Consider the following 55,990-nt stretch of genomic DNA (forward strand, 5'->3'; position numbering starts at 1 on the left):
CAAAGTCTGGGTAACCACAATGTCCCTAATTGAGTGATCATTATCCCTCATAATTACCAAATCAAGAGTGTGTCCTTTAATATGAGTTGGTTGGGATATACGCTGACTCAAACCCGCTGACTCGATTAGATCTTTAAAATTCTTTGCATCTGCATTTGTGTCACTGTCAACATGGATATTGAAATCACCCAAGATAACCACTTGATTCAGAAGCAAGTTAGCCGATTCAAGAGGTTCTGAGAACTCGATCAGAAAATGTCCAAATGACTGGCCACGCAAGCACGATGGTGGTCTATAGATTACAAACAAAGAGAGACTTCTCTGGCTACTCGTCTTTGTAAAGCTTACAGTCACCTCAAGGCATTCAAATGTGTCAAACACATGTGGCTCCTTTTTAGTAGAAAAAGAATTTCGCAACATCACACAGAGACCACCACCCCTCTTTCCTTTTCTGGGTAATTTTAATAGCTTGAAATCCTGAAGTGTATTCTGTATGCCTGCTATTGTGGGAGAGTCTCTTCCATCCCCTCTGAGCCACGATTCTGTGACAACCAAGACGTCAAGGCGTTCCGAGATGATAAAATCACAAACTTCAGTCTCTTTGTTCATCAAAGATCTAGCGTTCCAAAGTCCAATCTTTGTTGGAGAATTTTCATTTTCCTGGAGACTAGTGGTTTGTGGGATTTGCCTGAGATGCTGTGGTGGATGTTTGCTTTTGAAGGCAGATGCTCTTAATGTCCTAGAAGTAATGACCACGGGAGTGTAAGTGTCCTTTGGCTCTGCAACTTCAACAGATCCAGGCATGGTCAAGGATGGATTCTGACGAGGCTTTCCTCCCCGTCTTTTACGACGAGTTCTCTTCTTCCGTTTCACCGATCTTCCTGTATCATGTTGCGAGATTCCAAGATCCAGTATAAGGTTTCTGACATTCATTGGAGGCTGTGCATGTGTCAAAATCCATGATGACTGATTAATAGACTTCATATATAGAGGATCATATCTATGCATAGCAGAAGGTATGTCAGACGTTCCAGTATTTCTGATCTTAACACCAGATCCATCATGTTCTACTGGGCCAGGATTAGGACACACGTCACCACATTTCATTAGCTGTAGTTGAAAGGATGATGATGTGTTGGCATAGTACGGGATAGGGAGTCCAGAGAACTTCCTCAACACTTTGGGGTGACTTGAATATACATTGGTATCCTTGTACATACATGTGTGTGTAATACATGACAGTTGAAAGTTTGGTACAGAGTGGCTGCATACTAGTATAAGATGAATAGATAGAAGATTAAGTAACTCCATTGTTCCATAGAAAATAAGCACAAACACTCAATGGGACAAGTTCAAAGGCTGGCTGATCATGAAGAATAGGGAGTCACAGTAGAGGCTTCTATGATGGCTGACTGTAGCAGGTTGATGCTCACTCCATTACAAACTTGATGAAATTTGTCTTACACTTATAGAAAGAAAACAGCAACAAGGATCCATCCAAAAAATGGCTACAAAACTCCAGGTAGTTGGAATGACACACTGGTAACCACAAATTAACCAAAAATTGCCAATAACATAGATAAACAATGAAAAATTCAGAGAGCCAAAAAGAGAGCGCCTGTAAGGGCGCTCAATCTTTTGCATCATTAACTTTAAGGATTTTGTTTTCAAAAAATTATTTATCTGTGTGACATCTGAAATGTGTATGAAATATTATCCTAAGTGCTTTTTTCTGTAACAAAAGTATCCTATGTAATTGTGTTTGAATTGCACAACCCCATGCCAAAATACCGTAATTAATATATGGTAATATTAAGGTGTAATATAGTGTAAGTAGTGTACGAGATGGAAGAAAAAATTTGAGTTTGTTGATAATTCCACTATTTCTTGACATTGTTTTGCATATATCATCGATGTGTGGTTTCCATGACAATTTATTATCAATAAGTACACCCAAGAATTTTGTTTGAGAAACATTTTCAAGGACGGTGTTTTCAAAAATGAGATTGTCAGGCAAACTATTTACTCTATTACTAAATAACATGTAATTGGTCTTTTGTAAGTTAAGTGAGAGTTTATTTGCCTTGATCCATTCAGTAGGCCCTCCTGTGTACCAGGCAAATCCACGATGGCACCCGAAATGCTGCCGTAGGCTGAAAATCCACAATTCATCTAAATTATTTTATTTTATTCAGGGGTTTTAAGGGTTATATGTACATTGAAGCAAGTTACAAGGAAAGCTAGTGGTCTGGTGTGTCCAAAAATCCAAAATGGCTTCGAAAAATGGAGTTTAAAATGGCTGTTGATAATTAAAATGGACATAGTTCATTTGATATCAGCCTGGGATATAATGATTTTGGTGTCTAGACCATGATTTCAATGGTCAAAAAAGACATTGAGACAAGTTACAAGGACAGCCAGTGGTCCAGTATGTTAAAAAATCCAAGATGGCTTCCAAAAAGGGAGTCGAAAATGGCTGTTGCTACTTAAAAAAACCCTACATACTTTGCTAAAGGTCCAGAAATATGATTGTTTGTGTCTATATAATGGATAAATGGGTCAAATAATACATTAAGACAAGTTACAAGCAAAGTCAGTGGTCTGGTATGTGCAAAAAATCCCCGATCGACTCCAAAAATTGATTCTAAAATGGCTACTAATACTTAAGCGGACATAGCTCATTTCATTTTGGCATGGGATATGTGATTTTGATGTCTAAACCACTGGTTTCAATGGTCAAATAATATTATACAAGGATAAGTTTCATGGACAGTCAATGGTCTGGTATGTCCAAAAATGGAAGATGGAGTCCAAAATTGATCTGATCTTAAAAATAGGCTACTGATACTTAAAGCAGACGTAGTTTATTTCATATCGGCCTGGGAGATGTGATTTTGGTGTCTAAACCACTAGTATCAAGGATCAATTAATACATTAGTGCAAGTTACGAGGACAGTCGGTGGCCTGGTCGGTAAAAAAAATCTAAGTTGGCTTCCAAAAATTGATTCTAAATTGACTGCTGCTACTTAAAGCGGACATAGCTTATTTCATATTGGCCTGGGAGATGCGTTTTTGGTGTCTAAACCACTGGTTTAAGGGACAAAATAATACATTAGGACATGTTTTAAGGCCAGTCATTTATCTGGTATGACCAAAAATCCAATATGGCTTCCAAAACTTTTGCGTGCTGGAGTCTGTGACTTTAAGAAGGTGAATTAAGAATATCATGACAGATTGACTGAATTCGTTCTGCTTATCTTTCAATTCAAACATAAAATACAATACAAACTTAAGTAAAATATAAAGGACATAAAAGAAAATGAAATTCAATTTGAAGTAGAGTCTGCTTATCTGGAATAACTAACGGATTAAAATATAACTTTAAAAGTAAAATCAAGGTAATGGTTAAAAATGTTCCACAGAATAATAAAATAATATAAATTGGGCCAAACACTTTATGCCTATACACAATGTTCAAGCCATAATGATATATCATTCCTCTGGTACATAACATTAGACAAAATTCAGTTTTAAAAAGTGAAAATTCTCATCACCTTATACTGCATCAACTGGAGAAAAATGCTATGAAGGTTGAAGAGAACGAAAATAAAAAACTAAAAAGATACCTTTGCACAAAATGCTAATGATGACATTGGCAATAACTCTTGGACGTTCACGTAATGTAATGAAAATCACAGTAATTTGCTCTAAAGCCTCTAACAACTATAAATGAAAGGGAAATTATTGTTTTATTCATGCTGTATTTCCTTGTGTGATCGAAGGCTGTGAATTTGCCCTTTATATCTTATTAATATAAAGAAATATGGTTGAAATTCATAATTAAGCTTTATTTTGTGAAAACGGTCAAAAGCACGCTGCCATGAATGCAGTATGCAATAGTTGTGCTGATGACTTCAGTTCCCAGCTTTCCTTCGACATAACATGATATCCAATCAATTCCAAATTGACACATGTGGATTCAATTCAATTAAATGCAAAATGGTTTATTAAAACATGCCTCGCAGCCAAAGGCGGAATTAAAAATAAACCTGTGTCCAATCTACAATGACAGAATAATACTTACAGTACAAACATGAAATTATATAATTTGAATACAATTACTAGTACTTCATATCAAAATACAAGGAAATGAATTGTTGGGGAAAAAATCATCTTATGATTCAACATTTACATGTTAAGTACGCAAAAATGTATAACCAATACAAAGAGGCACATTGTACATAAATTGAAAGTAAAAAGAAAAGAAGAGATGGGAAAGGATAGAGACGGCAAAGAGAAAAGGTGAGTAAAGGGAAAGGCTAATTAAAAGAAGATATAGAAAATACAAAGAGAGGATTGGCCCAGAAAGATGAAAAAAGGTAGTGGAAAAGATTAAAAACAAAAACAAACAAAAGCACGTGGATGTTGTATATGTCTCCCTTGTAACAAAATCAGTTGCAATAATATTCATCTCACGATTACTGAAGTGCTGTTAAAAAAACAATTGTCCTTTCGCGGTTGACATTATTTTCTAAAACGTAATTTCAAACAACAAAAAAATGATAAGTGAGGATTTGACATGAACATACGCGTCATGTTTATTGCATATTCATTGAAGACATGCCTCAAACTGTTTCATCAATATAATGCAGGCTTCGTCATTCCCGGTCTGGTTATATACTCAAATTGTGCTCTTTGTCTGCGTTTGTTTTATGTATATATTGCATTCAGCGCTAAGTACGACGACAGTGAATGATCAGATTAAACAGGTTACCCTAATCGGTCAGTTTGTATTCATGTCAATAAATGTCGATTTCATTTGAAGGTACAAGCATGTTCAAATTGCTTTTTAAACCCCAAAAGAAACAGACTCCAAATAGATTTGATGAAACAAATTCGAATGGTACTTCCATGTTCATAGTTTACTATTTCAATGAAGTATTAAAGCATTATGTATATTACTAGAGGGACACGTTTGTCATTGTTTGAATTGTCCTTGTTTGATAAAACAATATCAGAGGGGCACATATATGCACACTTTTCAACACAGGAAAAAAGGACATGGGCGGATCCAGCTTTCGCCAATAGGGGGGGGGCGAAAAATATTTTGATCAACATTTTTCTCGATTGGCCGCTACAATTTTTTTTTCAGGGGTAGTCCTAAATAAAGACTGAAGTTTTAAGTATATGTTAGTTTGTATTGCTATAAACAATATAAGGTAAATCTCACGTGATATTAATATATAAAGCGAGCGCGAAGCGCGAGCTAAAAATCTTTGATATTTTATGTCCTTAGAACTGAAGATTCAGAGCAGTTTTTATAATCATGAACAAAGTATTCAACTAAAGAATGCGAGCGCGAAGCGCGAGCCGAAATTTTATCACAATAACGTGAAAAGTGACTCAATTAGGACTGCTTTAGTGATTAATGAAGAAGATACAAGTATCACCAAATAAATAATGAGAGTGCGAAGCGCGAGCTCAAAATTTCTGATCTTCCGACCTGAAAAATGGACAGTCTAATGCCCTTTTTACACAGGATTTTCTTAACCCCGGCCTATCGCTAACCCCGTACTATCCTTAACCCCGTACTATTTTTTTTCCTTTTCACACATGCCAAATTGTTATTGCTAACCCCGGATAAGGAATGCTTGCTTTTCACACACGAAACTCGCTAAGCCCGGACTAGTGGTTTTTGTCGATCATTCGTAGTACAAGTACTTCACTCGTACACTTTTTACACACGCTACAATTTCCTTAACCCCGTACTAGATGGGGCCAAATTGCCATTTAGCCCCACCTATAGTACGGGGTTAAGCTTAGCCCACTTTCGTTTTACACATGCGATCTTAACCCCGTACTATTGCTCTTAGCACCGCAATTGGTGGGATAACCCTGCTTTTTTGCAGGGCCAAATAATCCCGTACTATAGGTGGGGTTAGCCCACTTTGCAAAAATGCTGTGTAAAACGAAAGTGGGCTAAGCTTAACCCCGTACTATAGGTGGGGCTAAATTGCCATTTAGCCCCACCTATAGTACGGGGTTTTTTAGCCTGTGTAAAAAGGGTATAAGCGCGTTTTTATTTAAATAAACAAGCTGTGTGTCTCAAACAATTAAATGCGAGCGCGAAGCATGAGCTTAAGTTTTTGATATACGACATGATAAAGAAGCATTTTGAAAAAAATTGGTAAGAATTTCCAAAGAGGATAGGTATCTCACACGTCAAACAATGCAAGCGCGCAGCGCGAGCTGAACATTTTGATATACATAAACAATTTATGTAAATCAAACAAAATAATGAAAGCTTGATGTGCGAGCTGGAAACACTGTGTGCAAATTTATATCAGAACCGGATATATTTTATATATATTGGATATATATTAGTGTCATTTAACCCTCTTGAATGGGATTCATTACACAGGCAATGCGAGCGCGAAGCGCGAGCGAAATTTTTTATATAAAGTCTATTTTCCAATTCTTACCCTCACCTTTTTTTTGTTTCCTTTCGGGGTCGGGCCGGCCGAGGCTGTAAATTACACATCATGGGTATGATACCTCTTTCTTACTTTTATTTCTGTTTTTCGTAGTTTCTATCAAGGTAAAGAGTACACTTTTTTCTGCAGGTTGTCAAAAAATAGGGGGGCGGGGCCGGCTCGGCCCCCTCTTGGATCCGCGCCTGAAGGAAACAACGGTTCCTACATTTTGGGTTCGTTTCAATAAACAATTAAAGTAAAATAGAAATGGTATTCAGGGACGGAATGATCCAGAGACGAAATGTAACATGTTTTATCGAAAAATGTGCTGCATGGGCGAAGTTTTATTACTGATTTTTATTTTCTACATTATTTTTTCTACGGATACATTCTGGATTTCAACATCTTAAAGATTTGTTTGTTTTTCCTCATCAAAGAAGTATGCCACTTGATTCTTTACCCTAAAGATATGGGAAGAAAATATATAGATATGCCAGAAACCTTTTTTCCTCATTTATATATAAGGGGATATTAAACAGTTGATTGTGTACGAAGTAGCGCGTTTAAAGTTAATATGAATACAGACCTTTCGAAACTAAAATTACCATTTAAAATATTCGGAAAATACACCGAACATTCATCAATTTAATGCGTTTGATTATTTTGATTTCATTTAAAGTCGTAGAAAAAACATTAAACATGTTAAAGTTTTGGGTTGAATTTGTACAAGGCTTTTCTATCATGACTCCAGCAATTGGTTTTTTACAATGTGAAAAGTGTTGAGAATATTTGCTTCATTCTTTTATATCTGATCCATTAAGCTCTTTCATCGAAATTAAACAGATTGATTCTTCCAATAATTGTTGCATACAGTTTGTAAGCCTGGACATAAATTAGAGACAGTTTCGGGTATTTGACGCCCTCTACAGTGCGTATCAATGAAACATTTACAATTAAAAAAAAGTGGGAATTGAAAACTTGGGATATTTTATTTTTTGCACATACTTCTTGAGTTTGGGTCTCATCTATCAAATGAAAGTAAACATTTTGACAGAATGTTACACCTCAGTAAACACTGTCCATTTTTTAAAGCTCGCAGAAACCGGTTTGCGCAGAAATGCACGCTGTCAATGAAATGAGGCGAAGACAAACTCCTCTGTGTTTGGAATAAGCATTTAATGATTTTGTAACGGCTTATGCCACCCAATTTTAATCCTTAGTAAGCACAACCTTTTCCTTTTTTGTGCCAGTCAGATCTGAGGACATAACTCAAAAGTTTACCCCAGCATTTTTTCCCCAGCTTTTTTTTTCAAGAAAGGGGGGTTAAAATTTCTTTTAAATTTCCCCAAGCTTGACAATGGTTAACGTATAAATCAAGTCTAAGTCATTCCATGTGCATCACAGCTCTGTGTAAAGCAGATTATCATGATGGCCTTGGAATGTGGGGCTTGGTGCACAATTGCGCTCTATGAAGTGTTTTGGGTAAGGAAACACGTTAAAACTAAAGATATATCTTCAAACAATCTACCTAGCTTAACACCATGTGTTCTTCATGATTATCGTCTACTCGTATTCATATAATCATTTCAAAGTTCTGTGCAAGCCATTTTTACGAACTATTCAAAAGCAAGCAGGCGGAAAACTTTTTGACAGTTATATCGTCATCTGCTTAAATAGATTTGTACCGATCATTTTATGTGAAAGAAGATTCAGGGTATTATATGTCATTTCACACAACTATTTTTAAGTGCAAACTTGTTTTTATACGTACTGTAGTCAGTGCTGTATTGTTTGATGTACAAGTACGAAAGTTGGAGTTCATCTATTCTTTTAACTATGTAAGAAATTATATAAACGAAGTAAGTAATTCAAGGCGAAAATTCCAAGACCGAAAATAAAAACATAACAACCATTACCACATTGTTTGGGGACACCCCCCCCCTCCCATCAATTTATAATGAATAATCAAATTCAAAATGAACCAATGAATAAACAATATAAGCAATAATATTGACAAAAAATAATAAATGAACAAATTGAATTTTGAAAAGAAGGGAAAATATATTTTTTTCCTTTTAATCTACGACCAACATTTTAAACAAGCGTATGAAATGATAAAGTGAAATGGCGTAAAATTGTAATTATTTTCTGAACTATCAGGTTTATATGTTACAGTCACACTGTTTTTAATAGCTTTATGGCCAAAGCCAGGCAATCACAGTTTTTATATCAATGAATTAATTGGTTGATCAATAATTTATTTCATTTAATATTTTAACAGAGAATGGTATTGAATTGAAACCTACTGGAAGGCAAACCTTGTTGTTGAAAGCTCCCTTCAATGAATGAGTGATACATTAATACAGAAATGAATATGTATAATAAATCATCACATTTGATTTATATTCTCTCAAATATTAATGACTTTTAATTGTATGGATAATGTTTATTTTATTAAGATCTCGGCAATGATGACTCAGCCGATGTACAAACAGGGGTCTTCTCTTCCATGTCTTCGGATCAACTTCCATCTCTTAACACTGAATCAAACAATGAATATGATATTTGTTTGCAAACTTTGAAAAAAACATCAAGGACTAAAGATTGGTCATTTAAATGTGAGAAGTATATTAGATAAAATTGAAGAAATTCGTTTTATGCTTCAAACACTTGAATTTGACATATTGTGCATAAGTGAGACTTGGTTGAAAGGATCCATATCGAATAGTCTTGTCTCAGTACCAGGTTACGACCTTACAAGACATGATAGACCAGATGGGAGAAGAGGAGGTGGTGTTTGCATGTTTATAAACCGTAACATTGAGTATACTCTAAGGAGTGATCTTATTGATAACTCATTAGAAGCAACTTGGATCGAATTTTCTCCTGACAAGGATAATAAATTAATTGTCGGTTGTCTATATAGGTCACCTGATGCCGACGACGTATACTCAGAAAAACTACTAGATACAATAGAAAAAATAAGAAACGTGAATGAAGAACTGATTCTCCTTGGTGATACAAATATTGATTATAGAAATAATGATTTGCAACCCAATAATCTTATCGCTAATATTGAAAACTTATTTCTCCTCACCCAACTGGTTGATAAACCAACAAGGGTTACTCTTACGTCATCAAAATGCATTGATCATATTCTGAGTTCGATTCCAAATAAACATAGTATGTGTTGTAGTATGTGTGATGTAGCAAACATTTCACTTAGTGACCATTACTTGATATATACATGTGTTAATTTTAAGAAACAAACAAAGGATCATACCGTCAGGCGTTATAGAGATTATAAACATTTTAATGAATATGATTTTATCGAAAGATTGAAAAATACCAAGTGTTTCGATGTTATCAGTAATAATGTATTAAAGGACTTGTGTGTTCAGACAGCATGGACAAAATGGAAGGATGCTTTTCTAGAAATAAGTAATGAATTTGCTCCAATGAAAGAATCAAGAATGAAAAAGCGATTTAATCCCTGGGTAACCCCAGACATCGTTAATCTAATTTATAGGAGAGATTATTCAAAACGTAAATTTGATACTTCTAAATGTCAAGAAACTATAAATGAATATCGGAGAATAAGAAACAAAATTACTTGTATGATGAGGGAAAAGAAAAAAGAGTACTACAATAATATATCTCATGAACACAATAATGATAAAAAAAAAAACTATGGAATGAGTTACACGCGGTAACAGGCAACAATAAATATGAGAATAACACATGTGAGGTTGACTGTGATGAAATAAACAATCATTTGGCAAACATTGGTCAAATGATAGCAAACACTTTTCCTGAAAAAAAATTGAATGGAAACATCCTGAATGTGTTTATTATTTTGAATTCAGAAATATTGAGATAAACAAAACTTTAAAACATCTAACTCACCTTGACAAAAGCAGTTTGGTGGATGTTTTAGGCCTAGATACAAAATTATTAAATATCGCAGCACCATACATATGTGATTCTCTAACCCTAATCTATAATAAAAGTTTATCTTCTGGCGAAATACCCGACGACTGGAAAATAGCACGAACAACCCCGGTTTATAAAGGCAAGGGATCAAAGAAAGATAAAAATAATTACAGGCCTATTTCTGCTGTGAGCCATGTTGCTAAGATCATCGAAAAAGAGGTTCAATCCCAACTATTGATATACTTAAATGAACATGACTTGATCAATGTCGACCAGTCGGCCTTTTTACCTAATCACTCTACCTCTACTAGTCTACATCGTATACTTGATGATTTTTATGAAGCCATAAATGAGAGTGAAAAGGTAGCTGCTTGCTTCTTAGATATTTCCAAATGCTTTGATTGCATCGATTTTGATTTACTGATTTATAAATTAGAAAAATATGGAATACGTAGCAATCAGCTTGGATGGTTTCAGAGTTATATTGCTAATAGAAAGCAAACTGTACAACATCAAGGTAAACGATCACAGATGAGGAACCTTACTATAGGTTTTCCCCAGGGTAGTGCCCTTGGCCCCATCCTCTTCCTTATCTTTATTAATGATATTTCGGAATATGTTACAAATGGTTCATGTAATATATTCGCTGATGATGTGGTTGTTTATGTTAGTGGAAAAGATAATACTGATGCAAATGCAAAATTACAGGCAAACATGGTTGAAATCAATAAATGGTATGTTAATAACAGACTTCGAATTAATAAAGATAAAACTAAGGTGATGCTATTAAAATCAAAATCCTTAAATGAACTTAACATTTATATTGAAGGGCACAAGATTGACCAAGTCGATAACGTAAAATATCTTGGACTCATGATTGATGATAAGTTGAAATGGAATGCTCACACTAATATTCTATGTAAATCAGTCGCATACAAAGTCCATATTCTTGCCAAACTTAGTAAATTTGTTAACTCTAACTTATTGAATATATTGTATAAATCCACAATTCAACCATGCTATGACTACGCATGTTCTGTATGGGGTAATTGCCCGGAAGTTTACAAAAAGAAATTGGTGAGAATACAAAAAAGAGCAGCACGAATTGTAACGAAAAACTTTGATTATGATAAATACAATGGAACTAAGTTAATGACTGACTTGTCGTGGCCAAACATTGAACAAAGATGCATTTACTTTCTTGCAACACTCATGTACAAATGCATTAATGGCACAGCTCCTGGAAGATTATGTAATGAAATTGAGATGTATTGTGACCGCCATGGTTTTAACACAAGAAACGCAGATTCTTTAAATGTAATAATACCTAAACCTAAGCTAGAATTATTCAAACAATCATTTAAATATGCTGGTGCTAAAGTATGGAACGAGCTTCCACCCAGTCTCCAAAATGCAACATCATTCGATAATTTTAAATTTAAATACAAGAAATTAATTCCCAAACCCTGATGTGCAATTCATATGTACTACATTACCTGAGAGCTTTAATTATTAAGGAATGGATTTGTAGCCCAAAACCCGATATACAGTTTCATGTACTTTTAACCTACCATTTTTTTCTATACACTTCGATTAAAACATTGTTTTCTTTTTTTTAGTACCTATATCTTTGTCGTAATTCGTTACAATTTATTATGTATTATTTTTTTATATTTCATAATTCAATTTGCTTCATATAAATACATGAAACACATGTGTAATGTATTCTCATACTTTAATGTAAATTATACCACTTTTTTATTCCTATTACATATCAATGTTCAACTTGTGAATATGTTTTATTAGCCTGAGTTTTACCGATTTTTATATAGTTCTATAATCATTAATTCATACATTTTGTCCATGAATCGTGTACTTTGTTGGTTATTTGATACTTAAATTTAATTAAATTTACTTTATTTCTTTGTATAACATATTGTAAATGCTCTTGTATTGCATTGTATCATTTTAAACACAATCTTTTAGATATTACTCTGATTTTTATCTCATCTATAATATATTATTGATTTACATGTATTTATGTTTTTAATGTCAGGACCATGATGTAAAACAGTTTTTAACTGATCTTGTCATCCTGTATAAATATATTTGAATAAATAAATAAATAAATTATTTTTGATATTCTCTCTGATATCAGGAAAATGAGGGTGGATATCGACATGACTTGACTTCTACACGTAAAAAGGGCCAACACTGAACAAAACGTTACACAAACAAAACAACAGAACGGTACAAGGACAAGATATATAAAGAAAACTATAAAATAAATAAAATAATGACAGCATGGGGCAAGAGCGGGACATTTAACAAATCATACAACAGCGGACAAAACACAACAAGTAAAATTAAGCACACAAATTAAGAACTGCACGAGATTAAAAAAAATACCGAGAACAGAGCCAGGGAGGGACAGAGACGAGAAAAGCGAAATTAATCATATCATGTGAATAGAGGGAAAGGGAGGGAGACAGTAAGGGGGGATGAATGCGGAATAATGGAAAATCACCGAAATATCTTAAGTAACCTGAGCGAGAGGATTGTAATACTTTTGATAGTTAATAGCGATCAACATTCATCAGTAATGTTCTCCATTTATGTCATGCAGATAGACGCAGTTATGATTACCACCATTCCTGGTCATGATGTATAATTATATATTACCAAAACATATTAATTACAATTACTTTATTGACATTATATTATACGAATTTGTTATATGGAAAAAAATCATTGTTAAACGTACCTTTGTATCAGTGGCGTTCCGAGCAAGCACAGAATAGAACACATCATGCATGTGTGCATCCACTGTGCCTTCAGGCATACGGACCGTCACGGAGCTCAGGGTGTTTGAGGAGCACATGAATTCAGCCAGGTCCTCTGAAGCAGTCCGTCCACACGGCTTTTCAATTTCCAGATTTTCCTAGTATGCACAGTATTTATGAGAAAAAATATCAATTCATAGTATGTAGAGACAACCAAACATCAGTTTCATCTGATAGTTTAATATCATATATCGTCCAATCTATATAATTCGGTATTTTTTGTCATTCATAAATATATACCAAACCAATGTGAATGAAATATACACCAAAATGAAAAATAAAAACAATAATGGTGATAATAACGCATACATTCGTAATTCCGAAGCTTCGTAATTCCGAAGGTTCGGTTATTCCGAAGGTTCGTATTTCCGAAGGTTCGTAATTCCGAAGGTTCGTCAATCCGAAAACAAAATAAGGTTCGTAATTCCGAAGGTTCGTTAATCCGAAAACGAAATAAGGTTCGTAATTCCGAAGGTTCGTTACAGGATGTCAAATTGTGCGGGAGCAGGGAGCACCGCTCCCAGGAAGCAACAGAAGAAATTGAGGAAATTGTGCCTTCATGAGAAAAAATAAAAATGGGAAAAAGGAGAAGAAAAAAAGAAGAGGAAAAAGGAGAGGAAGAGGAAAAGAAAGAAAAGAGGAAGACAAGAAAGGGGAAGAGGAGGAGGAGGAAAAAAGAAGAAAAGAGAAAAAAAAAGTGCCATATTTTCATTCATTTAGTTACATCTAGCATGTCTAGACTAGCTTGCAAAACGTAGCAGAGTAATTCAGTAATACTGAGCACACTTAATCTGGATTTTTTTATACATATTTTACCTTGCACAGTGCCAGTGAGACTAAGAAAAAAGTGCCATATTTTCATTCATTTAGTTACGTCTAGACTAGCTTGCAAAACGTAGCAGAGTAATTCAGTAATACTGAGCACACTTATTCTGATATTATATCCCTTACTTAAGATTGTTGTATTGAGAGTGTACACAAGGAGAATAAGAATAGTTTTACTACGATAAACGTTTGTCGTGATATAGTTCATTTTGATGTGCTAGTTACCGCCTACATGATATAACACGCACTGTAAGTTCCTAAGGACCATGTAAACTCTACCAGTGCAAAATAAGTATTCTTAGTCTGTAAGTTGTAACAACACAGAAGTTGTATGATGTTAGAGATAAGCATTAGCAAGCAGTACACAATATATACGATTACAACTGTACAAAATTGCAAGGCTTATTTAAGCATAAAGCAGTACAGAATAAATACTGTAAGTTTGTATCAGTAAGAAGTCCTAACGTCCAGGCTGGAAAGGTGTATTGTACCTCTAGGTCTAAACGACCCAACTCCATCATTAAACTAATAGTTTCTGATTGGGAATGGATCTTTCATCCATTTAGATGCTCAATTATATGCACTACCTGTAACAGTACAAAGCCAAAGTGAGTACTGAAAGTCTATACATAAGTTATCAAGTATTATTGGGGTGACTTTGTAACAGTACAACCATGTGAATATGTAACTCATGTTGTATCTTTCTTCACAATGTGCAAAAATGTAGACATTTCATAATAATGTTGATTATGAAAAATCAACCACAAGTGGTTGTTTTTTACCAGCTGATTGAGGAAACTTTGAGCTTCAAAACTTGCTCCTGAGGAAGAAAAAATAATTTGACGCCCTGGTTCGTTAATCCGAAAACAAAATAAGGTTCGTAATTCCGAAGGTTCGTTAATCCGAAAACGAAATAAGGTTCGTAATTCCGAAGGTTCGTTAATCCGAAAACGAAATAAGGTTCGTTAATCCGAAAACGAAATAAGGTTCGTTAATCCGAAAACGAAATAAGGTTCGTTAATCCGAAAATTAAATAAGGTTCGTATTTCCGAAAATGAAAATAATTCATTTTGGTAACAAAAACGATGTTGTCATTACAAGATTACACGATATTATGCAATGATAGTAATAACGATCGATGATGTGTGTTGGGGCCAAAGCATGTATTTCATTAAGAATTGCACCCTGATCAAGCATAGGCTAATTTCGATTTTATCTGAGCAATTGTTGCCTATAAGCAAATGGTTTAAAGGTATAGTGTATGATTGGTTGTTCTCAGAAAAGGGCAATGAATCAATTTCAAAATTATAACATTAATTAAATACCTATATCATTGCTCTATTTTATCACGGAAATGAAACTTGCACAACTTTTCTATTTTCATGATATTGAGGGGTGAAACATATATCATGGCCGTATCGGTTAATCGAGACCAATTTGTTGACGCCCTCTCGAGTTAAAAAATAAATTGATATTAGAACACTGTTCGAATAATGCATATTCATTACGACGTTATGCATATTGATGAATACGTCATCGCGCATGCGCAGTATCAAGAAATACCCGTATGTGTGTAGCTGAGTAGAAAGCAAACATCGAACGGTGCGTGCAAGCTCAAAGCGCCGAAGCCAGCCGGCTAGCGACTTGTTTGTGCTTCGAACACGAGCTACCGGTTCACAGTCACAACGGGACATTATCATCGCACGCGAAAGGATCTACGGCCGACAATAAGGATAAATTTAAATGGAAGAATCGAGGGGAAGGAGTAAGGAAGCGCAGAGAAGGGCGAGAGCTCGGTATGAAGAAAGAGAAAGAGAACAAAGATCAAAGAGGAAGCATGTAGTTTTGATGGAGAAAACATTCCTTCAGTGGAATGAAGCCAAGGAAAGGGGAGGCTTCGACACTAGCGATGAGCTGGCGGAATCATTGTTGGCAATGTGAGTAACGTTCATGAAAAAAAAAATTTAATGAGACCTTTTGTTCACATATTTATCGAATTTTCGGCGCTAATGCAGTTTCACAACTACCGATTACCAGCACACCTCATCACCAATACTTGTTCGCGGATAGCTTGAATTCACCTAACCCAGTCCCAGGTAGCTCCCGCTCGCGAGCTCTGGGTTAGGATTCACCGTGCATGCACAGAAAAGTAATGTTGATATGAACTGAAGTTAGCAACCAAATCATGCGAACATTTGGCGAACAAATTGCCAGTATGCCGCATGCGAAACTATATTCGCATGATTTGGTTGCTAACTTCAGTTCATATCAACATTTACTGTGCAAGATGAATCCTAACCTAGGGCCTGGTACCTCCTAGGCCTAGCTAGACAGCTGGCAGCCGTCTGTTTCGAGGAGTTTTTTAACATTTTTTATTTTTTTAATTTCTCCTCGTCGACAGACGGCTCGCTAGCGTGTCCCCGCCATTAGGGGAGGTACAACGCAAAATCCCCCCGGCGGGGCTCATCGATTTTTTTCATTAATGCATTATTATATATAAAAAGAAGCTTACCAAAATGCAGCTTGTTATTTCCTCTTGGCTTTGATTGGCATTTAAGTGGTGAAAACTCAATTGAAAAGGAACAAAAACAGTGACTTTCCTCGGCTGTCGTGTAGCTCCCAATTCACTCGTTCCTCCGAAGTCGATAATGTACACAAACATATGAGGTGGGATGAACTTCCGGGTCAACTGCTTATCGAAACCGTTGGCCAATCAGATCATCTCTTTTACGTCAGGCTTATGAATATTAATTTTCTTTTCCTTTTCAACGTTTGCTCGCCCGGGCACTGTATATGTGTGACGTAAAGGTCATAGGGCGGAGTCTAACTTTCGCCGGCCACTTTTTCATGAATGATTCATTACCAAGATGGCTGCCCACTCTCCGAGTCGCAAGTGTCAACTTTTAGAGACAATCCTCTGAATGCCAGTTTCAAAGCGGGAATTTAGGGTAAGAAACTGTCGTTACTTAAACATTATCACCTAAAAGTGCATATGAATGCACAGTTTGTGTAAAATATCACGGTATTGAGGAGAAAAACAAGAAATTAGCCGTGGCCATTGAGCCCTCGTACAGATGACGGTTTAACTTCGGTCTATGTATTTGGTGAGTGAAGCCAACGAAGTTCAGCTGAACAACCAACATAACAGAGACCGAAGCTTTTGGTCTAGGCCTAGCATGCCTAGGCTAGGGAGCTCTTTGGGGCCCGTTTCTTAACACCTGGACAAGTTAGTTATATCTTTATCCACCAACCATGGAATTAGTTCTACTTCCATTCTTACTAAACCTGTTTCACGAAAGGCTTCCAAATTAAAGTAAAATACCTTGATATCGATAGATACTATTGGGGAAAAGAGCAGAAGAGACGTAGCCTTAGCCCGGGGGGGGGGGGGCACTTCCATTCACAAGTGGATGGACATACAAAAAGGTTGATTTTATTTTTGGAATTACCCTTTTATTATTTTTTCTTGTTGGTAAAGGTCAAGTCCACCTCAGAAAAATGTTGTTTTGAATCTATAGAGAAAAATCACACAAGCACTGCCACTGCTGAAAATTTCCTCATAATTGGATGTAAAATAAGAAAGTTATGACATTTCAAATTTTCACTTATTTTTAACAAATTAGTTTCATGAACGAGCCAGTTACATCCACATGAGAGAGTCGATGATGTCACTCACTACTTTTGTTTTTTATTGTTTGAATTGTACAATATTTCAATTTTTACGAATTTAACGATTAGGGCCTCCTTGCCTTGAAGAAGAAAATGTTTAAAAAATGAATTCCATGTGTTCAGGGTGGAATGAAACTTCATTTCACATGACAATGAGGAGAAAATAAAAATATTTCTTATTTCGACTAATAAAATACAAAATAAATAGTGAGTGAGTGATGTCATCAGTTCCTCATTTGCATACTGACCAAGAAGTGCATACAATTGTTTTGTGAAATGAAGTGGAACTTTAAAATGCCATAACTTTCTTATTGTACATTCCATTTTGATAACATTATCAGTGTTATGCTTGTTGAATTTTTCTATTTTCATTCAAATCAAGTTTTTGTTGGGGTGGACTTGTCCTTTTATTATTTGGCCACAAAAACCTTACCCAAATTGTACAATGTAAGTAAAAAATACAATTTGAAATTGAATAACATACAGATAAGTAGAAATTAAAGAACAGATGAGACATGTGAGAGTAAGAAAATGTTTTTTTTCCTGGGCTTGGGCTTGCAATAGTAAAATTCAGCACTATTGCTGAGGCATGTGAGCTTCTCATACAAAAACCATTGGGAAGGAATGGGAATAGAATTACCGGTAGATGATTATCTAATTGCCTATTCAGTTGTATATCACATTGGTGTTTCAAGGTAAAAATCCTTTGATTGGTGCAAGAGCAGTGAACAATCTCTTGCAAAATTCACAGGTTTCGTTTACTCTAGATTGGCAGTGACTGAATATTAAAGGGGGGGGGATGGGAGAGGGGTTCTGAATATGGGTATAAACGACAATATGTAACATTGACTACATGTATGACTCTCAGTGGGAGGGGGCAGAGACTGGAAATGCCCCCCCCCAATCTGCCAGTGTGCCAATACCTATGGATGCATTTATAAACAATAATCAGTTTGGGTTGAAAGTGGATATAGCCCCTTTTGTTATCAAGCTTTACATGTATGGTTCATGTTTTCAAAAATTAAATATAGAATTTTTTTTTCAGGTTTGTCACGCAAACGCCAGTTAAATCTGCTGAATCTGCCCATGGAACTAGAGATATGGAGATGTGAGTATTCATCACAATATTTGTTACAGTATCAACATTTGCAAATATTTGAGAACAATTGCATGTGATACATTTGTCAAGTTTAGGTAATCACGTTATCAAATGAAGCACCACTCATAAAAACAGGCTAGTGCACATACATGAGAGTCAATAATAGGCATGGAAGTTGATGGAACACATAAAATTGATAATTTTGTTTTACTTTAATTTCATCTCAGTGATTTATCACACCTGACAATGAAGTGTGCATGGGTGCAATTAGAAACAATATGTGATGTGCATTCATCTTTTTGTGAAAATAAAATTGTCACTTTTTGTGTAAGTTTTGTATAAGTGGGCATGACTTATAAAGGTATACAACAATTATGATTGAATTTATGGATATTGGATAATACCGTAGATAATAAAGATTTTGTCTTCATTATGTTCTATATTCAACCTTTTTACCTTTTTACTTCTTGTTGTTATTTCAATAGGTTGCCGGTTACAGCATCCACACCACTTTACCGAATGAAAGACATTCATCTACACAGGTACATTTTTGTATTTGAGAATTATTTAGAAGTAGGCATTATTGAAGTACAAGCGGGATCACTATTCCCAAATACCTTTTTGAATCAGTTCATATATATACTATCTGCAGAATGAATATCAGTGATTCTTGGAGCGGTTTGTTATTAGATAATTTCACAGAGAACAAGATTTTCATTAATGAGACCAGGGGTATTTAGATTCTTGTCATTCCGGGGGAGGGGGCCATAATGGCCCCCCCCCCATAAGATATCAGCCTCGGATTTTGCTATCACCACGAAAATTTGCATGATGGTAGAGAATGACGTAATGTATGCATTTTGATTTCACTGAATTCATAGGTTTTTTATTAAATGAATTATGCTAATTTTTCATGAAATCATGCTTTTTGTTCTGATTCTGTAAATAAAGCTCGTAGAATGCTATTTTTGGGTGAAAATATTCTTTATAGCATTCCTAACAATTTTGAATGAAAAAAAATCTGGTACCAAGATCTATTTCTTATGTATTGTGTTTTTTGTATTTGTTATGTATTTCCTTGTTTTTTCGATGGAAATCGTTCCAGACTTAATTCTGATCATAAGGCAAAATTAATTAAGTTTAATTTAATAGTAAAAGCAGGAATAATGATACATTTATGAATTTTGGCCAAATACACAATTTGGGAATACGCCCTCTTCCAAAGACCTATTAAAGATATTACTAGATTAATTAATTGATCGTTTAAAAACTTTAACAGTAATACTATAGCATCTTGACCTGGGCTTTTATTTTCTTTAAAAGTGGACACAATATCTAAAATCTCTTTTCCTGTTATTGATTTAAAGAACATTGTATGGCTGTTTTTGTTACCTAAAAAAATCACAAAAGTTTTTGTTACTACTAGGGGCATTATTGATAAAATTACGTCCAACAGAGCTGAAATATTCATTAAACATGTCTACAATGGATTGCTTATTCTCTACTTCACGACCATTGCTCACCATCTGTTCACATTGTGTACGCGGCTTTGGTTTATTATTCGTTGATAACATTCCAAGTGTCTTTTATCTTAATTTCCAAACTTGAATAATCGGTCATATATGAATTAAGACTTAAAAGTTACTTGTTACTTTACTGATGTCTCTTGAAAAATGGTTACGGTAAGTAATTTCTTGGATTAAAGGTCACAGGTATATAAAAGTTGTGTGTGTGAGATAGTCGATTGCTTATCTTATTGTTTAATATTCTTTAATAGTTCATTATCGTCCATTGTTTAGAGTACTTTTCAATCAATATTTTTAGGAAGCACAAAGTCTGGGTGTGGCATTGGTGAAAGCATCAATTTTGACATTGATTGTATCGTCGAGAAGTCAGCTGATTTTCATTAATTCAATTTTTTTCCAGGGCGGGGGGGGGTTGGGGTGATCTGCTATACAGAAATAGTACACCACATACATGTACATGTATCAGCAGATGGAATATTTCTTCTTTGTATGAAGAACATACATGTAGTATAATGAAGTTGAGGATTAGTCTGTAAAATCTCTGTCATACTTTTAAAGATTTATATTTTTCTTTTCACACAGTTCCACAGCTGTCAATCCTCCCTCTGAAAATGGGTAAGCATTCATTTTTGTGCCCTTTCCGCAGTACCTGTAGTGTTACTGGATAGAAGGCATCATATTCCCTGAACGTCTGTCCTTCCTGTTTCTGTCCGCTACATAAATGTTTTGCTTCACACTGGTTTGGGTCATGTGTGTGTATTTATGATAGATAGGATTGTCATGACCTGATTTGATGTTGGGACACATGCTCAAGTGTTGTGTAGGTCAGTACAAGGACATGAATATATTTTGTATCTTAAAACATAAATAGTTGTTTGGAAAATAAACGTGAAACCTTGTAACCTTTCATCATGCACGCATGAATATTTTTTTTTAATGACTTATTCAGATCCAGTCCAACTGTGCCTGGGATTCATTCGCTGCAGGAGGAATGTGCCACAGTAGAGCTTGAAGAGCAAACACTGGTCAATCAGGGATTTGAGTAAGTTTTACCATCGTTGATTCATATGTTCGGTTACTTATATCCAAGTAGGAAAGAAGAGCATTGTTTTTAAATTTTCATGCAGTTCTTCATGATGGCAATATATGGCTGTGTCGTGGTGCAATCAGTGTACATTTTTTATTTTAATTTTTTTTGCAATTTGATTGTATTGCTTAACCTTGTCATTATGTCTTTCTATAGAATGAAATGTCTCCTGAAACATATCAAATAACGGGGAAATACATGTACCTTGTTAATCATGCAATATTCTGCCTCTAATAACGTAAGCAAATCCATTGACAGTATTTACTACAAGTGATATTTTCCTGCTACCTGGTCTGTTAATTAAATTAAATTTTCACAACAGTGCCAACATCAGTTATTCACATGTGGCCACATCAGAGTGGTTCGATGAGGAGGAGGAGGAGGATGAATATGAGACTGCGTATGAAGGTGACAGTGACTATGAACCTGAAAGCGAATTTCAACCTGAAATAACCTTTCATGAAGGGTAAGTCGAGTTTAGTTTGCTATTTTCTGTACAAGGTAGTTTGCTACAAGAATTTTGCTTTTCTAATGGCAGATCAACATGGAAAACTATTTCATGAATAGTGTGAAAAATAATTTGAAAATGTTCACTCTAGAGAAGTGTCCTTGTTCTAAAAAGATTAAAAATACATGTATGTAAATGACCTGCCCTTAGCTGACATGGTTGCATCTAATCAAGCACCAGTATCAATTTGCTCAAAAATATTGCAGTTGGTTGAAACATAAGGTGTGTTTAATAAACTGTAATTCTACATGATGTACATGTACTGGTATGTACTTTGGATATACATTCATGTCAGATATGGTATCTTCAGATGTCGCATGTGGAGTTCATATGGCTGGGGCGGGGGGGGGGGGGTTGCTTCCTAGGCCCCCTCCCCTTGAAATTTTGGCCTTTGACCGTGCCGAAAATTGGCATGCAGGTTGTCTTGCACAGTATCTACCAAATTGTAGAGTAACTTATTAATGCTAATTACTAGTGATGATGCTAATTGTCTTGACATTGTCTACCAAATTGTAGAGTGATTTATTAATGCAAATTGCTAGTGATAATGCATAATTAGTTTGCATAATCATACTTTTTCCTCTGAATCAATAAATGAAGCTCCAAATGTTCCAATCAAAATATGGTGAAGAAACACTTCATGGTGTTCTTAGCAAGTGTATGCCGAAAATATTGTGATGTCAGATCAACTTTTTATGTATAATATTTATTTGTGTAATTTCTTTTGCATTTCTTTGTTTTTCATTATTCAATTCTTTTGAAATTTGTTGTTGACTCTTTTGAAACCATAATTGACCTGAAACTAAACTATTTAGATCAGCAAATCTGAAAATAATCATACATGCTTCTTGGTTGAAAACACAATTTGCATTGACTTTGTACACAAAATCATGTTTTTGAAACGTTGTGTAATATTGGAATTGCATACCCAGATGTTGCAAAGTTTGTATGAAAACTTGTGCAAGACTTGAATTAAGAAAGCTAGTGAGCGGCGCGGTCCAAAAATTTTGCGCGGCAAGAATAGTGTGCGAACTGTTGAGGGGGGGGGGGGGGCTCCAAGGAAACTCCCCACCCACCTACATGTAGATAGGGTTAAAAGAAATTAATCAGATTGCAACATATTGTATTTCTTTCAGACGTCTCCCTAAAGACATTGATGTTATTGGAGCGGAGGAGGAGGTCATTGGGGAGCTACCTCCCCAACAGCTCGACGAACCATGCGAGGCATTCACAAGGAGTGGCCTCCATGCAAAAGTCGCACCAACACAGGCTGCAGAAACAAACTTCTGTATTGTCTCCTTGAGCAGACTCAAAAGCCTATGTAAAGAAGTAAGGTCATCGTGCAAATGCGGAGAGGACTTAGATGTCGAATTGACACCATCTGGCACATCTGTGCATGTGAAATGGGTAAGTATGTGTCATTCAAGCTGTATTAATTATTTTTGTCAAATCTACTCGATTTTCTGTGTTAAACATTTAATTTACTTCATCTTTCATTTATGACAGGTTTGCTCGAATGGCCATGTTACAAGCTGGTGTGGGCAGGAAACCCTACAAAGGTCTCATGTGGGAGACATGAAGCTGGCCTCGGCTATTGTCATGACAGGCAATAATTTCAATAAGGTGAGCCTGTTAGCCAGATTCATGTCCCTGAACATGATATCTAGTTCAACTTTCTATGCACACCAGCGTAAGTACATTGCCCCGACCATCGACAAGAAATGGGAGGAAGTGCAGGCAACTGTGTTGTCCAAACACAAGGAGGGAAGGATAGTTCTTTGTGGTAAGTAATAAATAATTATTTCAATTGTGTCATTTATGAAAGGTGACTTTTTTATTTTACTTGATTCGTTTTGTTTCATATTTTCAGAAAATCTGTAGTTGTGTTTCTATTGTTTGAAGTTCTGAACAAGGTTTTTTTTTCTTATAGGGACAGACAAATAACAAATATTTAGAAATAGAATAGCATAGAATTTTAAAAATAATTATTGCCATTTAGGTGTGCATTATATTCTGACAGTCATGTCTAATATGTTTGAACAGTACAAATTTGACCAAATCAGGATCGTCATCTCCATGTACATCAGGTCATACTCGGGCTTAATCTATAGCAGGTGTCAATATGATAAAACCCAACCAAACATCTTGCATAAGGTTGCAGTTTACTTTGGTCAGTCAGTCGGCCACATTTTTTCCCCCTCTTGAAATGTAATGGAATGCTCTTCTTTTGCATATTATCAGCTTTCGATTGATAGGTCAGTACTGAAAATTTTGAAAGATTTTGAACCTAAGCAGAAAGAACAACTAACAGGTGTACTTTTCCCAAGATTCTTCAATAGTCAGTCCCTTTCAATCCTCTTGTAAACATGTACATGTAAACTGTATCTGAATACATCTCTGTATGAAATGAGAAATAATGAAAATTTACTTCACATTTGTAATGCTTTCAAAATTGTGTTTTGTGGGTAGGTGATGGTCGCAATGATTCACCAGGATTTTGTGCGCGATACCTGACGTACATTCTCATGGCACATGACACGAAAGACGTAGTTGACGTGCAGGTGGTTGAAAAGAGAGAAACTGGGGGGAAGAGCCCACTTATGGAGTTGGAGGGATTGAAGCGGGGTCTTAACAAACTTGAACAAGAAGGGGTGCAGGTTGATGAACTGGTGACTGATGCTCATCCTTCAATTACCCGCTATATGAGTATGTATGGACAGACGTGAGAGAATTCTGTTGTAGCGTCATAATGACTACCCATTTTACCACACTCTTTTTTTAATTTGATCCTACAAATTAAATGGCACATTTTGGCTTTCTTGACTGTCTCATAATGAATGACTTATAAATTAAGTTTTTTTCATCATTGCATATTTCAAATCCATTGAAACAATGTCCATATAGAACTTGTAAGTTTACTTTTACTACATAAGTTAGACCATCTTCATATTTTTTTTCTATTAAAATCTGGAATAAGAATTTGAAAGCTAAAGCTTGTCATGATTAATTATTAAACTTGGTTCCGTAACACAAAGGTTAGCGATTAATCGCTAATTTGATTGCCGAAGGTGGTGTTGCAAGAAAATATTTGCGATCAATTGCAAATATTATGTTCCAATTTTACAACTGATAGATCAATGTTAGCTGTAGCAAATCAGATTAAAATTCTTGTTTCAAGGAGAAAATTGGCAATCAATCACTAATTTGCAATTAACTAAAAGACATATGATTGATCTAGGGACCCAAAATAGATTTGCAATGGATAGTCTGATTGGTTCCTGGTCAGTCTGTTAAGCAAAAATCTGATAGGCTACTTTATTTATGATTAATCGCTAACCTTTGTGTTACGGGGCCCTAGACATTAAAACTTTATGTTTCAACTTTGAGAAAGCACTAACATGATGCAATGTATGGTAATATTTGTTGAATATGCAGTTACAATAATGTTGTGACCTTCATATAAAGATGCACATAGTTGGACACGATTTCCTTGTACAGTACCCCTTCATTTTTGTCCATCGTATATGTCCAGCCTTGTTACTACAATGAAGATTAGGCAACTGATTTCCATTCAAAATTATATAACTAATAATTTTTTTTAATCCTAAAAACAGGAGAGAAAAGGCCCACCATTCGTCATTCCGGGGATGTATGGCATGCTGGGAAAAATCTTGGAAAGAAGCTAACCAAGGTAAGCAGAGAGAACAAACATGGAATTTCAATTGATTTATAAATTTTTTATTTTTTTTCTATAATGACTTTTTCATACATGATGTTTTTGTGATGAATTGAAAACTTGAGTGTAAGTTAACACTAACAATTGTGTTTGTTCCTGTTATTAAGGGAATTCTACAACATTTTTCTTCATTTGCAGGCAGCAGGCAAGGTTTCAACATGTGCACTATTGTATTGGGTGAGGCATGTCGTGTTTCACTTTTGGTGGTGCGCCGAGACATGTGGCAGGAGCAGTCGAGCATTTCTTGTAAGTTTGATGTTCCAACTTGTGAAAAGAAAGTATTGTTCCCCCCCTCATTTAGAAAAATGCTAATTGGTCTACACCTGCTTTTTATACATTGCATTTGCTCTCCTATCCCGCATATCTAATCCCAGTTACTTTAAAATCAATATGTCTACTTCTCATTTACACTTGTGGTCTAATAACCATTTAGGCTTGAGCCCATTCACTATGTTTCCAGTTTAGGCTAAAGCATTTTTATACTCCCTTGGCCTATTGTGTATAGCCCATGTATTATTGGAGTATCAGAGATTACACCCCCCCCCCCCCCCCTCCGTTGAAGTTCAGCAGGTGCAGGTCAGTGAAATTTTTCTTTTCAAGTCTAAATTTATTTTGTTTTCTTTCTTCAGGCAAAATGGAGAGGACTGACCCATCATGTAACTGACAAGCATGAGTGGGTTTCTGGCTTGGGTGAAGGCACAGTGACCTGCAGTCATGAGGAGTTACCTGAGAGGGAGGAATGGCTGCAAGCAGGATCTCCTCCACATCGTGCATTGGTAGAGTTATGCTATGAGAAGGGGTTTTTGTCAAACATTGAGCGATATGTGACATTCAGGTGAGTTATTTAATTTCCACAATTTCCATAGCTTACAGTATTTCTGGAACTTTCATACTCTTGATGGTAGGATTTGTTGTTTTCTCATTAAAGTGGTCAGCGATGATGAATAATAGTCAATGCTGACAATTTCAGTGAAATACTTTTGATTGGTTGACTGGTTTGTGACTGTTTATATAGAAGCTTTCAAAATGAGAACAACTTTTCTATGCTGACAGCTTATCAAGTGGCCTTCAGAAGAGCAATTGGTGACAGTGTACGTTTCCTCATTCATGATAAGTCTGCGAACTGTTCTGGTTGCTGAAGGCGATTGCCAGAGGCATTATGTCACATTTAAATTCTAAGAATAATTCAATTATCTTTGACTGATCAACTTCAAACTTGGTTGAAGTATATATGTATATATAGGAGTAATGGTCTGCTTATTTTTAGATGTTGTGGGTTCAAAGGTTACAGAAATCATTACCAGAAAGTATCTTCAATTCACAATAACTTTCTATTTCAAGGCTCAACTTTTCCATTTGTGCAAATGGGAACAGCAATGATCTGATTAGAATTTGTGTTGAAAAGAAAATGACTAATTCTGGTCATGACTGAATACCCCAACTTGAATCTTATATGCATATAAGAGGGACACTGTTTTTATTTTATCTTACCACTCATGGGATGGAACACCCTTTTGGCAAATGCTTTTCATCATGAAATCGAAGATCAAAGGCATTATCATATACATTGACATACTTTGTTCTTGGATAGCGAACTGTTTTCTTGGTTCATTTATTTGCATTATGGAAATGGACTTCCCCTAACATCAAAGGTTACTGTTGTAAGAACAAAACGGACAATTCAAGTACATGTAACTGCATGGATTTATAATTCTATTCTTATTCATTGCATGTGCTGAAAAATATACCAAAGATGGTCTCCATACTTACATTTGGATTTTGATTGTATGTGCTTTTCATTATACGTATAATGGTATCACGATCGGTGTCCGTCCATCTATCTGATCGTTAACTTTTCCTTGTAAACGCGATGGCTTCAGTTCAACTTAATCTACGCTCATATACTTTGGTGTGTATGATACTTGTGTGGATCCCAGGAAATCTTTGATTTGAAGGTCAAATTCACACTGACATGTTTATATCTTACCCTTCTGATGTCCCTGTTAACACGATGACTTTAGTTTAACTTAAGCTATAGGCTCATAAAATTTGGTGTGTATGATGCTAGCATAGATCCAAGGAATTTTATTGATTTTGAAGTTAAGACAGTCAAAGGTAAAGTCGCCACCTTCTACTTTTCTTGCTTGACCGATAAATCCATTTTGCTTGTTACAGGCAGGCGCATTATATACTTGCTTATCAACTCTCTTGTTAAAGAAATATTTCCTACATGTTTTTTGGTATTTATGTCCTCCCAGGCACACTTCCACCATTGAAAGCCTGAACAATCACATTCTTATGTATGCTTCAAAGCGATATTCATTTGGGTAAGTAGACATTTTTGTATATAATTTTCATTGTATCTAAATTGTTCATTTTTCAATTTAGAAGAACAAATAAAAAAGTTTCAGTTTGGGTCATAACATTAACAATAAGATTTTTTCTTTACTTACAGGTGAATAGCAAAAAAATAAATTAGGAAAGATTGGATTGGTTTAGTACATGTAAATATCTCTTGTTTCATTGTATGTACATTTACAATTAAATATCAGAAAGTTTGGCCCCTTCCTAATATTTTACACTCTAGATGATCTTGTTTCTTTTGTTTTTACAATTGCCCAATGCATTGAACCTCATAAGTATACCAGTTAGTGTGACATATTTATGTGATCGATTTTCACTTTCAGGTATCGTGCATTTCGGGCACGAAACTTTATGGCAGTCATTGATTACCAAGCCCACAAGGATAGACCTTACAAGAAGGATGCAAATGGCGAAAAAAGGTAGTACAAAGTTACTCTGTCATAGTCATAGGAAGTAATTGTACATTTTGAGCATATAAATGTAGGGGAACGTGGATGTAAGTTGAGCATAGGAGCAAGTTGAGCCACAACACCAGGTCAATAATGAATGAGTCAGACATTGTGGTGGTGTCATGTATTGATGACCCATTGCATAACCCCTAACCCCAACACATTTTTTTAATGGAAAAATACAAATTTCAGCAAAAAAAGTAGAAAAGGGTGTGAAATAAGTGCTTTTACATGGATACATCTATAAAAGAAAGACATAAGAACAACATTGTTGTCCAGGTGGATCTTCACTTTTGTCGTAGTTTTTTACACGATAGATGCATAAGAAATGTGTGGATGCGAAATTTTAAGTTATACTTGGTTAATTTGAGCAAACGAACATGGGGCAAGGTGGGCCATGGTAAAACTTATGGTAATGTACATGAAAAAAACATCTTTCAAAAGCCAGCAATATGGAGGCAGAAAATAGCAAATTTACATGACTGTTGTTTTCCTTTTAGAGAATGTTGGTATTTATAGAGAATTAGCGAGTTAAAAGACTTTAAGCCTAACTAGGCCGGGCTTTTTTGGCTGTTCTATGGGGGGGGGGTTGATTCAACCCCCCCCCCTCTGACGATGTTAGTGTGTGATGTAATCTACAAGGCTGTATGGTAAAATTTTCCAAAAATAATGAGATTTTATTTTATGTGAATTATTAATGCTAATTTATACATAAATCAAACTTGCTCTCATTCATTAAATAAAGATCCTAGAATGCTAATTTTTGGTAAAAATATTCTTTGTAGCATTCTTCAGCTGTTTAACATAAAAATAATCACATCTTTATGAATAAGATGAGAAAACTCAATTTGCATCGATTTCCACATTTTTGAACAATTTTTGGTCTGACATGCACTTACGAAATATTGCGTAATTTCGGAATCGCGTACCCGGGTGTCGTAAATTTGGTCTCAAAAGATTTGTGAGACTTAAAAGTAAAAACTCTGCGAGTGGCCCAGTCAAAAAAGTTTGCGCAGCAGAATGATCGCAGAAAATGTTGAGGGGGGGAGGGGTTGATTCAAACCCATTCCCCCCATCCCCCGGCCATTTTAGGATTAAAGAAAAGTTGACATGCTGGTTCTTCCCCCATACATTTTGTACATTTTTTTTGTGGCTAAACTTATGCCAAAAGGTGGCTCAATTTACCGTTCAGATGGGGCAAATTGAGCCACTTGAAATCTCTTTTTTCAAAGGTGACAATTGACTTTCAGTGTGGCAGTAGATGGTCCAGGCTGAAAGTAATTATTGCTTAAAAAATAGAGTAGATTTCACTGAGCATAATGCTAAAAATTTCATCAAAATCGGATAACAAAGAAATTGAATTTAAAGTTTAGCAATATTGTGTGAAAATATAGTCATTATGAATATTCATTAGGTGGGCTGATGTCACATCCCCACTTGTTCGTTTGTATTTATTTTATGAAATTAGGTTTATTTAATTTTTTACCTCCAAGAACTAGAAAAATTGGATTGACAACTGGTTAGATATTTATTGTTGCAACTTTCTTGTAAGGGAGACATTATTCACACAAGTATGAAATAATGAAAAAAATATGATTGTATGTAATAACATAAAAAAACGGAAAGAGATGTGACATCATCAGCCCACCTAATGAATATTATGACAACTGTTTTCACAAAATATTGCTAAACTTTAAACTTCAATAACTTTATAATTTGTTTTCAGGGAGGGGGGGGCAGTTAAATATTGCTGTACTTACTTGTGACCAAAAAACGTGTTTAAAGGGGTGTTTTTTAAGTTTTGGACAGTCCGCGCGTGGACTCGTAAAGGGTATCAAAAACACTAATTTTTCCAAAAAAGGGAGGTTTTGAAAGACTAGTCAACGGTCAATCGCAGGGTCCAACGTATTTAGGGTGTGTTTCCCCCCCCCAAAAAAAAAACTTTTTTTTTTTAAAGACTAGCCAAATGTGTTAAGGGTATATCCCCCACTGGGTTTGTTATCCGATTTTGATGAAATTTTTTGGCTTTAATCATATCAATTCTAACATGCAAAAGGCAAACAAGTGTCACAACTTACCCGCCTTCCCCTACTTAATTATTCCTCATTGTCTTCCTCATCTTATTATCATGTAAACTCTCCTTATATTCCTTTTATTAGTATGAAGGTATTCGAACATTTACCTTATTTCATATTTCCAATTAACAGGCACCAAATCAGATGGTCCAAGCATGCAAGGCAGTATGTAGCCGTTGGTGTAAAAGAAGCAAAAACCTACCCCTACCTGAGAGAAATGATGGAGGAAATCTTCATCATGCGCGCAAATGATCCACTGCCACTCTCCTCCCCTATCGAGATGCTGGAAACTGATCCACGCCGTATAAGGCCACGACTTGAAACAGCAATGCCTCTACCCAATGTTCAAGAAATTTTGGAGAGAAGGAGGAGTAGATTTGCCGTATAAACTTTTCAGGAACATGACCATCTCGGACCCATTGTTGGAATCATTCCAAAAAAAAGTTGCAAAATGAAACAAAGCTAAATGTTGATTTTCTTTCATCCAATCTGAGAAGCTTGAATTAAAAGTTTAATTCTTGATATCAATTTCCTTTTCTGATTGTAAACCAGTACATATCCAGAAATGAGCTTATTTTTATTTTTTAAACCCAAAATACTAGACCAGTCACCATAAGGAACACAATGATACATGCAGTTGTGCACAAATGTAAAAAATATATAAAATTGTCTTCGTAAAAAAAAATCACTATAAAAGAATTTTAAACTTGTTGGAATAGTTGACTGTATTGCATAGCTGATATTAATTTTCTTTTTCTTTTGGAGTAAGTTGCAAAACATAATTAACATGAAACCATATGGACAACTGAAATCAGTTTGTTTTTCACAACTCCATCTACTTGGAGTGGTTGGCAGAGGCACTAATCTTTGAGGGCGTTTGTCCTTTGTGGTTCCATTTTCATGATAACATCTGACGGGTCAGTGTCTTAGTCAAGGTTTACATTGAGGAGTGACAATTTGAGTAGTGTTTCAGATCATGTGATGTAATTTACAGAGGTCATTGCATACATCTGAATATGTCACTGTCATGATATTGATTGAAGGACTTTTGGGATCCAATTCAAACTTACATTGTGTACATATTGCAATGATAATGACGCGATTATTTTTTAATGACACAGAGGTCACAATGTAGCAAAGAATATATCTTTTTGCGATAGCTAAAGAACATTTTTAGTATGTGTGCATATAGGACAAAGATCTGGGGAGCGTTTCATGAAAGGACTTGTCGGACGTTTTATCAGACAAGTACTGTTTTATCCGACAGTTACTATGGTAACAGTGTCTCTCAGCCAATCATTATCAAGGAAAGTTGTCAGATCTGACAACTTGTCAGACAAAAATATTGATGAAACGCTCCCCTGAAAGACTTCTGTCGCAAGGTCGAATGAGGTCAAAGGTCACAGGGTCTTCTATCATTCTCATAATGAATGATGTTCTGAGTGATCAACCGCAAACATTGTTCAAGTATTCTTTGCACTTTTCAAGGTATTGTTGGTTTTATCTTCCTATCTTATCAGTAATAGGGAGAATATTATCACCAAAATTGTTTTTGAGAAGATGGCCGTTTGTAAGTTCCATAGCAATAGGTCGTTGCAAGAAACATTGCAAGCCAGGTTTTAGCAGCGCAAATTAAATTGGTGATGGATTTTGAACTCTGCTTTTGTGCAATGAAATCTTTTGTGCAATGAAGACGGTTCCCCCCCCCCCTTTTTGTGGTAGTTTTCGTTTTATTTTTATTAAAAAATAAAATTTTAATATTATTATCACAAACTTTGGTTGAATGAAATCAACCATTTGTAATTCCCACTTTAAATTTTTCATTTGATGTAGATAATACTCCTATCTCCCCCCCCATTTCACAGTATTGTAGGTTATCCTACTTTTCAAAGAACAACAATACCATTATTACATACATACATAGAGTACCAAAGACTCATGTCACCAATTTTCCTGTTTTGCATGTCAGCATTTTCGACACATTTTGGTATAGCATGATTAAAAAACCCCTCTAAGCCAAAGTTGGTGGAAATGGTTCATGGGGCCTTTAGATATGAGGTCTTATCTTCGAGCCCCATGAACTGATTCCCACCAAATCGGCTAATAGGAATTTTTTTACCATGCTCTACCAAAATATGGTATCGAATTCGATGAAAGCCAAGGTTTTCGTGACATCACTTGGGTACTCTATTTTATTGAAGAAAATAATTAGTATTGTCCACACAAGTTGCTCAAAATCAACTTTAGAACTGCTGTAACTTGCGACACATTACCTTTTTTTCACTCAATTAAGATGTAAATATCCCCCTCTGCCTTCTCTACATTTTCTTTTAAACTCTTTCCTTTTCTTGTAACCATGATATGCAAATTACCAGCAACCACACATCTCACACGTTTTATCAGGGAAGATCAACAAATATCTTTGGTTTGGTTTAATGAAGAATAACATATCAAATATAGCAAACATGCAAAAGTAAATATTACAGTTTTTATTTTCAAAAGTCCAAGGAATTTGTAGACCAGTGGGGTGTTTCACAAAGATCTTTTAAAAGTAAGATTTAGAGTTGCACTTACATTTCCAAATGCATGCATTATTAAGAATATCACATGGTCAAGTCATGTTATGTAAGATGACATGCACTACTGCATATCAATTAGATTGCGTGTCACACTCAACTCCTTGTGAAAATATACTCCAAAACATCTATTGGAAAATTAATTTGATCTTGTCGCTCTTATTTGAGGGGGGTATTTCAGTTGTTCAAAGTGCAGTATATTTTCTTATTTTGTGACAAGCTGGATATATAATCCTGTTTATTTCTGTTATTGTCAGTTTTATGTTGTCCCTGTCGTCACCAGCAATATTTTGAGAAGGAAAAAATTCTACGACCAAAAAATAATGTTCCTCTGTAGAATAGCTGTACAGTATATGTCCTATGATTATTTTACATGACATTGCAAAATCTTAAATATAAGCAGAAGCCAGTATTACACTGAACCCAAACCGTTCAACCATTTGAAGAACATAATTTTGTTCATGCTTTTATATGAGGCACCTGTGGTGTAACTTGCCTACATCGCCAAAAGGAAGTTGTATTTTTTTCTTTCAAAAGACATGATTTTATGATCATGGCATTCTTTATACATATAATCAAGGTATAAATAAATGTTTAGAATTAAAACTACATGAAAAAATAATGGTCTTCAGTTGCATATTGTATATACATTCATATAAGTCCTTTCACTGATACATTTTACAGTTTGTCTGTTTTCTCTCAATCAGAAATGGTTACCTTTTATCATTACAACTTTCATGCTTATACAATGTATGAGTACGTTTTCAACTAAGGTTGCATGTCAAAATAAGTTCGATCAATGAATGTAACTTTAATTGCATTGATCTACAGTTACAATGTATCTATATCTTGTCAGTTGCTATAATGTAATGACATGGCAATGTAATTAAGTAAGCTACTTCGAATATGGTTCATCTGATCAATATGTCGTAAGAATCAAACATATACCATGGAAAATGACATATAACATATGCACCTTATAATGTATAAAACAACTCATTTTTATCTTGTGGAAAGAAATGGTCAGCCTGGAAACTGGGCACTATGAGAAATTACTTTGTTTGTTACCTACAGTTGAAGTAGTTGCAAAAAAAAAAGTGATGTGTGTTGTCAGTGGTCCATGTTATATCACCCCTGATGCGTATGTAACTTGTCAAACAGAATAAATCGTAGTGATGTAATTTCTACTTGACTTTTTTTGTGTTTGATTTTTGTTATAATCCGACCCGGTGTTAAGGTGTACTTTGCCTTTTGATAACATTATAGAAATATTTCACTTCTTGTGTTTGAATAGAGCTTTAAAAGAGAATGAAAGTTAGCTAGTTTGAAAACAAACAAAACCTAAGACACTAATCAATAAGAGTGTATTGAACTACAGAAGTTGAACGGAAGATGAGGAAGACCAAGCTAAACAAATCTTCCTGGGATGAATCCAGTGTACTGATCATTAGGGGATGGGTATCTCTCATGAATCTTGTCCGAACAGCAGCTGGGGACAACTCTTCTATTACCCCTTCCCAATGTCCCATGCTGCCAAAAAATTACGGACCTATAGGCCGAGTGCCTCATGGATTTATTGGCCTGGCCTGGTTCCTCAGCTGCCACAAGAAGGTTGTAAGCATCGTTCCACATTGCCCTCTGAAGTGCCAGGTTTGCCTCATCTATTATGAGAGCAAAGGTCTGAAAAGAAAGAAATAACAAGAAATATAATATTTTATAAAATTATTTTATTTGTTACAAAAATTCTTATAAAAAGACAAGGACAATCACACCACATAACCATTATACATATAAAACACTTATCTTGAATGTAATACAGAAGGTGTAAATCTAATTCTCAGCCATGAGTTATGCTATTGAAAATCATTACATCATGCTAACAAATTTTTGAATAATCTTTCCAAAAAAAAGACAATTTAGATCTTGATATGATACAAATGTAAGAAAGAATTTAAATTGTGTAAAAGAAGAGAAAAAAACACCAAGGTTTTGTTGGATGTTGGGCAAAGTCACACAAGGACTAAGAAAAGGATGTTTGATTCATAGTGGGATAAAAGCAATTATATGACACCAAGATATTCCTTGTCACTTGATTGGTTGTTCAATATCAATCATTCAGCCCATTTTACAATGACGTCATCAACCGTGCAATTTTGGATCCATACAAGTTTGTCCATTGCACGCCACTGAGCCACCCATGCATAAGTGTTTATGTGATAGTCAACAGACCGAGCTCGCACAGCATAACCTTATTTTGCACATTTTGCATCAAAAGTCATAAGTAACATGAAAAAAAAAATCTATTTTAGGTGTCATATAAACCAAATAATGAATGTTCTTTTCATTCGTGCAATAGACAGAACACTTCATATGGTGAAGATGAAATGAATGAACCACTCAATTCGGCTTCGCCTCGTTGAATGGATCATTTCATCTTTCACCTAAAGTATTCTGCCCATTGCACTCATAAATCTTCATTATTTGTGTACTATGTACATCTCAAAATGTGCATTTGGTTTAACAACTGAGAATACTTGCATATACAAATTTGAGGAATTGTGGTCTTTCAAATCCCTTGTGCAGGACATGAATTTATTTTGGTTTTGTTTGCTTAAAACATTCCCATCCTAATATGATTCTCCATCAAGTGAATTTGACTTACACCATGTCTTGTGAGGCACTCATTAGGTGTGTATCCGCAACACACATTCTCCCGATCTGTAGGCTTCACTGTGCAATTGTTGCAAACACACCATGATGGGATGTCTCGTTGTGTTTCACCAGGGGATGGGGGTGTTGCCTGGCCCTGGTTCATTAAATCTATGATAAGCCCTGGCTCCCTCTCCACTTGCCTTATGACAAGGTCCTCCAATTGTTCCCTCGTCATATCTCTTACTTTCACCTAAAAAAAGCAGAATGAAAGGGAAATTAATGTGGTATAAGTCTGCATGACCCCAATTGAATATTTTTTTTTCATTTGAAAAAATAAATATTTTCAACCAGTACATCCATCACTGAAAATTCATTTATGCAAGTATCATGTCAAGTTTGTATGGGCCTAGATGTTTTTTTTATATTTGTAGAAGAGTGAAAGTCTAGGCAGGAGAACTAAGAAATTGGTTAGGACATGTAAGACATGTTGAAAATGGATAGCAAAAGGGGACGGTATCTAAGCCAAAATTGATTTTATAAGCTCAAGTGGTCTCTAAAGCATATGCTCTGTCCTTAGAATTTGAAGAAAATATGAAAAAAATGAAATCATTCTTTAAGGTTAAGTCCACCTCAGAAAAAATCTGATTAGAATTAATGGAGAAAAACCAGACAAGCACAATGCTGGAAATTTCATCAAAATCGGATGTAAAATAAGGAAGTTATGACATTTCAAAGCTTTGCTTATTTTTATCAAAATATGAACTAACCAGTTACATCCACATGAGAGAGTTGATGATGTCACTCACTCATTCTTTCTTTTGTTTTTTATTGTTTGAATTATGCACTACTTCAATTTTTACAAATTTGACGATAAGAACCTCCTTGCCTGAAGCATGTAATGTTAAAATAATGAAATTGCCTGTGTTTAGGAAGGAATGAAACTTCATTTCACATGACAATGACAAGAAAATTAAAATATTTCATATTTCATAAACTAAAATACGAAAGAAGTAGTGAGTGATGTCATTAGTTCTTCATTTGCACTCCGACCGAGATGTGCATATAACTGTTTTGTGAAATGAAGCGAAACTTTAAAATGCAATAACTTTCTTATTTTACATCCGATTTTTATGAAATTTTCAGTGTTAATGCTTGCTAAAATTTTCTTATATTCTCAAATCAAGTTTTTGTTGGGGTGGACTTGTCCTTTAATGAATATCAACATCATTGCTTACACAGACTAGGTAAAAACTGTTTTTATCAAAATTCCTGTCCAGGAATACTTTAATTGCTCTTATTGAGGGTCTGCATCTATATCTATAAATACAGATGCAGAAGATTATGTCTCACGGCGTTTCTATTAAGTCCTCTTTTGTTTCTACATTATGACACTGACGCATAACTATATATATATAAATATATAAGTATATACATACATATGTATATTTTTTTTCTCCCCCTAACTGACATATTTGGGGGGATATAAAAAACAAACACATGATTGGAAAAACTGGCATTAGACCAAATGAAAATAAACTGAAATGTTCCCCCCCCCTTACTTTCCCTGCAAAAACATGTTTTTACCTTTTTGGGGCTTCTTTTCACAACTTTCCACTTCAATCTGCAATATCTTGGAGAAGCAACAAGTAAGGATTGATGACTCCTTTTTGGAGTTATGAATTATTATGACCCATTTCATTTTACAAAAAAAAAGAGAACTGAGGTGTATAGAACTACTATACATGTCGAATTACGGTGTGTAACAAACCTTCAATCTCTCACGACGATCTTGACGCAGACCTTCAATTCGAGCAACCTCGGCATCATGTCCTCCTCCTCCTCCACGTCGACCTCTGCCTCGTCCACGGCCACTGCCTCGTCCTCGGCCACTGCCCTGTCCTCTGCCTTCACGTTCAATGGGGCCTTCTCCACCATCTCCTTGGTTGCTGCTGCCTCCTTCTACACTATCTTCTGCATAGGCACTACCCATTCCTCCAAGTCCTTGTCCAGTTCTAGAACCTCTGCCTCTACGCCCAACTTGAGACACTCTGCCTCTCCTTCCTCTCATCCCTCTTGTTTCCTCCTCCAATATGTTCTTTGCTGGTTCCTGCACCTCTTCCTCTGCCCATGGATTCTGTTCCAACCTGTCCTTCTTTGCTGGTTCCTGCACCTCTTCCTCTGCCCATGGATTCTGTTCCAACCTGTCCTTTGCTGGTTCCTGCACCTCTTCCTCTGCCCATGGATTCTATTCCAACCTGTCCTTTGCTGGTTCCTGCACCTCTTCCTCTGGCCATGGATTCTGTTCCAACCTGTCCTTCTTTGCTGGTTCCTGCACCTCTTCCTCTGGCCATGGATTCTTTTCCAACCTGTCCTTCTTTGCTATTTCCTGCACCTCTTCCTCTGGCCATGGATTCTCTTCCAACCTGTCCTTTTTTGCTGGTTTCTGCACCTCTTCCTCTGCCCATGGATTCTCTACCAACCTGTCCTTCTTTGCTGGTTCCTGCACCTCTTCCTCTGCCAGTGCCTGTTACAATGCTTACTCTTTTTCCTACCCATCCTTTGCTGCCTCCTTCTCTGGGTCTTCCTTTTCCTCTGCCTCCTTGACTACCTCTGGATGATTTACCAGTACCTTCTCCAACATGACCTTCGCTGCTTTCTCCATGGCCTTGTTCTTTGTCCCTCCTTACTCGCCTACCTGCTTGCAGTCTGTGGGTACCTCCTTCCTCTCCTATATTTTCATGTGATTCGGCTGGGTCTGATACATCACTGAGCTGTAAAACGACAAACCAAAGATGTGATTACACATCAGCTATATATATACATAGATAATCTTTGCCAAAACAGGCATTGAAATACAATGGTTTACACGGTATTGCTTGACCAAAAATCCCCCCCCCCCTTCAAATTGGTCAATTCTACCCCAGCAAAATATTGATTTGAATCAACAGGAACAAATGAAACAAGCATAATGCGGAAATTTTCTTTGAAATTTGATATGAAATAAGTTATGACAATGTGAAGTTCCACTTATTTATATAAAAAAACACACTTATATGCACAACTAAGTGATATGCAAATGAGAGTTGGTGATGTCCCTCACTATTTCTTTGGGATTTTATCATTTGAATTATTCAAAAGTTCAATTTTTTAAGATTAGACAATAATGACCAATTTGACTAGAACAGAAAGTGTTGTTTCACATGTTCAGGGAGCAATACAAACTTTCTTCATATGACAACTAGGCAATAATGAAGTACAAAATACATGTAAATATAGATGTCTTTAGTCCTCTCATTTGGATCTTGACAAGGATGTGCATATCTGTTGTGTACATTTAAGTCAAACTCTATAATGTTGGTTCTTTTCTTTAACGTCTAATTCTGATGAAATTTTCAGTGTTATGTGAGTTGAATTTTTCTCTTCATTTACTGAATTCAATTAATCAACTTTTGGTTGGGGCGGACTTGTCCGTGAATCAAAACCTAACAATTCCTGCACAAATTCTATAGAAATTGCAGAATTCAGAAGTCATAAAGAGTGAATTTAAGAACCACTGGGGATCCTTTCCAATCCTTTCTTGTGGTCAATGATAATCATGGATAACCAGTCATTCTTAAAGTCACTCTTCACGAACAAACAACTTTAAAGTACCCACGGTTGTAGACTAAAGATTTTGTATGGTGTTTCTAGGGGCTTGAAATGTTTTCAGCATACTGCATTGGTTTATATAATACAATGTATATAACCTATCGTGGGCAGCATTATGCGTAGGATACTAATTTTGATGTGACCAAGTAGCTAGTCCCCCCCCCCCACCATTCCTCCCACCCTCAAAAAATTATTGTTTTATCAAATACTAGTATTAAACCAATCATCTCCCTGCATAACATCCATCAGGTGATGATGGGTGTTTTAATTGAGAATAAGAATGTTACAACACATTTTGGTAAATTACCAAAATATGCCATTTACACAAACGTTATGTAACTATTGCACGGCACAATTTGGTAACTGCAAAAAGTGCTGATAGTGCACCTATGCCTGAAGGCTTTTTATGATACTAGTACCAAATTGTGGAGGATGTGCCAGCTTTGTGACATAATATCAATAATTATGGTATCAGGTTTGAGGCCTTCCCCTTCCCCCAAAACAAAGAATAATAGTAAAATAATGACTGTTTCGAAGCATCAGTCGCTGTGTTGTAACGGTAATGACATTAAATGAAAGAATTAATGTCATCACATTATGTTTCTCACCGAGATCATTGCTGTTAACCCCATGAGTATTTTTTTTTATTGAGAATGAAACTTTGATTCGGCAGGGGAAGTATTTATCTGTCTTTGAGTGGGGGGGGGGGGGTGGTAGTCGCCTCTACATCTTACGCCATTTTGTCAATTGATCATGTAGTCTAATGCCTTTTGGTCAAATATCATTTTTGTTGAATAGTAGGCACACTCTTTAACCGGTTGGTCTAAGAGAGCAACTTCGTCCAAGAGCCATTTCGCCTATATGCCACTTTGTTCAATGGATATTTTGTCCAATAGCCAGTACAGGTACCCACTTGATCCAATTGACAGTTTCTCCAACATCCATTTGGTCCAATTCTCACTTGGTATAAAAACGTTAATGGGGTAGTTGCAGCAAGTGTGAATCAAGTTCGACCAAATGGACATTGGACTAAATAAGGATATTGGACGAAATGGTTATTGAACGATTCAAATGAAATTGGATCAAAGGTCCAAGTCCAAGGTTTTTGATATTTTATTGTTATGTCACAGCTCCATCGGATGTCGGTTTTACCTTTACAGCTAACACACCATTTGGTTTAATACGGCCCAAGCTTCCACACCTTTCGCAAATCGGACTCTAAACACGTAGTGTTGGGGCAAAAATGACATCCTTATAAAACATTTTCATTTTGTTTTATCATCCCCACAAATTTGACCCTAAACTTGTAACTACCGAAATAGATACCCTTTTTCCATTATTTTTGTGTTTTTGACACCCTTTTCACATTATGTACGGAACGTGCCCGTCTTGGAAAAAGACATCCTTTTTACGTTTTTTTCCGGTCGCGCATGGTATCCACTCGTCAATGTAAGTGGCCCCCCAAAAAATTTCAGACCCATCTCATTTCAAAGAGCTAATGCTGGTATTCTTTTTCTGTCATTTTTTTCTTCAACGAGTCGACTGTGTGCGCTGGGAGATCTAATTATATGGCGATGATTTTTGGCACTAGTATTCAATCTGTCGGCACTAGTATTCAACCTAGCGATGAAAGATGACCTGGTCTCTCAATCTGCCCCTGTCCCATCCGACTATGGACTAGACCATAGAGATGAGACCAAACAGGGAAGTAATCAAAGCCAGAGGCTGACATACATGTAGATCTAGATCTAATTTAGCAATCTAAACCATTTTAAGATTCGCTATCTATCCTCACTAATGGTAGGTTGAATATCCCTAGTGCCAAATTATGCCGAGTTGATCTAGTGGCCATAGTCACTACACTAATGGCAGTGCCATGGCAATATAGATAGGGACTAGGTACTATTAGCCAAGGCTAGATCTGAGTAAATCCTACTTCTTAGACCTAGCCTAGGCTACGGAATGTTTTTTTTTCAATATGACATTTCGATGACGACCTATATCATTCTCATGGCCCAGCCACAAATGAATAAGTTTTACATGTTTATTATCACGGAGCTGTGACTCTTGTGAGGTTACATCACACTTGACTAAGCCAGTAGTAGCAATCGTCCGATCCACAGACCCTCCCGCCCGTACCATGCGTACCGGTACGGTACCGGTATTGAGACGGACAGCCATGCAGTCATCAGAACCCATCAGAATAAAACAAAAAAAAACTTACCTCTTCCTCTTCAACATACGCATATCGCTGGTATACATCTTCAATGTCTGAAAATGACGAATCCATTATGATATGACTTCTATTTTAGACCTAGATCTATCTAACTTGTGTAGAGATATCAATTGCCTGTTGAGGCGAATCATCTGATGAAAAGATCTAAACTTTTACACAGCTGGATTGAAACCACCATCTGTATGTGTACGAGCTGTTGATTTGTGCAAAGTACGTGAGTATAGTCTACACATATAGACCGAATAGTGCGAGTATTGATGCACGTTTGGGAATTTTTGAAGCAGATGATATCATGATGATATGAGCAGAGAAAATTGAGGGATGGGGCAGTCATGTCGTACTCGGCAAGATTTCAAAAAAGGAGGAAAAACAGTGACAAAATAGCTATAAATTTTGCAGCCCTGCAAGGAAACTTGCATCTCGATTTTTAATGAGAAGTTCAGTATTGCTCAGCAGTAAAAAGTCTGATTTTTATCTGGGGATGGGGATATACAAGACCGAACTCTATGCTATAGACCCAGAGTTATTAATTCTTTTTTATTCGCTTCTTTAAAAAGCACAGTCACATGCAATCATGAAAATATACACAAGGTTCAAATAATAACATGAGTACAGGCAAGATACAATGTGTATTTGGGTCTCATTCCTAAGACGGTATTTACAATCAACACGTGGGGAATCGGGGAAGCAAGGTACGTGAAGAAGACTACGCAAACTTGGAGAAGCAAAAGTCCGAGAATTAGAAGAGAACAGACCAATGTAATGTGTAAGCATGAAGCTATTTATAGCCCCATGGTGTATGATCTGTGTATCAATTTCGAGATCAATTCGCTCACACACACTCATGCGAGCTCATGAGCCGGAAAGTTGGGGGCGGCAGAAGAGAGTGTTGTGGCCTTATTACCAATGGACAGATCATAAAGCTGTCGTATGGACGGATAGAGCAATCTCCTTGGATGGAAAAATGACTCAAGATCGAGTGAAGAGAATGAATGATGGATTGATAGCTGGGTATGGGTGTATGGTATCATCCGCCCAATCATCCGATGGACACTGATAACCCCCACTCCCCAGGATGGACGGATTGAATGGATGAACTAATGGATACAAATGATAAAATGATGAGAAAAAATGGGATGGTGGCTGGACAGATCAACTAGTCATGTAGACAAAATAGCAGAAAATACGCATTTGCTGTATGTTTATTTGAGAACAAACATGTAAATGACTGTTGGTACGTGCTTATTGGCGGTTAAATGACAAATAGGCCTACACGGCTCACATTTTGTTTTGGGGCATTTCATTTATTAAAAAGGAGAGGAACCACTTGCTACGGTCATCGCCAAATGGATTATCTGCCTCTTTACAAAGTGAAATACTAGTACATGTATGAGTTTCAGCACGGTTAGGTATAGGCCCCTAAATGGGTTTTGGGATGAGTTTACCCCCGGCCGCGTCTGCGTGCGTGCGTACATGATATGATCTTGGTAGGCAGCTGCATGCATATTGGCGCTGCTATGCTAGCTGGCCTTCAGGGTTTTTTTCATAGTCTTACGACCAGAAGTAGGCTTATAGCTACCGTTTCGTGTTGTACCAGTGGTATGGGCAATAGGTACAGCAATATGGGTCGCGGAACGGTTTTCAAAGTGGGGGGGGGGGGCTGGCTGACCATCCAAAATATCACAATCCTAAGGTCATTTTTACGTTTTTTGTACACTGTTTTGAAAATAAGTGAGGGGCCGGGGGCTGAATTGCCCCGCTTCCGCGGCCCCTGAGAATGGGTTTTAGGGGACTGAATTAGTTGCACCACACAAAGTGGTCGCTAAAGCTACTTCCACATGCTCGTCCCAGCCTCTGGAAAAATAAAAAAATAAAAATAAAAACGGGGAAAAGGGGGATATAAAAAGAAACAAAATGGTGAAAGGGGAAGGGAAAAGAAAAGGAAAGGAGGAAAAGGGAAGGACAAGCCGAGAAAAAATGAAAAGAAAACGAAGTTTCTTTCGTTTCGGAAAAGTGAAAGACGAACATTCGAGAAAGAACAATTCATTCAGAAATAGGACTAGGCCTATATTTGATGCAATAGCAAACATATAGCGGGAAATGAAGGTCTGAATACATTGGAAATCAAAGAAAAACTTAAAGGACAAGAAAAAAGAGATAGTTTTACTGGGAGTGAATCCTCACTGAGAGGTAATTCGATATGTAGAAGTATATGAATGCACAAGGGGCAATAACTTACAAGTGATATTTCTTTGAATCTAAGCATATACCAAAAAAAAATCACATTTCTCTTTTGGATTCTTCCTTTTTTTTTCTTTTCTCAAGGGCCGCGAAACGATTTGGAAAGTGTGTGGGGTGGGGGCTGCCCATGCAAATAATCATAATAATGGTAACTATTACAATTTTTTGCAGTGCGTGGACCAAAGCCCCTCCCCCCTTTCCGTGGCCCCTGTAATACTTTAATTATTTGAAACATTACATTTTTCTTACGCCTTTAATTTATAAGTTTCCTTGTAGTCCTTCTCCCCTTTTTTGGCTGATATGTTTCAAGCATTTGTTTGCTTTTAGAGTTTTACTTTGCATTTTCTGCATTGTTCATGTTAGTTATATGCTATTACAATCTTTATGTCTTAGTCCTATCTTTATACAGTTAAAACATTGTCACTTGTATTTCAGGCCGTATTATGATTATGCTACATGCACATGCATTGTAAATTCATTTTGTTTATTCAATCAATAAATCGAAAAAAACTTCCCGGCAAAAAAGAGTTAGAGAACAATATTGAAATAAAAGAAAGTCCCTTTGAAAATGTGAACATGAGAACTATATACACACAACCGGATATGGATTGTGTAGCAACGAAAATACAAAAAGGTAAAAACAATACTGAAATAATAATGAACTCATTAATTCTAAATTGACAATGATGTGAATGGAGTTTCAATTTCAACCAACATGACCAAAGGCGTAAAATGGGCAAAAATTGAGTTGGACAGAATGGCGTATCGGGCAAATGTTTTGACATTCCTCATAAAAAACACTGATTGTGATAGATTTTGACCTATTATTGACATGATATTGTATTTCCTCTTGTCTCTCAGTTCTTTCCTTTTCTCTTCTGTTTTCTTCATGGTGATTTTTTTTTGGATGGGCCGGGGGAGGTGTCCATGCCCCCCAATTTCCTCACCCCATCTGTAATTCAGCAATTTCAACAGAATAAACTTGAAACAAAATATCTACATGGTAGAAAAAATGATAGTCATGATAGTTCATATCATTGATAAAATAAAGACGAAATACCATGTGTGTCGAGCGGAAACAATGATGGAACGTTTTGTTATTTGACTCAGATGTAGGCTTCGATCCCGGGAATGGGTGGGATACCCCCCAATATAATAATAATTATAACGATGGTGATATTAATAACAATAATAATAATGTACGTAATTACCATGATGATGGAAGTGATGGATATCGGATTACGCATAATGACCATTTAAATTGTTTTTCTTATTATTTTTCTCGAAAGCAATGTTTCTTCCAATATATTGCTATTGAATGAAAACATTCCTTTGGGGAAGTGATACTAACTGTGAAAAAAAATCCAAGATGAAATGAAAGGATGTCCTCATGTTTATATTTTTATACATGATATTATCATTTTGAGATTTACACCTCCACGCAACTAAGCACATTGCATGGCCTGCTTTTTGTGTTCCGTTTATTTACCACCCTTTTAAATTTTCTCGAAGTTTCCTTTATTCAGGTTCATGTTGTAAAAGGGTGGAGAATATAAAAAAGAAATGAGAAGTGAAATCTAAAAGAGTGCATGAAAGGTTTTTTTTTCATCCATGAAAACCGATGACAGTTCATGAAGGGCCGTCGCGCTCGACGTATCATCCATTATACATGTCCGTGAAAATGAAATGCTCGGGTTTGTATAAAAAATATGCGCTGTCATTGATTACTCATCGACATACATAGATTGCTATTTATTTACATGAACGTATCTACAATTTTCATGTCAGACTGAATAGCGCTTCGCGCTCGCATTAGTTGAAGAGTTTAGTTGCAAAAGGGATTAGGTCCACTTTTTACCATTCCGAGAAAAACCATGGTTTTTATTCTCACTTACTGCAATACTCTTGTGAGGATGTACTACCCTATCATGTGAACATAAAATTCGGTATGTGAAATAAATCTACCTGTCTTCAATTTTTTTTCTACATATACTTTTAAAAATTGTCATTGTTGACCTAACCCTTTTGCAACTAAACTGGAATGAATCCAATCTATTATGATAAAAATGGTGATTTATTTTTGCCACTTTTATTCACGTTTTCATGTGATTCGAATTTCAAATTTTCGTTGTTTTCACCAGAAAGACTAAAATTTTAGAGGATTTGAGACAGAAAAAAAATAATGGGCAATGGACCTAACCGCTTTTGGCTCTTCAGAATACTTTGTTTGCAAAAGGGGTTAGGTTCACTCCAAGAAAATATCTTTTTATTCTCCCATACTGCAGTATTTTTATGTCACGGTGAAATTTGATGTATGTGATACCCTACCATGAGAACATAAAATTGGATACAAAAGAAATCCACCTGTCTTCATATCTTTTTAAAAATTCTGTGTGGACCTAACCCTTTGGAACTAAATTGAAATGGACCTAACCCCTTTAAAAAAAGAGCGATTTTTCGTTGCCATCACTTTTTAATGGGAATTTCAACTATTCTTTGGAATCGGAGCTACTAAAAATCTATACATTGAGACCAATAATTCAAATTTGATGAAAAATGGACCTAACCCTTTGGTGGGTTCTTCATTGATTGAGCATGATACTCTTCCTAATACTATGGTTATAAATATTTGCTAGAATGTCCCTGTTATGTCTAAATCTTTAACAAATGTCAGTTTGGTGTTCGGAGCAATATTCGAAATGTTTTGTTCTTGGTCTGCACGGATATTGACGATAGAAGTGTGAGCAAAGATGAGGGACACTGAAGCCTAATGACTCATATCTGTCGGCAACCAAATTACCTCGCCCCCCCCCCCTCCGCCACACCCTGTCCCCTCCCGGAGACGCGCGGCGAGAATAAGCATGCACCGGCCTACTAAAAAATTGGACTATTGTCAGTTTTTTTTCACGCGCCCGTGGGCCTAAATTTAGTTTACTCGAGTATACTCGCCCCCCCCCCCCCCCTATACATGGGCACACAGATGGGGCTCAGACCCACGGTCCCCTCTAAAAGCTTTACCTCCAAGAAAGAAGGATGGGGGCACGCAGTATATAATGCATAGTGAGTGTATGTGCCGCGGATTTTTACACTCAAATTTCATTTCCATTTAAGGCATAGCATGTTTATGTTATTGAGAAATAGAACAAAGAAAGTCGCTCCAAAGCATAGCATTTCTTCCTATTAAGAACAAAAAATAAAGAAATCCGCTCGAAAGCTTCAAATATTTTTCGTACGCCGTTCCGGTCGCATTGATCTGCTACGTATAAAAGATGCAATTTTGGTGCCTTTTTTGTTTCATTTTCCTAGTCAAAAAACTTGGGTGATCCACTTTCCTAAAATTTAGGTTGCTTTTTCTCTTTTTTTTTTGGGGGGGGGGGCTTGTCAAATCTTAACTGTGTCCATCCCAAACTTTCAGGTGGACCTTCCCTATATTTTTTTGCTTCCGCGCCAATGATACGCACTCACACGCTGGCGATCAAGGACCCCCATTTTCACAAACATTTGTAGTTCCAAAAGCCCGTTCCGAGGACTCTCTTTACAATAAGCCCCCTAGCTCCAAGCCCCCCCTTTTTTTTAGTCTCGCCCGCGGCACACGTACCCCTACCACTGTTTGGTCGAGTGCCCCCCCCCCCCCCGGGGGGGAGAAAATAAAGACAGGGGAAGAAAAAAGGTGAATTATCATGAATATACTTAAAAAAAAACATTTGTGCTCGCCCGCGAGCAGATTTTTCAAGTATTTAAATCAAAGCCATACACCACATTGGAACGAAATAAAATCCCCAATAGATAACAATATTCGCGAAGTTCTTCGACCCAAGCACGTAAACAGCTTGACATTTCATTGATTGACTCGTAACCTATATTTTATAGCTGGCCTCAAAATAAAAGAAAGGGTATAGTATATATATATAAAAAAAATAGAACACGCGGTATTGTAGGTGGAGGCTGTAATTTACTGATAAATGAAGTCTAAATAGGACGCACAATTATTATTTTTCCTTCTTTTTTTCAAGAGTATCATAAACAAAGACATCATACAACACGTGATATGAATCATAATGAGCAAATAAAAAAACGTGATAACAGTGCAATGAAAGGAATTAGAAAAGGAAGTTGTGTATAATAAAATGTAACTAAACATGACGAAAGAAAGAATAAAGAAAGAAGGAAGGAAGGAAAGAAGAAAGAAAGAAAGAAAAAAGAAAAAAAAAACGAATAGCCATTTCCTTCCCTCTCATAAGCACCCTTACACGCCCCCCGTCCAGCTTCCCTACCTTCCATACACCGAGGAAGTAATAAAGAGAGAAAGGAAATGTGAGAGAAAGGAAAAACGTACACACACACAAACCCAAATCACCGCGATTTGAAAGAAGTGGGGGTAGCCGGGCTGTACATACATAACGTCATTGTGGTGATGGTCACTGCACGAAGCACGTTTGACCAAGGATTTGACGTGTCCACGGTATCTGACTCTTTGAAAGTGAGCATTTATACAGGGGCCTGCACGGCCAAGGCATCTTCCATAATTATACACGCTTTCTAGGAAATAGAAGGAAATACAGGAGCAACCCTGATTTCAGTCTGCGCGGTCAACGTGCAGCAAAGCGGGACCTTCCCGTGGTACATGTGAACGGTGTTGACAATTGTGATCACGGTCGATCGTACGTTTCAAAGTAAATGTTGTGCACACGGCACGAATCTGGGCGGTGTTGTCTTGCACTGATCGGAAGTTATCGAAGTCATTTGGTCTCAAGGTGGCGCTCTTCATATTTCCTTCCTTCGATTAACCATACTTCCAAATAAAGCAGACAATTCGGGACTTCCCATCTATTTTATTTTTTAGAAAAACAGTACATTCTGGCCAATCTGGGCATTGTAAGGAATCACAACTTGTATATCAATAATGTGGAAAGCAAATCGCGAAATATATTTTAAAAATTTGAATTCAACCAATGTCACAATCCAGGGGATCAAGTGTGTTGGAAGCGTGTGAGCAACCTCTAGATAATAGGATTTGTATTGGAGGGGATGTCATTTTTAATAACAGCTTCTGCTGGTAATAAAAATAAAAATAATACTAATAATGATCCTTGTGAGATGTTGAAAGCGCGAATCGCAAGCTGAAACTAGTAGACATTTCATGTAACAAGACGTGAAGTGAGCATTCGGAGCATTTTTTGTAATCGTGAGAAAGATGTGTATCTTTCTAAAGAATTAATGCGAGGGCGAGTTGTAATTTGTTTATATACTGACCTGGGGCCCGTTGCATGAAACTTTTTACCTGAGAAAACTCAGGTTGTTTTTACAGGAGTTTTTGCCCTGTGCTAAAGTAATTGGCAGAAATCAGACTAACCTTAGTTTTCAGTTTTTACCGGAGTTTTCTCAGGTAAAAAGTTTTATGCAACAGGCTTCAGAAAGTAATCTTTTAAGGACTGCATTTAGTGACTCATGAATAGAATATATATCTCACGAACTAAATAATGAGAGCGCAAACCGCAAGCTTAAAATTTGTGATATTCCAACCTGAAAACTGGACATTTCATACTTATTTTTTGTAACCAGGAATAGAATGAGTTCCTCAATAAACAATACTTGATGCGAGCGAGAAACGTGAGCCAAATTTTTCCGATTTTCCAACCTGAAAACTGGACATTCTATAGCATTCTTGTAAAAAAAATAATAATAGCTGGGAGAATAGTTTTCAGAACTGAAGTGGCTTCCCTTGGTAAATGATATCTTTATCAATATCATCATTCTAGGCCCACATGAAATTTCCAAAAGTTTGAGCACGTGATTTGCTCGCAACATCTCACAAGGATGCCCTTTTCACAGTATTGACCAAAAAGGTGAATTTTAAATCTTCAGATTTGACTTTTCCCCCCAAACCGCTTGCTCTCTACGCTCGCAGAAATGAAACGTAAATATATAACTTTAGCATGTTTAGTGATCACTTAAAAAATTGTGCTCAATTTAGTTACTACAAAAACACACAACCTCTTTACACAGATGATAATGTAATGGTTAAAATATCCGTTTGCACCAAATTGCCCCTATTGGCCCCCTTTTTTTTACTTTGCCCCCCCCCCAAAAAAAAAATACGTTCCGCCGCCATTGGCTATAACACGATCGTCTTCATGGCTAACTGTAAAAAGTTCTTAAAATGTCCCCTTTAGATCAGATCAGAGCTTATATATTTAAAAATTCTGTTCGCGCTTCTTGCTAGCAGTTATTATCTAAATTTAGTTACATAGGCATCTCGCTTTGAAGATCACAAACATATTGCCCATCATATTAACAAAAATATAGCTCGCGCTCGCATTATTTAAAAAGGGTTTATCATGTTATTACATATTTACTTTATTTTATAAGGATGAAGCTAATTATTGACTGTTAGGACTACCCTTTCAAAGAAACAAACAAAAATCAACTTTAAACTGCCGATCAAGGAAAATATGGCTAAAAAAAAATTCCCCCCCCCCCCCCCCTCTATTTGACGAAAGTTGGATCCGCCGGGAGGGAGGCAGGGGGCATCAAAAATGGAATAAAAAACAGGGGAATTAATATTTTCCAAAATGGGAAAGTTCCTTTTTCAAAAATAAATATGCCGTTTTTCATGTTTTTTCGAAATAAAATACTCTTTTTAAAGTATACAAGTTAAGTTAAGTTTTCAGGCTGGAATATTGATAAATTTCAGCTTGCGCTTCGCACTCTCATTCGATTGGTGAAATATGCATCCTAAAGAGGTCACTAAATGCTTTCTTTAACAGGTTCCTTTTCTGGTCAGTATGTTTAAGCTCGCGTTTTGCGCTCGTGTTAATTCTTTAGTTAGATGCACATCTTTTTAATGACAGCAGAAATCCGCTCGGATTTTTAAAAACTAATTTTCATTTTTTATTGAAATAACCTAAAGTTTAGCTTGTGATTCACGCTCGCAACACCTCGCAATAATGCCATTTTAAGAATAACTGACCACAAAAAACGTTATTAACTTCACCTTTGAATTTGTTTTACCAAGCCGCTCGCTCATTATACTCTCTCCCGAAAAATAAAGCCTAAATAAACATTTTGCCATAATAAGAAGTCACTTCAAAAAAGTTATTCTCTACTTAATCACTATCAAACAGACATTGACTTCAAGCAGATGATAATCTTAAGGTGAAAATATCACCACAGTCCCAATTTTGACGTATGAGTTTCATTTTTTGGCTTTACCCCCAACGAAAATTCGTTCGGCCGCCCTTGCCTTCCCATCCTCATATGATAATTGAACGGCAACAGTGTCCCCGCCCCTCCCCTTGCCTCTGCTTTCCCGGTTTTCATTTTTCGGATTAACGAACCTTATTTTGTTTTCGGATTAACGAACCTTATTTCGTTTTCGGATTAACGAACCTTCGGAAAAACGAACCTTATTTTGTTTTCGGATTAACGAACCTTATTTCGTTTTCGGATTAACGAACCTTCGGAAAAACGAACCTTATTTCGTTTTCGGATCAACGAACCTTCGGAATAACGAACCTTTTTTCGTTTTCGGATTAACGAACCTTCGGAACAACGAACCTTATTTCGTTTTCGGATTAACGAACCTTCGGAACAACGAACCTTATTTCGTTTTCGGATTATCGAACCTTCGGAATAACGAATCGCCGGAATTACGCCACAAATGTTCGGATTAACGAACCCTTTTTCGTTTTCGGATTAACGAACATCGAGGTATAGGCAATTTACGTGTTTCGGAATTACGAACCTTCGGAATAAAGAACCTTCGGAATTACAAAGCTTCGGAAATACGAAGTGTAACCGATAATAATAATAATAATAGACTTGAAAGGTTTGCTTCGTCATATTATGTCAACGGATACGCTTCACAATTACTATTTCATTACTGAGTTTACCAACACTCTAGAATTAAGATCAAAATCTAAGAACTCCACGATGTTCTGATATTATTTGGGTTAGTCAGTGTTTTTCCCAACACTGGTTCTTCTCATACATTAACGAATAGACAATTACTTCCAAGCATGCTTGAGAAACAAAAACAAATATTCTTCATATGTTCAGTATAACGACGCAGTCATTTAACTTTACCATTTAAAAAAAACCTTAAACATAATAACCTCGAGATGATTAAAACTTTCCTTAACTAATATCCTAAATCAAATGTATGACATGTAGTCAAACAAGGATTTTTTTCTTGTATTTCCCAGTTCTTCTGATTAAGTCACTCAATAGGAAACGTTAAACGCAAATTTTGACAACCTAGCAAAGAACCTGGATTGTTGACTACTAGTATTTTATTATTCTCATTATCCCTAGATTTGGGGCCTATTTGCATAAAAAGGGACACGGGCCCTAATTGCAAGAAAATGTTGATTTATTTATTCACTCATCTGTTATTAACCTCGTCTTTTTTATGAAAGTACAAAAATAGCAATCCCTAAATACTAAATCCATTCACAGTCAGTAACTACTCTCCACTACTTGCTTGACACACATAGCAACGCCTACATGATTCAAATTAGAGCATCCGTAACTCTTTGTCTCGACGGGATGGTGTGTTTTATTTTAGGCAATTTTTAAGTTCCCAGTCTAGCAAGAATATTTACTCACAATCTGATAATGTTGATCATCCAAAGGGGCCATTATTTATATCATGTTCACTGTTGATTAAGTTGTATTGATCATATTGAGAGTAAAAATACTTTTATGTTTTTCAATTTATCTGTCAATATTACAACGCAAAAGGTCTACAAAAAAATAAGATTGCACCAAGTTTTCTCAATTGTAATCACTTTTGGTGATAACCCTAGAATTTATTCTCCTCATGAATATTTGAGTTATTTGTGATTTGTTCACAAAGTAATGTATTGTTTGGAACCCCCCCCCCCCCTCCAAAAAAAATGTCCTTTTTACTTGAGAGAAACGCTGTGAACAGAAAAAAAGTAAAAAGGAGGTAGCATATCAAGTTGTTATTTTATTTTTTATATGCTAAACAACTGCAAGAATATTTATTAGGAGGCTGCACTCTACAAGCTCCGCTTTTTAGCAGCCTCCTCCATTTCCAACCTGATTTGTAATAATCTTGAAAATAATTTTTTGTACAGGAATATTTGAAATGTGTTTTGTTATTTATATATGTCAACATGTACAGAAGAAACTGTAATTGTTGAAAATGGAAATAAAACGAATGAATGAATGAATATCCATGTTTAATTTACGGCCTCGTAACAGCAGGCCCGATCCCCACAGTTGTAAGCAAACTACCCTACCGCAACTACACGTGCATCAGGACATTCTCCTGCACATGGGTCTCCTGCATTCCATCAACAGCCGATTTGCTTGAGGATTACCATATGTGCACAAGTAGGCCGTAAAACAATATTTTAAAAATGCCAAAAATTTCCGGTTTTCAGGCCTTAATGTCAACAGATTTATAGCTCTCATTATCATTACATGTATAAATAAGGCAACAGTTTCATTAATTCGTAATAATAAAATTGTCCTTTTTTTCAGAATGGAATATCAATATCGACAAGTTTCATCTTGCGCTGAGGAAGAGGAATAGGAAAATGGTAATTTTCATATGATGAAAAAAAATAATATACCTGCAATTTCCCCTTGTGCTTGGTCTAAGAAATAGTTTAAATAAAATTGGCTCACGCTTCGTGCTTGCATCATTTGTGAAGTACGATATATATTCACTTTACTTCATTTTCCTACGAAATAGTGTTTAGATTGACCCTTTTCAGATCGCCATAATGGGTTTTTTTCAGCTCGTGCTCGTGCATTATTGATTTTCATAATAAAGGAATTTCGAATTCCCAGATTCTAGGTCTAAATCTCAAAAAACATGCGCACATAATAGATACGCAGTTTGTTCCTTATTCAAAATGTGCTTGGATTATCCAGTTTCACATCAGAATATCAAAAATTTTCTTCTAGCGCTGCGCTTGCATTATTAATGAAGGAAGATTAGTCATCCTTTTTGTGATTACGAAATCTGAATAGTGTGTCACATGTTTAGGTCTAATTCTAACTGTTTATTTGTATACCTATCCTGTTTCTGATGACAAAAGTGCTTAGAATATCAAATTTTTAGGTCGAAATGACAAAAAAATTCAGCTCGCTCTTCGCGCTCGCATTATTTGATTGTTGAAATATGTGTCGCTTTCAATGGTAACTGCAAACAGCAGTAGGTCTGTTTTCCCCTCAGGCCACAACGGATACCAAAAATTTCTGCTCGCGATTCGTGCTCGCAGTGATTATTTAGGTACATACACACCTTGTTTACGATCACAATCGTTGCTCAAAATATTAAATTGTCAGGACAAAATACATAAAATTTCCTGTAAAAATTTGCTCGCGCTTCGCGCTCGTTCAATTCAATTAGGCTTTAAAAAACCCTCAAAAACGTTTGGATATCTGAGTTTGGCCATTATTTCTCCCGAATTCCAATTTTACACAATGCATATTTGACTTAATTCAAAAGATCACTTAATTTTCTTTAAATTGATACCATGCTCGTTATGATCAAGCCACCACAAAAAGAGCAGGACTCAAAAGTGTTGGATGAGGTCTGAATTGAAAAGCTGCAGAACAATCAGAAATGGTCATAAAAAGTCAATACAAAACATGGTTCTTTGTCTGTGTCAATAGAGATGAAAATCCACTCAAATAAAGCCCCTGCTTCTTCATTTGGTTTGTTTTATTGTGGTTTATGTATGTGATGGTTCTGTGAAATAACATGGTTTGAGTCGTGGTTTGAAATACCCAAGCATGTTGTTTGTTATATGTTTGCTTGTGCAGAGGTGTGTTTGATTCCATGTTAATGTTGATGTTTAGGTGCATGAAAACAATTAAAAGAAACTGCTGAGAAACTCATCACCACAAAAAAAGAACAGCCACTGCACCTCCATGTAAACCCTTATCATATTAAATGGGGTATCGTTTTTAAAGAGAGTTAAATGATCTAGTCATTGCTATTAATTACAAATTGATATTTATTAACAGGGGAAGGATTCTTTATCATACTCAAAACAAACTGCCCAGTAACTCACTCACTACAATTGAAAAAAGCACAGTGACTTTCAACATTGTGTCATTTTGCGACTTTTAAATTTACACCTTGCCCCACATTTCAAGGCACTGCACCTCCATGTGAACCATAATCATATCATGTAGGGTATCATTTTAAAGATATTGAAATAAAGTATTTTTATGTTAATTAGATATCGATATTTACTAAAAACGAGGAGGGACTATCGATGAATGTCAGATTTCCAAACTTTTTTGAGGAGTTTATATGAGATTATTATTTATTTATGTTTTGTGAGAATAAAGTGAACGAGTTACTGTTAGGACTACCCCTTCAAAGAAACAAAAAAAAAATCAACTTTGAGCGGCCGATCGGGGAAAATATGGTTCAATATTTGCGAAAGCTGGATCCGCTCCTGATTACATTTGAGTCATATGTGCATACCCGAGGCTTAACTCTTGTACGTTTAAAGGAGAATGAAACCTTTGGAATGAGACAGCTTGTGTGAAAACAGAAAAATCAAAGAAACAGATCAATGCAAGTTTGAGAAAAATTGGGCAAATAATAAGAAAGTTATGAGCATTTGAATATTGCGATAACTAATGCTAAGGAGATGCTCAAATTGGTAATGCGACAAAGATGTGTGATGTCACTTGTGAACAACACTCCCCATTACTTTAGTATATATTTCACTTAAATTGCCTCTTTTACCACATCGATCAGTAGATCATGTGTTTTTTGTTATAGAAGGGCATGTAATACAGATTTTTAAAGAATAAATCATGGAGAGTTTGTAACACCATAAGAAAAAGCAAAACGAGACATTTTGGGGGTATTTTATAGTCTATCAAAGGGAAAGTTGTTCACATGTGACATCACACATCCTTGTCGCATTGCCAATGGGAGGATCTCCATAGCATTAGTGATTGCAATATTCAAATGCTTATAACTTCTTCACTGCTTGTCTGATTTTTCTCAAACTTTCTTTGTTATTATTCTTTGATTTTTCTGTTTTAAC

General features: G+C 36.0%; 2 protein-coding genes across 2 annotated transcripts; one reads left to right on the forward strand and one right to left on the reverse strand.

The window, feature by feature from the left end:
• Positions 1-15,328: 15,328 nt before the first annotated feature.
• LOC121414370 lies at positions 15,329-31,038 on the forward strand. The gene is made up of 15 exons (XM_041607522.1): positions 15,329-16,011; positions 18,789-18,851; positions 19,328-19,384; positions 20,951-20,983; positions 21,318-21,410; positions 21,778-21,921; positions 23,100-23,370; positions 23,470-23,746; positions 24,433-24,669; positions 25,578-25,654; positions 25,838-25,945; positions 26,329-26,534; positions 27,958-28,026; positions 28,387-28,482; positions 30,720-31,038. Exons 1-15 carry the CDS (start codon positions 15,818-15,820, stop codon positions 30,973-30,975), a joined length of 2,181 nt encoding a protein of 726 aa, XP_041463456.1. The 5' UTR covers positions 15,329-15,817; the 3' UTR covers positions 30,976-31,038.
• Positions 31,039-32,441: 1,403 nt separating this feature from the next.
• Positions 32,442-41,753, reverse strand: LOC121413083 (hornerin-like). The gene is made up of 5 exons (XM_041605847.1): positions 41,688-41,753; positions 38,071-38,586; positions 37,584-38,006; positions 35,826-36,065; positions 32,442-34,843 (listed from the first exon to the last, which is right to left on the reverse strand). Exons 1-5 carry the CDS (start codon positions 41,751-41,753, stop codon positions 34,571-34,573), a joined length of 1,518 nt encoding a protein of 505 aa, XP_041461781.1. The 3' UTR covers positions 32,442-34,570.
• Between the last annotated feature and the right edge of the window lie 14,237 nt (positions 41,754-55,990).

This window comes from Lytechinus variegatus, chromosome 4 (genome assembly GCF_018143015.1).
Source record: "Lytechinus variegatus isolate NC3 chromosome 4, Lvar_3.0, whole genome shotgun sequence".
NCBI classification, from domain to species: Eukaryota; Metazoa; Echinodermata; class Echinoidea; order Temnopleuroida; family Toxopneustidae; genus Lytechinus; species Lytechinus variegatus.

Bases quoted from the DNA above. Each gene is read 5' to 3' on its own strand.
- LOC121413083 (XM_041605847.1), bottom strand. From the start codon at position 41,753: ATGGATTCGTCATTTTCAGACATTGAAGATGTATACCAGCGATATGCG. The intron at 38,007-38,070 runs GTTGGAATAGAA...AGGTTGGAACAG, and splicing joins CAGGAACCAGCAAAGGACAG to AATCCATGGGCAGAGGAAGA. The intron at 34,844-35,825 runs GTAAGTCAAATT...CTTTCTTTTCAG, and splicing joins AGTGCCTCACAAGACATGGT to ACCTTTGCTCTCATAATAGA.
- LOC121414370 (XM_041607522.1), top strand. From the start codon at position 15,818: ATGGAAGAATCGAGGGGAAGGAGTAAGGAAGCGCAGAGAAGGGCGAGA. The intron at 23,747-24,432 runs GTAAGTAATAAA...TTTTGTGGGTAG, and splicing joins GGGAAGGATAGTTCTTTGTG to GTGATGGTCGCAATGATTCA. The intron at 28,483-30,719 runs GTAGTACAAAGT...TCCAATTAACAG, and splicing joins GATGCAAATGGCGAAAAAAG to GCACCAAATCAGATGGTCCA.